Consider the following 72,089-nt stretch of genomic DNA (forward strand, 5'->3'; position numbering starts at 1 on the left):
TAAATAGGTGCATGTTCACTTAAACCCAGCCTTGGTGGAGAAGGCGTTGGGATTGGAGCCAAAGATAGAGAAGAAGCAGAAGAGGATGTGTATGCCATGCTGAAAATGAAAAAGGAGGATGTGCTAATTAATGACGGCATCAACATCCAGGACATTATTGATGCGGAAGCCAGACTACAAGCGAAGCTAGTGCACGCCCTCTTCTCCAACCAGTGCTACATATGCCTTAATGCATCGAATCAACTTGCTTGTGCTGGAGAATGTAGCAGCTCACACCTTGCATGAAGTCGACTGGAACAAATATGTACGCAAAACCATTGACTAGGCTAAAGCACTAGCTTTAGGAAGTACACCAGCAAGAGGGGAGTCCCCAGCTTCCAAGGCCACAGAAAGAAAGAAGGCCTCGTCCAAGGCCTCATTTATTGCCTATGGAAGCATTTTGACCACGCTCATCCAGGTTACAGTGAAGGAGACACAAGATGCAGAAGAAAGAGAAGGAGAAATGCCTGACAGGTCACCCCCTCACCAGGACCAAGAGAGGTCCAATGATAGGACCGAGAGTGATAAGGAAGGGCAAGAACAAGAAGAACAATCAGGCAAAAAGCAGGCCAAGAAACCCAAGAAGAAGATGGCACAAAAGAAAAAGAAGTAGGATGAAGGCCGCAAGAAGGAGAAAGAGGATTTGGAGAAGGCAAAAAGAGAATCCCTTAAGGATGCCGAGGAGAGGGAGAAGAAGAAGAAACATGAAGAAGAAAAAGCAAAGGAAGAAGTCAACAAGGCTAAAAAGGTGTCGAAACAGGAAGCCAAGAAGAGGAAAAGGAAAGAACATGAAGAAAAAGAGAAATTGGAGGAAGAGTATAGGAAAATTGAAGAAGAAAGGCAAAGAAGAGCTGCTGAGGAAGAAGAGGAACTGAGAAGGAAGGAGGAGGAGGACTTGGCCGAAGCCACACCCGGTCCATTGAGCAGCTAAGCAGGGCCAATGATCTGGGAGTATGGAGCTCGCTGAGGGAAGAAGGGCCTGGTTCCAGCACACAGGTACTAGAAATCACACCGCTCGCTGTCCTTGAAGGCAAAGGCAAGGCTCTTATCCACCCTATCCCTACCCTCATGGTGCCTCCCACCGAACCAACCACCCTCACCCCTAGCATCCCCACCAGTGTAGAGGTCTCCAACTTTATGGCATGGATGCAGTGTTTTATCAATAAAGAAATGGCCCAGGAAAAGAGCACGGAGACCACGGCCATAGGGCAAAAGAGACCAACCGCAAATGCTGAGTAGAGACATGACCAGAAACATCAGAAAGTGGAGACCTCGACCACTCCAATCCACACAACAGTGACTCCACCAGCCAATTACGACGAGTACGTCGCCAAGCTACTCTCCCAACTAGAGAAGGCTGAGAAAAAGAAGGTGGTTGTGGCTGAGTTGGTGGCGGAAAAGGAGTCGGTAGCTGCATTCCAACTCGAAAAGACCCACACCATAGCCATGCAGCAACGATAGATCTTTGATCTCAAATAGGAATTAAATGCCAAGGAGAACATGGAGGAGAGCTACAAACGGCGATTGGAGAATGAAAATCAGGAATTGGTGCAGATGCAGAGAGAGTATAAGCTCCTCCTGATGCAACATGGAGAATTGAAGGCGAAAACTGCTAACATCGAGCAAATGATAGAGGAATTGAATGCCAAAGAAGAGGAGAGAAAGCAAGAGAGGGAGCAGCAGCAAAAGGAGATCGATCGATCAGCTACACTTGGAAAAGAAAGAGCAAGAGAACATGAGCAGGGAACTAAAAGACCAAGAGCAGAAGCTCGTAACCCTGGTACAGAAGCAGGGAGAGAGCATGGAAGAAATGAACAAGAGAACAGAAGAATGGGCAGCGCAGAACGAAAAAGGGGTGAAGACCTTGGCACAACGCCTCGCTTTGGTGGAGAAAGAAAAGGTCCTCGCAAAGAGTAAAACAGAAGTCGCCCAGACCGCCTTCAGTGCCGCCCAGCAAAAGGCCTTCATTAACACACTAATGGACACCACCCTCCCAGAGCAAAAGGAGTCATTGGAGGTGGTACAGAAAAAACTCAGCATCGCATGCAGAGCTCTGCATGTAGGGCAGCAAATGCCACCCCAACTTGCGGAGGTTAGGTTGAGCCTAGAAGAGCAATGAAAGTACCTGCTATCTACTGGCCGGCCTAACCCCCCAGGAAATTGACGCAATGGGCTTTGAAGAAGGAGGGAGCACAACAAGAAGACTGGTAGGGGGAGGAGGCTGAGCTTGAATTCGATATGGGGAGATTCAAAGAAGAGGTGATCCCATAGCCCCCCTCGTCGCATGTCCAAAAGCAACAACAGGTTGATCCATCTGTGGAGAGACAAGCTGCACTCAAGGAAAGACAGAGAAAGTTAGTCGAAGAAACCAGGAAGTAACTAAGAGCCAAATTGGTCGTGCAGCCGTCCACACCCCTCCCATCGTGCCCTGATGACATCCCCACTAGATTCCACGCAGAGCTAGTAATTTGGGAGCGGTAGGAAGGAGAAAAAGACCCATTCACCTTCAGCTTTCTCATGCCCAACAGCCTGCAAAGGGTCCTACCGCTCAAGGTGATGGAGGAGGTGATTGCGACGACTGGCACCAGACTGGGACAGAAGTGGCTGGAGGAAAGGGAGAGGACCCCCACTCTTTGGGAAAATGAAGAAGCTGAGTTTTGGCAAAACAAGGTGTTTGAAGTGCCGCATACTGTACAGGGATATAACTGCCAACCTCTATGGAGGAGGCGGATGTACAACATCAACATGCTCGTCGGGATGGGTTTTTGCAACACCCTGCCCTACGAGAGGAATGACCCCATGTTCATGGCATACCCTCATAGGGTAGGTGTGGATTTTGTTGCCACCCTCCATGGGCATTATGATTTTTCTATCATCTACAACTCCAATGCTGCCTCCTTCGAACATGCCCTCATCTTCGACTCAGGAAACCTGGATGATTCCATGACGCGTTTTCTCATGGATTTCTCTTCATGTCCTGATCCAACCTTTGTAACTACATGTAATTATCTTAGGTTACTTAAGTTATTACTCAAGTAGGACCCGACCCCACAAGAATGTGGCATGTCTCCCCTCTTTTTTGACCCTAATGCCATCGACAGTTGTGCCATGTCGCATCTAATGATGAGAGCTAGCCTTCTCCCCTCTTTTTTCCTAGCTCTTCTAAAAGATATGAACGACAGCCAGTTCACTAGATGTAATCATCCTTTCCTCTCCACCACCTCCCTCCACGTCTGCATGAATCTGAAAGGATACATGCAAAGCTATCAATTTTTTAGCAAATCCATCCGACCCCCTTCTCCGCCTAAATCAGACGAGAAGAATTAGACACTGGATGTCGTTCTACTAGTGCAATATTATTATTTTTTTAAAGAACAAGCATGAAAGAAAAAGCAAGAGGAACATTATGCGCGGAATGTACAAAATAACTGACTTACAAAAGCACTTAGCACCACATAAAGCACAATCACTACACCTAGGGATCCTCAAGTTAGGCATGCTTGGTGGCTTCGATCGACTGGCTTCGCTCCTAACCCCTTAGCCCTTTTTGCTCCCCCACTTCATGCTTAGGGCCCATCAAGGGTTAGGACATACCTAGAGGGGTACCACTCGCCTATGGTTAGACTTGTCACCCTAAGCTACTTGCACCGCACCTCCCTTTGCACGAATGGGATCCTCAAGTGTGGGACATCACCTAGGCTAGCTTGTGGTTAGACCCAACTCCCCATTCCACCAGCACAAGCACAATACACTACACAATAAGATAGACACCCCCCTTAGGTAGAGCACCGCACCTTTTCCTTCCAAGCATCACAAAGGCGACAAACCATCGACTTCGGAGGCCCCCATCATCCACTTGCTATCCATTTGGCTTCTCCAACAAACCTCATTACCAAGCTTCCACGAGCACCCGAGTTTACACGTGGCCCTACCCTCACACGACTACTTCGCCAACTGCCTCTTAAACCCCAACAACAACCAAGAGTGCCATGGGATTGGCACCTGTCTCGGAGGGGGGTAATGTTAACTCCAAGTCAAGAAGGTGGAAGAATGAATGAAAAAGTGAAAAAATGATTTAAAAAAAGAGCAAAGATACACAAGCGACCTCTAAAGTTAAGCTGGGGCCAAAAGCGTAATTTTAAATGAAAGACACATCAAAAAACTCCAAAAACTCGTGTAAAAGAGTGCCAGGCTCTCTCTTGTGCCAAGCATAAGGTATTAGACGGATGTAAGCTAGAGGCATAAGGCTAGAAGAGGAAATAGGGAAACGACCTTGCCACAATGGCCGATTATGTAAAAAAGGGACGGGATTTTAGAGCTTGTATATAAAGTTCAAAAAGTGAATGGAAGCTCATTCTTTGGTGTGTGGCTAACAAGAGCTCTCTTCTTCTTCTTCTCTTCTTCTCTTCTCCTTGCTTGTGTGTGCTCTTGAGAGAGGGAGTGTGAGAGTGTGAGAGCATGAGAGAGTGAGTGTGTGGGAGTGAGGAATCAAGAGAGTAAATCTCTTTACCATCTCCTCTTCTCTTCTCTTCTCTTCTCTTCTCTTCTCTTGCACGCATGGCTATGGTGGATGGAGCTTGGAGATGGAGAAGGCTTGAGGATGCTTGAGCTAGCATCTCGGATCGTGGAGCTAGCGGAGTGCGTGAGACAAAAGGCAACTCATATCGGCATCAAGGTAAGCTCACTACACTTGTAGGATTGACGGTGCGTCGGCTAGGTGAGAGATAGCCATTAAAACTCGCTTAGAACGCTTGAAACAATAAGCAATCTGTGGGTCTTGGCGGTTGAGCAAAAGCTCTCACACCAAACATATTGAGGTTCACTACCATTTCATCAGAGAAATGGTCCTTACAGGGCAGATTGACTTGATTCATGTGAAGACTGAAGACCAAGTAGCAAATATATTTACCAAGTCTCTTGGTAAAGAAATTTCATATACTTCATATAGCTACTTGGAGTTTATCAGATGGTTTGAGCTTGAGGGGGAGTGTTAGAATATCAAGCTTCCGTTACTCTTCAGTCAGTCTATCTTTATGTGTGTGACCGACATTAGCTGGATACAGTTATACATGTGTGTGATATTCAATAAGTCCGTGTAGTCAATGACTTAACCATAGTTAGTCTTGGTTAGTCATACCTATGTGTGTCAGCCTCTTTCAATGTATATAATGAGTATAATGGAAGAAGAACAACAATGAGCTAGGCTTATCTTCTGCTCCACTCTGTCTCTCTCCCCCTCTTCCAACAGACTTACTGCTTCCTGAGAATCCATTCCCCAAACCCATATTATTATTATGTTCCCATAGTTGAATCCAATAAGGAATTATTAACCTGGTGTTGATGTATCTCTTGAAAGAAAAATCATCCTAGCCTATCTTTATCTATCCCTAAATAATTGTACTTGAGGCTTATGCTTCTTTATGGATAAATAAGAATTTTATGATTATCTGACTTGTTGTATAGTATTGATGAAAAATAATATTCTCATTGAGATAAATTATAAAGAGATGTGTAAATGCAATTCTAAGGCAAAATTTTAAATTGAATAACCAGATTCAATCCCAAACGCAAAACTAGAATCTTGTTTCCGCGGGGCAGAGGCACAAGAGAAGAAGTTTCTTCTCAAACAAATCAAACCACTGGAATTTGATGGGAAAGGGAAGACTATTGAAGCCAATGCCGAAGTATGGATTGAATCCATCGAGAATTACTTCAAAGCGTAGCGGAAACAATACCTGCAAACCAGAATATGATTGCCAAGCTCAAACTCACCGACGAAGCTAGGCTCTGGTGGAAGCAGTGGTGTAAAGATCAAGCAGTCACAAAAAGCACGGTAACTTGGGATAAGCTAAAAGAAGCAATGCAGGGAAGGTACATGCCACCTGCATATAGAACTCAGAAGATGAATGAGTTTTTTATAAGTTGAAATAGTTGGGTTTGTCTCTGGAGGCGTACTACTCAAAATTTATCTCCTAGTTAAAATATGCCCTAACAATGAGTATTTCCCAACAAGTCTCTAAGTTCAATCCACCAATGAACACTCGATTGGAATCAATGCGTCCTTCGAATTTACAAGATGTATTGATAAAAGCAGGGCCCATTGCCCAAGAAGTCTTTGCCAAAGTCTAGGAATAATAGACCTTGGTCTCACAAAGACCAGAATCTAGGGATGTTGAAGACTCAATTTAAAAGGGCACAAGGATAGAGTCAAGGCCAATGGAAGAAGCTCAAGGTGAATGCAATTAGTGACTTTGTCCCCACTCAAAGAAGCGACCAAAACTTGCGATGTCTTTATTGCAAGAAACATGGGCACTTCAAAAGAGAATGTCCCAAACTTGGTGAAGATCGTCGTCAAGAAAAATTCAATGCGCAAGCTAGGGCCATCCGTGGTCAAGGTCATGCAGCAATGAAAAGGGTGAAAACTTCCAATATCACCATTAAGAAAATCAATGAAGAAGAAGACCCGTCCATGGAAGTTGAGATTGAAAGGGCATCAGTTCATGCTACTTTTCATAAAAAGAGGCCAAATTGCCAATTTTCGGTGATCCAAACTCCATCAAATTACCAAGATAAGAAATTCAGAACCCTGATTGACTGTGATAGTACTCATTCCTTCATTTCACCAGCTTATGCAAGAAGGTTAGAAATAGCCATTGTTGATGCACCTATTTTGCTAGTCGAATTAGCAAATAGGTGAGAAATTACTTGCACTAGACAAATTGCTAAGGTGGAAGTTCTACTCGAAAAAGAGCCTACATCTGTTAAGTTCAGGGTAATGAATCTAGGAGTCCATGAGTGCCTACTTAGGATGGATTGGCTAGTCCCCAACGACGCTCACATCCATTGTGGGAAGGGCAAACTTTTCTTTCGGAATCCTGAAGGTGAGTTAGTTACAAGTCAAGGAGAAGTAGATGAACTAAAGATCTAGCTAGCCAAGGCAACGTGAATAGCTCAAGGAATAAGGAAAGTATTGCCTGTCTATTTGATCAAGCTAAACAAGTCGGAACAAGTAGAGGACTCCAATGAAAAATTGTCATGGTTAAAAGAGTACGAAGATGTATTCCAGAAAAATTGACAGAATTACCACCGCCTAGGGAAGTGGATCATAAGATTAAGCTAATGCCAGGTGCTACACCAGTTGCAAAAACGCCCTACAAGATGTCTATTTCTGAGGCTATTGAGTTAAAAGAACAACTCAAACAGCTATTGGACCAAGGGTATATACGCCCCAACAGTTCTCCTTGGGGGGCTCCAATCTTGTTCCAAAAGAAGAAGAATGATACACTTCGCCTTTGCATCGATTACAAAGGCCTAAACCAAGTAACCATCAAAAATAAATATTCTGTCCCAAGGATAGACAAGTTACTTGATCAATTGCAAGGAGCAAAAATCTTCTCTAAAATTGATTTGAGATTAGGATACTACCAAAATTCATGTCAAGAATGAGGATATTCCTAAGATAGCATTCAATACCAGATATGGTCATTTTGAATTCATAGTAACATCATTTGGATTGATTAATGCTCCTACCACATTTAATAGTCTAATACAGGACATTTTCAGACTATATCTCGATGATTTTGTACTTGTCTTCTTTTATGACACCTTGAATTATTCCAAGGAAGAGGGGGATCATGAACCCCAAGTTCGCATCATCTTTGAGACCATAAGGACACACAAGCTCTATGCTAAGAAGAAAAAGTGTGCCTTCCTCAAGAGACAGATTGAATATCTTAGATTTATTGTGTCAAAAGAAGAAATCTATGTAGACCCTACAAAGGTTAAGGATGTCCAAGAGTAGCCTCCATCAACCACTGTTAAAGAAGTGCGTAGTTTTATTAGATTAACCGGATGGTACATGATCTTCATTAAGGACTATGCCTTAATTGCAACACCTCTCACAAATCTATTAAAAAAGCAAGTTGCCATAATGTGGACGCCCAGTGAATAATCAAGTTTTGATCAACTTAAGCATAACTTAGTGATAGTGTCAATTCTGAAACTCCATGACTTGAGCAAGGAATTTGAAGTTGTCACGAATGCTAGCTCACTTGCACTAGGCTATGTACTAATGCAAGAAGGTCATCCTATAGCATATTCTTCGAGAAAGCTAAAAACCCATTAAAAGAATTATGCTACTCATGACTTGGAATTGTTAGTAGTTATTCATGCTCTCAAACTTTGGCGATACTATTTGCTTGGCAACAAGTTCTCTTTGGTCACAGACCACAAGAGCCTCAAATGGATCTTCACCTAGGTTGATCCCAATATGAGGCAACGTCGTTGGATTGAGGTTCTACAAGAATATGACTTTGAGATCAGGTATAGGCCCAGTAAAGAAAATGTGATCGTTGACGCCTTGAGTCGCAAGGCGTTCTTCAACTCTCGTATTATGGAGAAAAACCCTCAATGGCGGAATCATTACCAACTATGGTGTTAATGCCTAGTAACCCTATCCTTGAGTTAGCTAAGGAGGAAGCTAGCCATGTTCCAGCATATTGAAGATGATAAATGAGATTTTAGAAAATGACTAAAACCCTAGACTTAAGATCAAGTATCAAGAATTCACTGTCAATGGGGGACTTGTCTACTTTAGGACAAGATTATGTATTCCCTCAAGCAAGAAACTCAAACAGAGAATACTTTGGAAAGCACATGACTCCCCCTTTTTAAGCCATCCTGGATATGTCAAGACCCTCAACACGATCAAGAAGAGCTACCATTGGGAAAGACTTAAGGGAGATGTACTCAAATATGTCACTGAATGTTTGTCCTGCCGGTGCATTAAGGCAGAGCATGTCAAGATGCATGAAAAGACACAACCTCTTGACATTCCTTAAATGAAGTGAAATTTTATCAGCATGGACTTGTTGTTAGGTTACGTTCAGTTTAAGGAGGATGCAATTCAATTATGATAATAGTAGATATGCTCACCAAGGTTGCACATCTCATTCCAGTCAAGACAAACTATAAAGCTTTAGATATTTTGCCAGATTATTCATCAAGGAGATATTCAAACTCCATGGGCTGCCCAAAAGGATCGTTAGTGACCGTGACTCCCTCTTCACATCTCAATTCTCGCGAGGGATATTTGAGGCCATTCGAACTCAACTCTGTTTCAGTGCAGCCTATCACCCTCAAATTGATGACCAAACAGAGAGAGTCAACCAAGTCATTGAAGATATTCTTAGAGCATATTGCTGCCACGAACCCAAGAAATGGATCCAATATCTACCATTGGTAGAATTCACCTACAATGCTTCTTACTAGCAGAGCATTCAAATGACACATTTTCAAGCATTGTATGGGCATGACTATCATACTCCTTGAATTTCTCAGATCCTACCTTAAGGGTAGAAGCTTCCAAGAAAATGCTAAAGGAAATGGATGAGCAGGTCAAGGCCATCAGACAAGACATTAGAGCCGCCAAGGATAGGTAGAAAGCCTATGCAAATCTAAATAGACAAGGCCGACTCCTTAAAGAAGGAGATATGGTTTTTATTCGTGTATGACCCAAGAGGAGCTCCTTATCATCAGGAAAGTTTAAAAAGCTAAGTCCAAGGTATTGCGGTCCCTATAGAATCCTCAAGTGCCTAGGGCCCCAATGCCTACAAACTCCAACTCCCCAAGAATGTAAAGGTTCACAATGTATTTCATGTTAGCCTACTAAAGAAATATATATCCAATCCTAGCCATGTACTCAATAATCAACAAGTTGTAATGCCGAGTCAAGGAGTCCTTGAGCTCTGGTTAGATAGAATCCTAGACATTTAGGAAAAGTGATTGAGGAGTAGAACTCTCAGAGAGTACCTCATCCAGTGGAAGGACTATCCAGAAGAAGATGCCACGTGGATTGATGAGAGTACTCTCAACCAACAATACCCCCATTCCTTTCGAGATGAGGACATCTTGATCCCTTAAGGGGGCAAGGATGTAATAACGTTCCCCCCTTCACATCCCATAAGAACCCCCCTAAAAAAATAATTGAAATTACTTGATTTTTTTTTAACTTCCCCTCCCTATCGATGCCGCTAGTTGGCGGGAGGGAGAAAAAGTTGAAGTTGAAGAACACGACGACGATGATGACAATGGAGAGGAGGGGCACACGTGTGCCACCTCCCTCCCCCCCCCCCCCCCCCCATATCTCTTTCCCCCAACTCGCGATAGCAACTGCATGGCGGCGAGACGTTTCTGTCCACCTAGGTGAAGGTGGGGAGAAGGCCACCATACCCCTCCTCCTCCCCTATAAACCCCCCCCCCCCCACCCTTGGAACGAAGGGATACCACCTCTTCTCCCCCCCTCCCCCACACCAAAAACTATGCAAAGACGGAGAGAGAGAGAGAGAGAGAGAGAGAGAGAGAGAGAGAGAGAAGGAAACTTCTAAGAAGCTTCCAAGTTTTTCCCCCCTTGAGAGGGGTTCCCACTCCTGGTCTCTCTCAAGGAGCTAACTTCCCTAGTAGTCTGTGCACGGATCTATGAAAAAGGCCCAAGCTAAAAAATGACTCCAAAGCAAAGTAAGGTCCAAGAGAATGCTAATTCTGCATCAAATGATGGAGCTACGGGTCAAAGAACTGCAACGCTTAGTAACCAGATGCATTCGAGTAATTTTACCCTAGTAGAAATCATCTTAAAGGAACAATAAACGCAAATTGACTACAATAAGTAGGAAAAAAATATTCATGCTAAAATTCATGATAATAGGCACCAATTATGTTGCATTAAAAATCATGTTGGAGATTGTACTTATATTCACCTTAGCAAAAATTATGGATTTTATTGCACTAAGGCATGTTATAGAATGAACAATTTGCATAATAGACTTCGCACTAGTACACACAAAAATCAAGGATTTTGTATTGGAATTTTTTTTCATGGAGCATTAAATTTTATGCACTAGCATTGGCATGCTTGAGAGATAAAAGGAATTGAAAGATGGTTGCACTCGAGTACGTAAAAAAATTGATACAGTCTATCAAGGACTAACGTTTTACATTTTAAAAAACCATAAAGGAGACTTGCATTTAGGAAATTGTGTCTTATGGTTGCAAGGCAGAATCCTAAGCATCTTAGTTAATAAAGAAATATTTGCATCCTTTTCTACAAGGAATAAATGCATTAAATTATTGCTTCACCACAAGTGCAAAAAGTTAAGTTCTTCTTTGCTTGGGTAAGTAGTGTATTCAACTTCCACTCCCATGGCAGAGAGGAAAGAATTGAAGGAGATAAAAGTGTTCTTCTCTTTTCATAAAAATTGCATGATTGCAATGTGCATGAATTAGATTACTTGCGTTCTTTGAAAAAAAATGTGTCTACACGTGAAAGACTTACAAGCTCCAATCTGCCTGAGATAATGACATGGATAATTAGACTATTTTAAAATTATCCAAGTAAAGAAGGTCAACTCACTTAGGTTATCCCCAAGGATTCCCGATCAACAGATAAACCTTGGAGTGATATTTGTAACCCTACCATCAAAACGATGGAAACATTGTCTAAGGAGCGACCCATAGGACTTCTGAGTTCTCTTTCCACACTCGTTGGTGAGAGCATAATTGCCCAAAAACATGCGACTGCTCATAGCAAACTAGGGTTGCTAACATGGAAAAATAAAACCCATGATAGCAGTGGTCATCCAAACGATGGTAGAGTTATTTTTATCATACATGAGATAGTTGATAATGATTTCTGCAAGGAAAATCAAAGGAGCAAGATAATGAGAATAGGAGGGACCCTGAATAGAGCCTAGAGTGATCTAGGATGACCTAATTCAATTTACACGAAAACTCTAATCCTAGAAGATTGGGTAGGGTCTCATGGGGATAATGACAAGGAGAGTAGCACCTGTTAAAGGCAAATTGTGATTCCTATTGCAAGGATAATCAAGGAAGAAGCTTGGATTACTCATCCAGGACTAAGAGGACTTGTACTTAGAATATCTCTATCACGCAAGAGATATGGATGATAACATTGAGGATTTGATGCAAACAGATCATGGCTAATCTTACCAAGGTAAGAAAAATACGAGGGTTGAATGCTAAGCATTCAAAAATGAACTCCACCTTAGCAGGTGTTTTGGGCACCCACCCACATAGTTTGAGGTTGTAATTTTTAGTACTATTTGTGAAAGGATTGTTAGACCAAAAAGAATATTGTATAATGAATCAAGTTAAATCCTTGGAGGGCGTGCCAAACCACCCCCAGCTGGCTGCCAACCCTATCCAAGGGGGTTCTAAATAACCATGACAGGAATATGGACCGAACCCACCAACCACGAGAGGTCTCTCCGTGGATTAGTTTGATCATAGGAGGACGCGTGGATGCCAAGGGGGTTTGGCTGTAAATCCTCTGCCTCTAGGTCCTACTCAAACGGTCTACGTGACTCAAGATGGAATCTTGAGGCCCTGTTACTAGTGCAAGGGTGAAAACTTGGAGGAAAATAAGACGCATCCTCACAAATTGCAAGAATTTTCCTTTGGACGGAACTTGTATCTCAGTTGAAATGTTAATATAAAGTTTACTTCCAAGGAACTTGTTTGAACTGCTTTCATGTCAGTGTATAAAATTACGTAAAGGAACATGTGGCTAACGAGCTAATTAAGGAAGCTGCTTGTATGTGTTACCACTAATGTGCCCTTAGGTAAGTAGAAAGCTAAAGCTATCAAGGGAAGCAGGTGGGTGAAACCCCCGACGGTTTCATCCTACGGCAGGGTGGTCCCAGAGAACTAGGAGGCTTCTCAACATTCAACCACGATGACATATTGACCTTAGTTAATGTAGGGTAGAACCCTGGCTTGTATCGTTTTAGGGGATTGGAATGGGGCTTTACCTTGCGGGTAGAGAGATTGAGTGATGCATCCCTCTCATTTCCCATTCTTTAAACCAAGTGCGATATGAGTTTGCCTCGATTTAGATGCTCTGTGCTAAGTAGATCGTCTGAAGACCGCTGAAGACTGACACTAAAAGGCTGTAGTATGACTTGACTGTTAGAAACCCAAAAAGTTTCAGGTCAATACCAATAGGGTTGGCAGATATGCTTGTTACGAAGTAGATTGGTGACATTCCATGGGAGTGCCAGGCAGTGTCTTTTTTATCAGACTCCCGATGGACTACTAAAACATGTCAAGAACACTAGTATATGGGGACTTGTCTCATTATGTAGGAGTGCATTTTGGGGGCTTTTTTTTGTTGTGTATATTGATTTGTGAATATTGATTTTTATCTTACCAAGGACTCTATCACCTTGTTGACCATGTCCTCATTAGAGGTAGTTATCACACCATAAGTATGCTTGCACCTAGCTATTGTGGGTAGGGACATCTCTATTAAGTTGGCAAGCTCAACACCTATGGATATTTATATGAACACCTATTTAGATAGTTATGCACATTGTTAATTGCCCTACTCATAGGAGAAAAGGAGTGGATGGGCATGTTCAAGCCACAATTAAATGCCACTCTAGTGGGGAGGTTGGGATATGAAACATGAATTAAGTTGCATTGTTATCTAGTGCCTTCTACTAAACTCGTGTTTCACACATTAGGGATTAGGTTTTTGGTATACAATCTAATTATTCAATTTTTTTGCTAGTGAGGGGTATACTTTCATAATTTTTGTTTGTGCAGTGTTTGGGGATATTAAAGAGGAATCTTTCCCTTGATGGAACGAAGCAAGAGGAGCTTGAGGATAATTGTGACGACATGCTTTTTTATTTCCTACAAAAGATAAAAAACTCATCCAAATTTATGTACTTAAGGGAGATGCTCAATGTCTCTTTTGATTTGCAAGAGATGTGGAGTGATCTTGATGAGAAGCTTAGGGAGCACAAAGAGTTCTATTCTAAACATGCAGAGTCTCTCTTAATTGGCAATTATGTCCATTTTAATGATGTGATCCAAGCGACCAATGCTCCATGACAACTTTGATTACCAAGTACTATCTTATGATAAAGAGTTTAGAAGGCATGAAATAAATTGCTTTTTTCATGAGGATAAACAACAGTGCCTTTTGATTCACAAAGACATAGGTTTTCTTATGTTTCTTCAATATATGGAGGATTTTCCTTTAGAGAAAGGACAAGAGAGCAAGGGTAAAGATGTTGCATATATGGATAAGGAGGTTGAAGAGAAGGCAGAGATGTTTCAAAAGGATGTTGAGAACCAGCTAGTGCAAGGTTTTGATCGTGTTGTGTTCAAGAGTTAGAACATCACAAAGATAGAAAAAGAGGAGATGGAATTGAGTATAGAGATTGAAGCACGCCCCTTGGATTGTATCTCTACATTTTCTACCTACCTTATCAACAAAAAAAGGTATGTATTGCTCAATGGCATTCAACATCTTTTTTATCTCAGAGAATATTGTTGCTTAACCATCCTAGTAGCATAGGGCTAGACTGATAAGGATTTCATAAGTTATGAATCATGCCCACTAGCAACTCTAGATATTGAGGGGGAGAATTTTCAAGATAGATTCATAGCCCTACATACATGTATCAATGAGATTATGGAATATGAAAAGAAGGGGCTACCCACAAAAGAAAAGTTCTTAGAGGTGCAAAAAAAGAGGCTTAGAATTGAGGGCATGGGGTATTACAAAACACTAAAGCAACCATCAAAGGAGAAGCCAAAGAACTCAATAAATATATATGATAAGAACCTTCTTGAAAATGATAAAAACCCAAAGGTATTAAATATATTTCCAATTTTTTCCTAGGCTTGATAGTAGGTATTAAAGATAAGTGACTTTAAGATTTTAATCAACTAACAAGGAAAACTTTTTCCTTTCTTATGAAAATTGAAATTGAAGATCCTAATAACTTTCTTGGAAGAGCCAAGGGCTCTAGGCCATTGAAGCTTGGAAAAATTCAAGGACTTGGCCACTATATTGGAAACTTAAATAATCAAACTATTGTAATTTATCACAATAGATTCTCAAACTCGAGATTTGCCAATGATAGCTTTAAAAGCTATTTGCAAAGTCATTGGATCTTAAGTTTTCAATAAAGGACTTGAAAAGATAATTTGGATAGCGAAGAAAGAAGCCATAAGGGTTTTTGGCTACATGCCTAGTTACAATGGGTCTAGAGTTGGATACTTTGGAGTCCTTAGCTCCTATTTACTCTCCCACGTGGGAGATGCAAAAAATTTGAAGCTTCTCCCAGGCTACAAAAAGCAAGAGTTTTTGAAATGTAAAGGTCTTATTAAGTGGGATGAATCCAGACTAAAAGATCCTAAAGAATCAAGGGTTTCTTGAAATCCATCTTTTGCCTTCTCTTTTTTTAGTTTGTAACCTCTTCTTTTTGCATAAGAGTTTTGATGTTCTTCTTTCCTTTGTTATAAAACCATTTGTATGGTTTTTGCTAAAGATGATGTATTGCATAATGTGGTCACATCATTAAGCTTGAATTTATGTCAAATTTGTTTGTACAACCATTGAAAGACCTCTAGTAAATTGTTGCTTTGACTTTTTCTCCTCCATGTCTTGTGTGCCTAAAGTATTTTGCTCTTGCTTGATAATGCAACTTTTCCATGCCTTGGGTTGACGAGATAGATAGTCTTCCATACTAGATAAAATATGCAACATGGTTGTACAAAATATGTTGCATAATTAAAAAACAAAGTTAGCTAAAAATCTTATATGAGTTAGATAATGAAGAAACATATCAACTTCTTACCATACAAATATAGAACTTCTTACCATATAGTGAGTGAAGTGTTGATTACCCCAAGCTTCTATCATTGTCTTTTGAAAAGGTTCAATTGGTCTTTGAAGTCTTTGAGATCATCATCTTTCCAATCAATTTTATCGCAATAAAAGAATATTTTTATCTATGTTTGCCAAACTTTGGCTTTTCTATTCCAAGCCTATCCATTATCAGCATGATCCTTAATTGCATTATGTAGGAATTTTCATTTATTATATTTAATTGTTAAACCCCCATTTCTAGAGTTAATCTTGCCAAGCTTTCTATGAAAGCCTAAGAACCTTCTATCCTTCAACCCACCAATTGATGGCTTTTTGGGATACAATTTTCATCCTTGGACTTTTGAAGATCTAGTTCAAAAATAACATTATCTCCATGCAAACCAATCGCGCATAAAACTTACTTGATCTTTATTATAGCATCTTGTCTAGCTAATAAGGGTTTTAGCTTCCAAGCAAACCCTATGTAAAGATGAATGAGATTTTTAATTATTCTGTAGAGTGGATGAAGTGTACATATATGAGCATTGGCTAAAGAAATATCTAAAATTTACTTGAATTGTGGGTATTTCATTAGGGCCAAAAACACTTTCAAAAATGCACTTTTGTTAATCACAGGATTAAGAAACAGGCCAAAGAGAGTTTGCCACGTGTGCAAGAATATGGTATTCTTGTCTCCTCTTTTTTAGAGATAGTGGAGTCCATTTCGTGATTCTCTCTTCTTTTTTAGCCAAAATCCCCAAAGTCTGGCATGTTTTGGAGTCCCAAAGACCTTATTTACTCACAAATCTGACAAAATACGTGACAGAGATGTGATGAAATTAATAATGAGTTTTTTGAAAGTTGGGAGATCTTTCAATATTCTTTTTAGCGCCCAATACATATTCATTTGTGTTCTTGACGCTACTTTTTAGTTCATTCACCCCTCTTTGAGCTTCTTTCTCTGCACTTTCATTCTTTTCATGGCTTCCTCTAGGCGCCCTTCTCCTTTAATACACTCTTGCACAGTCTATAGCCAGGGAGCAGATGGAATTTGGGAGCCCAAAACTTTTAGTGTAAACGATTGGGTTACCATGCTGCCATCTTTCAAGGGCTCTCATAAGGTGAAAAGAAGAAAACGAGATGATATAAAACATCACTGAAAGGGGCGTATTATTGCCTTCAAAATTATGCCCGAAGGGTGGTTTGTCAAGGTGCAACATGTTTACATGGCCAAGGATATGCACTTGTCTCCAAATAAACGTGTTCCCCAACAAAAACATTGTAAGTTATTAGTTGAATAACGTATGTAATTCTTTTCCATTTAGGCAAGTACTAACAACTGATTTGTCATTGCAGATATCTTTCCGTCACAACAAGTATTGAATGGCAACCTATGGAAAGCCTAAGTGGGACTTTCCATGCCATTCATAAGGTATTGGCAGACATTATTTATGCCGATCAAACTATGTCTTTTTTTAGTGAATGCAAGGTTTTTATATATTATGCACAGTATGTGGTTCCCTCTAGAGTGGATAGGTATGGGCATATCGAAGATTTGCCATTGCCAAGTCTTTCATCTCTAAACTGGGAGATTCCTGACAAGGCAACGATGCAGAGTTTCAAATTCAAAATATCTCAAGATATTCAAAAGTCCATGACAGCTGGAAGGATCTCAAGAAGAATATATTTATCATGGTTTGTACCCCCCCATATCTTCGTGGCTTGCTTCAAAACAGCAAATTTACAAAAAACGAAGGTATCCTGGCTAAGTAGAAACTTTAAGAGGATTTGGACAACACTATAGGGACACTTTGGAAATCTAGAGAGTGCGACCATAAGGGTGATATCTTGAGGTGCAGTGCATGCCCTCAATCCTTGGTTTTGGCTTACAGTATCCCTCGCCAAACTCTTGCTTTGGGCTTTGATTACAGGAGATACAAACTAAGATTGGGTATTTGGGTTCCCTTGGATTTCGATACAGATTGCACACCGTATAAACTTGTGATGCACGTTTTGCTACATGAAAAAGCAAAGGAGGTAAATATTACTTCCAATGGAGTCTGAAAGATGTGAGGGATACCTTGGAATTGCTAGACAATACATCCCCTAGATGTAAGTTCAAAGTGAATGGCGTAACAATTGGTAAAAGAGCCGAGCGCTCTTTCTCTTGTACGAGTTGTTTATCTCCCACAATTGTGAGTTTTGAGCCTTGACAATGAAAACTTTGCATGAATTTATCTTAATTGAGTGACTGTCCTTAAGATATTTCTTAGTGGAAACTCATAAGCTATCATGAAGCAAGTTGCCTTTTGAATGTATAAAAATAAATGTACATTACATTCGATTTATAAGTGAAAAAGAAGTTCATTACATCATGAGGTACAAAAATGTCATATAAATGTACAAAGCCAAAATAATAAGTTTTGTGTATGCTTATGTTTGCTCTTTTGATTCTTTTTATCTGCTGCATTCTCCTTTGTTGGCTTTGTGGCTTCTTTATCGATTTCTTCAAAGATGTTTTTTCTCATAGGGCCTTTCTTCTTTGATTGTTGAAAGAATTTCACCTTCACATGTACTCTCTTTTCTTGGGGCTTAAGAGGGGTTGGATCAAATTTCAGAGGAGAAAGCGTTGGCATTCCTTTTCTTTTAGACTCGGCAACAGTGGTCTTTGTGGCTGACTTGCCATTACCATTGCCCTTGCCCTTGCCCTTGCCGTTACCATTGCCTTTGCCCTTTCCCTTGCTTGTGCCCTTGGCCATTAAAGTTTTGGGAGGAAGAGGGAAGTCAAGATCATATGGTGTGATTGCCTTGTCCAAAATCAACTCAATGCATCTCTCCCTTATCCACCAAACATATGAATCAGGATAGTCTCTACACTGTAAGAATAAATGTCATAAGTTAGTGAAAAGACATCACGATAAGGGTCACACAAAAATCAAATGAAATTAATAACTTATATTCACTCCTTCTATTTGTAGATACTTTGTATCCATTGTTCTATAACTCTCCATCCACAAGAATGCACATCACTTTGCAGTGGTACTTCTTGTAGAAGAAACATATAAGGCTTTTGAGGATCAGCAAGATCCTCATATGTAGTATCCAAAAACGTAGAAACAAGTCTACCAGCACTACAAAAGGAAGCTTTGTTAGTTCAAAATATAATTTATAAATATAATCAAAGCAAGTAATTTTCTTTCAACATACATTCATGCTTGGCCATGAACACCGCTGAGAGAGTTCATAAAGATAATCTCTCTAGTAAGACAGTTGATATAGATAAGACTCCAATGTCCCCTGCAAATTCAAAATAGAGGTGAGCAGAAGGGTGAAAACAAATGAATATAAATTTTCCTCTATAGAAAAGAAAAATACATTTCTACATAAGAAAAAAAGATGTGGTAATTTGTCACACTATCAAAAGTACAAAAGAATGGTGCAATATTAGACCCAGATCTTGCAAATAGTTCCACTGAGAGAAGTGGATCAACAAAATATATGGCTCTACGGATATCAGGAGTGAGAGAGGAGACGAATGCCCTGCAGTTAATAGCAAAAGCTATTTGAATCGATCAAAATCAATACAAATTACATATAAAATATACTTGAACCTATAAGCCTTACCTTATGCAATAAAAAACAACGGAGTCAGATAGTTGGACATCCCTTTTCTCCAACATGGGCTTGTCCTCGGGAGATATACTAAGGTAATCCTTCTTCTTAGGTTCAACAGAAACATTCACAAGTATTTGCCCATACACTTTACCCGTCCTCTCGTAGTTGATGGGACCAAGTGATGCGGCTTTCCTCTTGTAAACTTCGTCTTCAGTTTCCAAGACCTCCTGCCTTTTTTCTTTCAAGATAGACTCCTGCTGAGTGGCACCCCTTGTAAAGTAAAGGTGAGTGACATCCTCGACCTTTGTCTTTTTCCCTTTGCTAGACGATTTCAGGGGAATGTTAAGGATGTCATAGGCTTTTTGATCGGTGGAAAGCAAGGGCCTCAACACTTTATCGAACATATACATGATTCTGTTGATCATGCTAAAATCTTTATTCATTAGGGTAATTCTATGAGCATGCGCAGCGGCAATGTAAGCATCGTTCATGAAATCAATGAGAAAATCTTCTGTCGCCTCTTGTAGAGTAAGAATTGCTGAGAGTTGCCACTCTAGACAATCTGTCAGAGATTTCTTTTACAACTCTTATGAAAGCAGCCTTTGGAATCACGTGCTCTGCGGCTTTCTGGGCTTTTTTAATCTCACTGAAACACCTCTGCATGTAGAAGAACCGAGACTTCCTCTTTTTCTTTTGTGGCTTGGAAGGCTCACTAGCTCTGCAGCAGCAGAAGTAGGCTCATGTGCAATTGGAGGGGATGAATCCTTCACAGGGAAAGCCTCACCCTTAGCTTCTTCAATTTCAGGAGAAGAAATATTCTCTACACTGGAATGCTTTAACTCCATGGAAGATGCCTGGCCAACACCTGGTGTACGGGGGATCTCTGTGGCAATATCCTCTGGGGCCTCTGATGAACCAGCCTCAGCAATATTTGAAGGGAGTTCCTCCTTAGATTCATCAAATTGTAACTTCCTTCTACCCCCAGTATCCTTCCTATCTATATAAACTTTTCTTGCAGTTTACCTTGTCCTTGCCATGTAGAGGAGGAAATAAAAGATCCAGAAAGACAAAAGAGAGATAGAAATTTTCTAGAAAATTTGACAAGATAGCATTTGCTTGGTGGGCAGCAAGCACGATACGGCTCGAGAAGGAACAAATGCGGAAGACGGATCTGAGCGTTCGCGTCGTATCGGAGATGAGCACAACTCCAACGCCCGTGAAAAGCCAACCCGATATGACACGAGAGGGCAATAACATGGACCACCGAAAGACGCCCTCGCTCCGTATCGAACAAGGGGCCACGAAACGGCGCGAAATGAGGAAACAGGAAAGACGTAGAAGCACCCTCGCTCCGTATTGAGCGAGGGTAACCGATACAACGCGACAAGAGAGGAACACAATAGGCGCAGAAGTGGAATATTGAGCAAGCACAGCGTGAGAGCTCGAGAGAATGTAAAGTGTACATGTAAGCAAAAGGGTCCCTTATATACCCTCGTCAACCATACCACGTGTCGTGACACGTATCTCGCATTAATTATGCCACGTGTTAGTCTATATGCCATGTGTTGACTAATGATCGGGCCACGTGTTGTATTGCCATGTGTCTTGCTGACGTGTCTCATCCCATGTGTTGTTTGCCATGTGTTGCACCCCGATTTTGTCACATGTTTGCCCGCCACGTGTTGCATCACGGCAGTGCCACATGTCTTGGCCTAATGGCTAGTGCCACATGTCGGTGCCCAACAGCTAATGCCACGTGTGGATGCCACGTGTCAGTGCCCAATAGCTAGTGCCACGTGGCATAATTGCATACCCTATATAAGGAGGTGTCGGTCATCTATACGACTTTTTTGGCTGCCTTTTCGGACTTCTTCATTCATCTCCCGATACGGCGCGAGGGCGAGCGTTCGTTTTTTTCAGGTTTATCTTCTCGCATCGTTTCGGGCGTAGCCTTCTTCTTGTCTCGATTTGGCGTGACCTATTGCGTTCCCAAATTCTCATTCATTTCCAGATTCTTTTCCCAATACAGCGCGAGGACGAGTATTCGTTTTTTTCGGGTTTGCCTTCTTGCGTCATTTCGGGCGTAGCCTTCTTGTCACGATTCGGTGCGGGCTTTTGCGTTCCCAAATTCTTGTCCCGATACGGTGCGAGTAGCAACACACGTCTTTAGCATTTGCGTCTCATCGCGTCATATCGTGAAGGCCTTGCAAATATGTCTGAACCTAGAGATTTTGAGGGCTCCAAGGTTCTGCTAGGGAGTAGGAAAAGGAGAAGGCTTTCTACATGCTCAAGGGCTTCAACATGTGATGAGCCTGTGCATTTTGTTTCTTCCTCATGCTCCACCACCAATGTTAGAATGCCAAGGACATCTCCAGGGCAGGGAAAGTCTGCAATGAGAGTTTTTGGAGTATCAGAGCTTACTGATGTCACTCCATCAGAGAGGCTTCTTGACTTTATCCTTCAGAATGGCATGGATTTCTCTTTCTATGGAGTTGTTAAGAATGTCTTTAATCCTAATTAGGATCTTGACAGTGTTTTGCAATATTGTAAAAAATATTTTTTGGAGGACTTTTTGGAGTTTGAAAATCTAGCAGGTCCTGCTATTGAAGTTGATACAAAGGAATATGTCCATGTTCCTATTAGGTCAACAGGCAATGAAAAGTCAGTGTTTACTAGGAGGTGTGGTGTCCACTCTCTGGACAGGTTTTATGCAAGAGACATATTGTGCTCCACTCATTTCAAGAACTACAAGATTATGTAAGTCTGCTGCTTTTATTGTTTTCACCCTTGTCAAATATCCTATGAAAACTGATGAGCAACAGTTAGAAGGAGCAAAGTCTGCTAACTTTTGTATGGTAGATGACCTGGCAGATGAAAAGGAAACAGAGGAGGTTGTAGATGTAGATTTTGAGGCTTCTATTGCTGAGAAGCTAGATGTCGCTCAATTCAAAGCTGAGACCATCATTGAGGAGAGCCAAGGAAATGCAAACCCTGCAACTGATAAGAGTTCTCACTATAATGTTCCTTCTCTACCATCTATACCTTTCAAGGAGAAGTAGTACATATTACTGTCAAATATTCAAAAGCTTTTCAATCTTAGGGAAGATTATTGTCTAGCCATTATTGCAAAGGCTTCTGATGCTGCAAATGGGATAGTTGACATAGAGAATAAATCAAAGGAAGAGATACTTAAACTTGATACCGAAACTAGAGATGATAAGTTTATTGATGCTTGTGAAGCCCTCTCTCTTTGTTTTGGCAAGGCAAAAGATGCTGAGAAAGAGTTAAGTATTACTGATGAGGAGTTCAATCGCATGCAAAGCCAACTTGGGATTTCCAATTTTGGAAGAGAGGAGTCTGAGTACGTTAAAGAATTGATAAACACCAACGAGACATCATCATCAATAAATTTATGGAATCTAGTTAAATTGGAGTACGATGAAAACCAAGTGGTAAGATTATTTCAAATTTGCTTTTACACATTGGTAGGTTTGAGTTCCACGCTCATTTGGTATGGGTGTTATTTGCAATTGGAGATTGCTAATTCAGATAACTTCTTGGGACATGGCAAAGGATTGAGAGTTGGTGGTAGTACATTGAAAGACATTGCACTTGGCCACTACTTAGCTAGGATTGACTCCTTTTTAGAACTTCATAGTAGTTTCTCAAAGGATACAGCATGGCCCATGCTTTGCTCATACTTTGTATTAAAGCTCTTACAAGGCTCTAGGTTTCTCAAGATTACAATATAATGCCCACAAAGTAATGTTTTTGGAAAAGACTACAGCAATTAGGATTTTTGGCTATGGTCCAGGTTACTCTGCTTCTAGAGCAGGATACTTTTTGGCCTTCATATCCTACGCCTTGGCTGCAAACCGAACTGATGTAAAATCCATAGCTAGCTACAAAATAAGAAAATTTCTACGTTATAGAGGAAAGATTCCTGAGGAGAAAGAGAATGTGAGAGCTTTGGAAAGCTAGCTTTGTATATATTCTATCTTATATATAAAAGTGTGACTGCTTATGTGTCATTGCCATCTTTTATCTGCATTCTTTGAAGTTGTCGTTGAAAAAACCAATTGAATAGCTCCTCCAAAGCATTGCTTTTTATAACTCCTCCCCCATGCCTTGTGCTTCGAAAATAACTTGTGCATGCTTGATAGTGGGATTTTTCCATGCCTTGGCTACTATAAGTTGCTAAGGGGCTGTGCTCCTCCACAAAGTAAGGCCCATGAATATGAAGAATATGCTGCAATACAAAGTAATACTCATTTTATATCAATTGAAAAACCTGTCAAAATAAACCCATATTAAATAATTGTTACTTTAGCAGATAAAAAGTGATATTTTTTTCTTCACATGCCTCTTTTATTGCCTGAACAAGATTTGTGATTGATCTTTTGAACTCTTTCACATATGTATATGTTGTCTTATGTTGCCTGAGGAGTTTCAAAAAAACATCAAGGTATATCCAAACCTTCATTCTAAGAAACGCAAGCCTCGGCATGCTTGCAACATTTGTTGTGATCTCACATAGCTCTCTCCAACACTCCCAAGCCACATTCACTTGCTTTCCTGAATGGTTTTCTAAGAACCGTCTAGCTTTTGAGCCTCCCATAGAGACATCGGCCAAGATATCTCTTGTTTTTCCTGAAAGTATTGGATCCTTTGTCAAGTGAACTTGGCCTCCATGAAATCCCATTTTCGATAGTAATGCCTCGCATTTATCAATACACTCATCTGATAAAGATAATGGCTTAATGGAATATGCGTAGTCAAGATGCAACCTGAGAAGCTTATCGATTATTCTAATCTCTGCATGCAAAGTACAAATATGAACATTCTTAAGAGAAATTGAAAGAATTGGATCCCAAATGTCTTCTATGTTTTTAAATTTACCCAAATCTATAGAGTCTCTATTTGGGGCTCTTCTTACTGGTCGCAAACTACCCCAATCTTTAGATCCAACACTTTCCATGCAATAAATACAAGGATATTTTACATTTGCACCATTACATATTCCAAGCATACATTTGATAGTTTTTAAATCAACACTCATATGCCATTCTACATTAAAATTACCAACCCCATCAACTACCAACATTTCGCCTTCACTTTGAGACTTAATGATATTTGGAATACCTGTATGGTTGAACAACCATTTCAACATTTGATGATTTTCAATTGGTACCTAGGCTGCACCAATCCAACAAATCTCCATCTCGGATTGGATCTTATGCAATGGAGCTTGGCCCTCACCATTACTGTGGTCCAATGCCATGTTTATGAGGCAAATGCTAACTCTTTCCATCTTCTATCTCTTTTGAATCTGTGCTTTATCCAACTTCAAGGCAAACTTTAGAATGCCATAACTTTCTTCTACTGTGATTTTATACATGTGAACCATTGCAATTTGCACCTTTTTTAGATCAACCCATATATTGTTAAACGCATTGTAATCAAAAATTACCTTTTTTTTGTTTTTCATAGGACATAGACCCTTCGATGTAAATGTACTCTCCAAAAACATGTGGAATCTTGCGATTCATGCCAATTCTTGCAGTCGAAACTACAAGGGCTCGGGGCAATCCAAATGCAGTTATCCTATTGCATCTAAGATTTTTAAACCATAATCCAGAGATAGCACGATAACTTTTCCGACTTATACCCACAGTATCACATGTCTCTACAATTTCATTTGCTTTCACCGTGCCTTTTAAGTTCTTCACTAACTCTTTGAGAGTTGGACCTCTCAAATCCGCATTTTCAGGTGGCTTAAGAATCCTCAAAATATCTTTCTTATTCATGGTTTCCTTCAAAAGTTTGATTCTTTTCTCATTCTCTTGGATATTGATGCCTAATATGTTAGAGACATATTTCTTTGTAAGATTTAGTCTCCTTTTCTTTGCTCTCTCACACAAGTTGGTTATATTTTTTAATGGTCTCTTTCTCTCTCTAAATCCTACTGGAGTTTCTCTCAAGCGTGTTAGCTTGTCCTCTAATGACTTGTTAACATTTTTCAAAACATCAATCTGACTTGTCAACTCTAAAATATTTGTTTGTGCAGTTTCTAGTGCTTTTTTCATTTCGTGCATTTGAGCTATATATGTGTAAGATGCTGAGTATAACCTCATACAATAGCCAAGCATCCCATTGTAACCTTCTCCAACATATATTATATAGTCATGGACATTGAAAAAAGGAGGTGGTTTACCTGTAGAAGGATCCCTGGGATAAATATTTCCGTCCACCCACAAATCTATATGTATATGCTTCATTCCTTGTGTTCGCAACCTGTTGGCTTCGATCTCATCTATCAATACTCGATGATGTATACTTCTCCAAGATATGTAAATCGAATCTAGCTGAATAGTTAGCTTGTATTTACGTGCGCTTGCGCCTGTGTTATTTGAAGAGGTATTGCTAAACATTTTAGCAAATGAACCAAGCAAGAATCTCACAGTGATAGGAAGCAAGTGCAACAAAAGAATGGCGAAAGAGAATAGTGTGTAGAAAGAAAACGCGGGAGCAAACAAATGCGATTTTCGTGCAAAAATCTCGAAAATACAAAATCTCTCAAGTTCCAAGACAAAACGGCCGAAAAGGTGACCCTGACTTGGATTAAGAGATGAGGGCAATTAATGGCCGACCTCTTCAATGAACCAAATATTCTCATTAATCACATCTGGACAACCAAATTTAGAGGTTTCATTCTTCCTAAACCTCAAATAATTAGCAACTTAATCACTTTCTTATAAGTGCCTTTTTTGAAGCATTTTTGGCCCTAATGTGATATGCTTGGAGAGGGCTCACCAACTATGTGCCATTCAACCTTGTAGTTCCCAAATCCCTCGACAAATAGCTCTTCTATTGCTTGTTGGCTCTTAATCACATCAGGTATTGAAGTTTGATGGAAAACCCAATACAATATATCAAAATCCTATGTGACTAATTCAAAAGCTCCTAACCATCAGATATTGTATTCAAATTGAATACTAAATGAAATTGAATCATTGCAATGACTTGATGAAAGTGCTCTATTCATCAAAGTAATGGAGACTCTCTAATTTTGTATACTTTAAAATCTTACTTTTATCAAGTTTAATCACAAACCTGGCTATTTGTTGTGTGTCTTCTAAAGATAAATAATAGAATTTGATCATCAAACATTGTAGAGTACGAAGATCAAAGAAAATGTTATTAAATTCATTGTAAACAACCTCTTTCTTCTTGCTATTGAAGTTGGCCTTAATATGGAAAGGCTCACCCAAAACTTCCATCACCTTGCCATTAACTCTTTGTCTAATAGTCTTCATGGCCTTGGAAGTAAATAATTTTGTATATAACCCTGTTCTATATTTGATTGCATTGGCTAAAAAAATTGTGTATATGCATCCTAACTAATACCAATACTATCCAAAGTCTTCTACACCAACTCAAAATCCAAAGAATGATGCTTGATAAAAGAATCCAAACATTCTCTTTACTTTCTTGAACTACTTCTTCTCAAGAATATCCTTTGGCATTGCATAGAGCAAGAGATGATAATAAAACTCAAATGCCTTTGAAGCATCTCTCTCACTTAAATTTGGTTAAAGAAAAGACCTAAAAAAGATCAACTATTAGAAGTGAAGTTATATTCAACATTTCTTAAGTAAATATATATCTCTTACTACTTGGATTCTTTTACTACAACCACCTTCCCCTCATTTGACATGTTTAATATTCTTGAGATATCTTTATTGATTTCAAGCAAAGGCCTAAACTAGTTTGTTTTCTTTGGTATACTTTGATGCATTTCTCCAATGAATGATTCTTCATTTGACAATCCCTATAGTTTTTGCAACAACTCATCTCTATTTTTTGTTAACAAGTGATTCTCCAATTTAAAAACATCCTTCTCTCTGCCATAAGATTGAATGTATAGCCCAAAAATCCATTATAACTATCACCAATAAGTTAACTGTATTAGTGAAGAGCTATTATAAAAAAGAGTACTATTTTTTATAGGATCTTTGAGGTAATCTTCCATCCAACCAAAGATCGAGATTTTTTTCCCCTTCAAATTGAAACATGTTTCATGGACTTTGAAACTGTGGTTTTTTTTTTTAAATCAGTTCATACTCACGTTCTACCTCAACATGAAGGTGATAGAGAGCTCTTTTACCATTGTTACAAGAATCATTGGATGATTGATCCATAGCTAAAGATGTGATTTGCAACTTTGAATAAGAATACTATGTGAATTCAAAAAAGTTGAAGAATGAGTAAGTAACCAACAAGGAGAAGAAGAAGTAAAAGAGAGAATGAGATTGGAGAGACATAACGAGATGTCAAAAAAATTCAAATTGAATATTGGCTTTCACTTCTATCAAGACAAGGTAGGATCCTTATTAAATCAATCTCACCATCATCTTTTACGGCAACCTACATTTCTAGTTTGATGCAAGCCACAAGAATATTATGATAATGTTATACCTAAAAATCTTAGAGGCCAACCATTCAATTTTATAGGTCAAATTGTGGTGCTTAAACATGTGTTAATGCCCTCCAACTATACTTTCTATAATGTTGGAAACCTTCTAGAGTTAGGATTAAAAATCTATCCAATTTTGCAAGAAACTTTCTGTGATATGGGGGTAGGGAGAATTCAAAATCTTGAAAGTGGCCTCGAAGGACTATACACATCCAAAGGAAGGTGGGCTAGGGCTACCTAATCTGGAAAAAATGGCCAGTAAGCTAGTAGCCAAATGGATAGCTAGAAGCTTCCTTCATGAAAAGGAAAACTAAGCAATCCTACTATGCCACAACTATAAGAACTTCTAAGCTAAGGAGCTACCATGTTGGAAATATTATGATGTGTTGATAGTAGCCTTTAGCCAAACTAAACTCATCATTAACGACCATTTCCCTCTCTTTAAAAGCATATGGCAAGCATGGGAACCATATAAAGACTTCATCAAATCCTCACCCCTCAAGAATGTTAGACTTCCATGGAGTGCAATCAACTTGATTTGGCAAGCCATATTTCACATGCCAATCCCTTGACTAACTTAGATAGAGATATTGGTTCACTCACCCTAAAATTCAACTTATAGAGCAGAGGCAAAACCTATGGGGACCTACATTACGCAAAACTATTTTGCAAAACATGCCCTTTAACCCTAGAGGTATATATTGGGTATTTATCCCTCTATCTACTATCATGGCCAAGAATTACAAGCTAATCAACAAGAGATGAGACTAAATTAATGCCAACACTCGAAATACATGTTCTCCGTGATTTGGGCAACTATATCCAACCTAGAGTCTCTTGTCTATTGTGGCTTATATTACTTAAAGTCCTATGAACCAACCAAAGGGCCCTCAAGTTGGGGATAGGAAACAAAACTTTCCCTAAACATAGAATACAGTTGGAAACATTACCCTACCTATTTCTAAATTTAATAGCTAACAAAAATGCTCTTACTTTTTTGTAGGTATCAATCAATCCCTTTCACCCAACTAGCATTACATGGAGCGAATTTGGATTGCAAGCATATACTTATGGAGTATATGAAACAATAAAAACAAGTCTATATTTGAGATTCTATTTGAAGATCCTTCTTTTGGCTTTTAATCATATTTTCTATTGCAAGCAAAATATATGAAGCTAAAATTGAGCAAGACCACAACAAGTGGCTCTAAAAGAAGAAGGAAGAAGCAAAAGAAAACCACATCATGTCCATGAAATTTTGCAAGCATGAAGATGGAAGAGAGAGAGAGAGAGAGAGAGACAATGTTTGATGCACATTTCTTAGCTTAGCTTGATACCATCCTCTAGAAAATGCATAAATGTGTGCTAATCAAACCCTAATCTAATCAAGCCATAGTCGTAAAACTTGATTAAAAAGTGAATGTTAGAGTTCTTGATAAAAAGCCCAAAATTTTCCATATTTGTCTTTAATCTAATTTTATGTATCTTTGGAAAAAAAAGATGTGTGAATAATATTTCATATGTTTAAGTATAAAGGGAAAGCATTCCATGAAAGTATTTGAGAATTGCAAAAGCAACAGAGAAATTGCAAGTGTCTGCAGAGCTAACAAAAAACATCGTTTTCAATCATTTGAAATAATCCACAAGCATCTTGTTTGATTGCCCTTCATTGAAATTTTTTTCTCTAAAAGTGTCTAAAGAGGCTTTATGTTAGGGAGTTTTAAAATTGGGACAAAACAACCAAAAAATGAAAACCCCCATTTTTACTATTACAATAGCTCTCTCTCTCTCTCTCTCTCTCTCTCTCTCTCTCTCTCTCTCTCTCTCTCTCTCTCTCTCTCTCTCTCTCTCTCTCTCTCTCTCTCTCTCTCTCTCTCTCTCTCTCTGTGCCCAAATGAGTCCCAACTTTTTTCTAATCAATATAGCAACTCCTAGTCAGTATAGGAACTTCTCCTAGCCATTAGAAGGAGTCAACACTAACCAACCTACAAAGGTTGTCAATGGCATGAATCATGCAAACCCTAGCACATCTAAGGTTGCTTTTGGTTCTTCCCAATTCCTTCCTCATCTTCAATAATCAAAGTTATCTATCCCTATCACCACAATCATATTAGAATTGGAGCATACATCCATAATTATCACCACAATCATATTAGAATTGGAGCATACATCCATAATTGTCACCACCTTGTGGACAAGGCTTAATGTAGGCATTTAGGGAAAAAAAAATTCTTTGGTATAGAAAACCAAGTCCACACAATGAGACCTAGACTCCGAGACCCTCGTGTCTATGCACAATTAGGTATCCTCTAAAGCTACGATGGGTTAAAAGGCTAATACATCAAAAGGCTTCAGATTCTTGCCGGTTGAAAAGGAGTAAGATGGAGAGGCAAAGTGAAAACAGATGTCTCGTAGGCACACGACCCAACAGCACATTGGCACAGCACATTGGCTCCATGTAGCGCGTATCAAGGAGGCTTCTAGCTGAGCGTAATATGCTACATACTTACAAGTACGCGTGCCGTTCACTACTATCATGCTATGTGTCCACAAGTATTCGTGCAATTCATTTCTACATCACATTCATTGACAGCTCCTCTTCATCACGCATCACGTATTTCACCCACCGCATGATCTGGAACTCTAAAAAGACCACGGTTTCTTGCAAGGACTCCAGCCACAGCATGTTGGTTCTTTGATTTCGAGGGTGAAAGATGAGAGACAGAATCATGATTTGTCTTTGGAAGTACAGCTTCAATATGTGAAAACGGTGCTCTGGCTTCAGCTCCAGATACAAAATCTCAAATGCTTAAGCTTCCAATTCAAACCTGATCTTCCTAGATTTTGAGTTACATACAGGATTTGGGCTAGATGTAGTAAGGGTAATGCTTCGGTTTGTTGTGAACGCTAGATAAAACCCTCTTTGCTCTTATTGCTTCTACAGCTATGTGCTCGGCTGATAAGAGACTCCTTTCTAAAAGCTTCAAGAAAAAGTCAGACCCAAGAGCACCAGAGATCTTGCGTAAAGCAACGGATGGTCCAAAAACCTTAGGGAACATGGGAGAAATTTGGAATGATGCAGCGAGGAATCTCCCGAGAGAACAAGAAGACTTCATGCTTCAGTATGTTTGGCACACTTCATGTCCTTTAAGAAGGTGACTTTACAAAGTGATAACTACATTTGCCTGACAGAGCTTGCTGGTCCAGTTAGTGAGGTGTACTCACGTACAACCTCCCCTTTTGGTCCTACAAATATCATCTCCTCCACCTCTCCTTTATTCCTTTTTTTAGGTAAGGCATGCAGGAAGATACCATTTATCATTCTCACTGTGCAGGAAGATGCCATTTATCATTATCATCCTCAATAGATTGAGGATGATAAGTGTCATCCTCCTGCATCAGAAACTTGCCACAGAAACAGCAAATGTGGGCTTTTGCCCAATAGGCCACTGTACACAGATTGTAAAACAAAAAACCTACAACTATTTAAGTTCCGCACTACCAACATATCCATTAGGCCCGAAAATATTTTGGACTCTGTGCACCTCACTGGACAAACCATATTTGGTGGAATTGATAGGATAAAACAACTTTACAGTACAATCTACCACGAGAAATTTTCCCTTGCAAAATACCATAAAGTAAATCAGAAACTCGTTTTTATATGACACTTGCTGGTTATGATGGTATATGGATAATTTGGGCTTCAGTCTGTCCAGAACAAGAGCATGGACAATTTAGATTGGGACTACCCAGAACAAGGAAGTCATGGGAACCTGGGATTTGATTTTTGAAACAAAGCTTCTTTGCAATTTGCATTGAGTAAAATCAGGCTCCAATTTCAAGAGTATAAGGCCCACTGTGTCCAATGTACTAGCATCACACTTCTCACCTTAACATAGAGGCCATGTCTGCCATGTCTCGACTTCCATTTCAAACATGCCTCAACAAAACTATACCTAGTCTTTGAAGATCTATAACATATTTGAATTGGCCACTGTACCTGCCATAGAATACTATTTATTGCACACCTAAATAAGTATGGAGCAGGGACATAATCAAAGATAGGAGCTTTACACATCAAAGGCCTAATATAATGGTTCAGACCAAAAGAATTGACGACAATAATGAATGCAGAAGTACGCATGCCTGAAGGCAAGTAACTCGTGTAAATACAAATTGCCTGCAGGGGTAGCCCTACTCCATGTTGGTGGGTGCATTAAGAGCCAAAAATTTTGCATCCAAGATGTTGTAGCTTGAGTAGATCAGCTCCAAGCAGCCTGAACCATAAGCTCCATTGGAATGCACCACTCCTACAGCTCCAAGCAATTGCACCCTTGTAGCTGAGAGCCAACCTGATTATTGGAAGCAAAAATCAATCTTCTCTGCTGAGCTGGAATAGCCTGAACCTTGCCAGTAGCAATGGTTACCTTGCAACTATCTCATTGGCCTCAGCTTACTTGCTCGCCAATAAGATCCAGCCCCACTACAAGAAATGAGATTCCTTGAAAGAGCAGGAAGTAAAAATGTACACCCTGAACTGATAACAAGCTCCTTGCAGATGCAGTTAGTAGTAGGAAAGCCAATGCCAATTCTTTTCTGTACACATGGTTGACCTTCCTCTTTTTAGGCTTAAGCGACTGCTCACTAAGAGTGGAAAGAGCATCAAGGCCAGATTCAGAGGCACCTCTGTGTAATTTGGTCTGCTCTTGAGATTTCTCAGCAAGTGCCACAAGGTCAGTTTCTGAAGATCTTCCAACCTTCTTTGTGACAACCCATTCATATGCACTACCAAGCTGGAATAAACCAGAGACCATAGCATTGAACTTGGTAACTGACATTGTGTTCTCGAACAGCAGGTATGGTACAATGAAAGGGAATGACTTTGGAGCAGGAACAATGTTAAGAAACGACATGAGAGCAGGAACATAGCAGACAACCCAAGCAGGTAAATGAGCCTCAGGAACAAACATGGTCAATGGGAGAATTATGCAGAAAAGAGTGAAAGAGTAGAAGGGAAGAATGAGCTTCCTGAGCAGGAAGAAGAGGAATATTAGATTGGCTTTTTTCCCCCACGAGATCTGCAAACACATCAACGTATCCAACTCCAAATTAGATGGAGATCTGAGCTAAAAGAACCCACTTCATGATTCAATGTATCAATAGAAGTAAGAGAAGACAACTTCAAACAGCATACACCATGAACCTTAACACTCTGAGACAGTAACACTTACTTTTGATGTGATGATATCAGGTAAACAAAGCCTGAACAGCTGCATCGGGCCTGAATGCCAGCGATGTTGTTGTTTACGATATGCTTCATAACTCTCCGGCACCTCACACAAGCACTATAGACATGAAAGATTACAAGTAAACTTCAGGCTTTTCAGCATAGGTAAGCTTTCTCACATCAAAACCTCTTATTGTAGACAAAATCCGCACACAATCCCGAACTAGTTAAGAGAAAATTATATATCACAAAGGCGCACCTTAATGTCATTGACAAAAATAAACTTCCAGCCACACAAATGAGCTCGTACTGCAATGTCCATGTCCTCCACAGTTGTACGCTCCATCCAGCCTCCTGACTCTTCCAAAGCTTTGATTCTCCATACTCCAGCAGTGCCATTGAACCCAAAAAAGTTCAGAAAATGGCCATTTACTTGCTGTTCAACCTCAAAATGATAAGAAAGATTAATATATTGCAGCCTTGTCAACAGGTTCTCATCTTTGTTGACAAAAGACCACCGTGCTTGCACAAGACCCAAATCGTCATTGTCCTGCATGCACAGCATAACTGTAAGTTCCCAACAACGTGGCGTGTGATCTAGCATTATGAAATGCACAACCCAAAGGCACACCCAAGATACCTTGAAATATATAATAGTGCGCTTCAAGAAGTCTGGCTGAGGCTGGAAATCAGCATCAAATATGGCCACAAACTCATAGTCCTGAATGTAGTCACAGCTCATTGCAGACTTGAGATTTCCTGCCTTGTATCCAGTTCGCAGCAGGCGGTGCCTGTACACAATATTCAAGCCTTTTTGATGCCACTTCTGCACTTCTGCTTTTATAAGCATCTGTGATTCCGTATCATCTGAGTCATCTAGGACCTGGACTAGCATCCGATCCTTTGGCCAGTCCATTTGCGCAATCGCACCTATTGATTGCTGGTAAACCTACAGCAAATGAATTCGCATTCAACGACTGCCAGGCTAAGAAAAACACCAAAATACAATTATGTAATTATGTGAGTCCAGATCTCAAACAGCTCTACAAGTAAGATCTATATTATTGAAATCAAATACCTCTTTCTCATTGCACATGGGCATCTGAATGAGCACCATAGGATAGTTGGCATAAGGCTGCTCCACATCACCAGAATCAAAAGACTGAATCTTTGGTACAGGCTTGATATTTTTTAGCTTGATCCAGACACACCCAAGGCACTGAGTAAGCCTATCGAGTGATTGAATCAGGAACAGGATAATGCAAGCATTTGCCAGAGTTTGCAACGGAGGAGCCAGGTAATTAGCTCTCACATACACCCAGGCAAGATATGTAGAATGTACAAATCCCTGAACATCGCTAGATCCTGGGATATGCACATGTGGGGCATTGAAATGCCATCCTTTCATATGTGCCACAACCTCAAACCCCAACATCATTATGGCAAATGCAAGAATAGCTTTTATTATATTGAAGAGCTTCCCTTTCTGGGGCTTGTCCACCACACCCTGCCTCAGAATTAGGCGCCGTTTCACAGTGGAGAGCACTGAATATAGACCTTGAGCAAGCCAAGCCACACAGCCGGCTGCTTGATGAGCTCTTAGCAACATCACCCATGTGAGCTGCCTCGCGTTTTTGCCCCTATCTTTGTCCACACCAAAATCTTCTTCGGGGCTACGGAGCTCGAGCATAGACCAATTATTGGGGTTGTCCATTTTCACCACGACGGGTGTCCCACCTTTGCGATTCTCCTTCTTCCACCATTCCACAAAGTCGAGATTGGGAGGCATAGCGGATAGATCAATTGTACAACAATGAGCCAAGCTATGACAGATCCAACTGTTACTTGCTGCCTGTCCTGCTAATGCCACCAAGATGCCTCGAATCTGCAAGATAGCTTTTTGTTGATGCTTCGACTAAAGCGATACTGGCAACGTAGGTTAGGGTTCGGATCAGTGTGTCGCAGGATAGGTGTAGGCAAAGCTGCAATCAGGGAGCTGCCATTGGAACTATGTGTGTAGCCTAGGGATGTCAATGTGTGTGATGGTGTGTTTCTGGTGATTAAAACGGAGTAACTAATACGAAAGGCTATGGGGAGGAATAGAGAGAGCGAAGATCTTTCTATTCGGAAAAAAGAACTGATCAAGAGGAAGGCAAAGAGAGACGATACCGAACGGATGGCAGGCTCGCTTGCGACCTTGACATGCCCTGTGAAGCTGGAGGGGGAGGAGGGGCACTTCAAATGCTCCGGCGAGGCAGGGCTGCTACGCGGCCAGCAGTGGTAGAGAAGGAAAGAGGCGACGCCTTCAAAGCGCCCGACGAGAAGAGAGGCCCGATGGGACGAAGGGCGAAGGAAGAAGAGGGAGGAGGAGGAAAGAGAATGGGGGCCGTGAGGAAGGCTATGGAGGGATGGGTTTCGATTTGCTTGATGATTTTATTTGAAAAGTGGTCCGTGCGGGTTTGAAGGATATGAGACAACCGCGTCTGGTTAAGCGCTCTTCGTATTAATATAAGACGAAAGGTTGTAGGCATGGAAACATGGCTGGCAGCTGTGCGCCGTCCGATGCACACGCTCTCGAGAGTCTCTCTCTTGTAACTTGTTCTCCTCTCGCTCTCTCTCTCTCTCATTGGTAGAAACTAGCTCAAAGGAAACTGTTGGTGGCGCCTGACCCTGGCCCCCGCCCGCCGCCCCTCTCTCTCTCTCTCTCTATGTATGCCCGGCTCCCACCTTGCCTCCCCTTGGGCCTCTCTCTCTCTCTCTCTCTCTCTCTCTCTCTCTCTCTCTCTCTCATGGATTTCGTTTGGCCCTCCCTAATTGCAACGACCAAGTGTGCAACACCCCCACTCTATCGAACCTTCGGGTGCTTACACACTAGGCAGGCACCATGCATAAAGCAAGCACAGAGCTTTACACCATGGACATCATAACTTTTCACAAAGTTGTAATCAATTTAGAGAGTCTTCTCATGATTCATCTTAAAATGTCACCTAAAGTTGACAAGATTGCATGAAGACAAATAGCCATTGTTTTGTTTTACCTTCCCACAGGGTATCATTTGAGCAACGAAGACCTACAAATATCCACTAATAATGCATTAACTAGCCCTCCCACCAATTGAATGTTTAGGTGCTTACACATTGGCCCTCCCAAAGACAAGGACCAAGTGTGTGACACCCCCACTGTATCACCACCTATCAAACCTTTGGGTGCTTACACATTGGGTAGCCACGATGCATAAAGTAAGCATGGAGCTTTTACATCGTGGACACTACTAGAACATTTCACAAAGTTGCAATTGGGTTAGAGGGTCTTCCCACGATGCATTCCAAAGCGTCACTTAGAAGTGACAAGATTGCATGAAAACAAAAACCCATTGTTTTGTTTTACCTTTGCACAGTGTATCATTTCAACAACGAAGACTTGCAACTGTCCACTGATAATGCCTTGATTAGCTCTTTAATTGATCACATGATCCTTTTTAGAATGCTTGCCCAACACTTTAATCAATTGAAGCTAAATGAACCATAGTTGTTTCAATTTTTGAAAAGGAATTGACCCTCTTAAATTTCAGCAACTTTCTTATAACTCTTTGTATGAAGGATAATATTTCATAGTTTCAAAAAAAAACAAACACATGCAAGTCCCAAATGCATTAGAGGAAGACCCTCTTAATGGTGAAGTTGGATCCTCTTTTGTCTCTCCCAAGCGTGACTAAGATTTTCTTAAGGAAAAATATTTAAAGCTAATGATTGTCAATAAAAATTCAAAGCTAATGATTATTGACCTAAGTTTTTTATTCTTTTTATTTGTGCACATAGGTTTTTCCCTTTTTGCCATTTTTCTAATCATAAAAAACAATCAAGCAATGCTCTGATGCCCTTGTTAGAGAGGAACGCAGGTTTAAGGCTTGTTTGTTAAAATATTAGACAAGCTTGCTTTGAAAATGGGTGCCAATTTGGAATTGGGCAACCACAACCCCCTAGCACACGTTTCAAGGTGGCATAGTTTCCTCATGGTGGCAAGCATGCAACTTTTCGCCCACATGTAGGTCGATTAACTTGTGTGATGGACAAATGACAATAATGCTCTCCAACCATGCACATGTATCAACTTGGGTGGACCCATCATGCAAGTGATTGTGTGGAGAGTGAGACGCATGGAAAAATAAGAGAGAGATATCATATGTCAATAAAGGTGATGATCAAAATATATGCCACGTAGGATGAACTTCACTCGGTTCATCAAGTGGCACCATTTTCAGAGCTACTTAGTTGAATGGCTAGAGTTCCTTGTTTCATGGAATGTCGATTACAATTAGCCTGTCACACACTCTAAGGCCGGTTACACACTAGGCCAATGAACGGACAAGAGGTGGAAAAAGAGGTGCCCGCTGCAATACATGTTGATTACAATTAGCTAGTCACACACTCTAAGGCTAGTTACACACTGGGCTATGGAAGGACAAGAGGTGGAAAAAGAGGTGTCTGCTACAATACGTGTCAAAAGGTCATTAGATCCGATTTTCGCAGCTGGCGGACACTTCTGGGCAAAGGATCTCCCCGTCATAAAATTCGAGCGTACCCAATGCACAAGAAGACAACACATTTATTCAAAAAGGCAACCGCACGACTGACAGGAATTGAAGCTCCACCAATCCTTGCACACATCAATGTCATTACCAATGGGCCAAGCCTCTTTTGGTGTAACTTTTGGGCGCAATTTAGTGTGTAACCAAAGCAATGGACAACTTGCACATAACCCCAGCCGTCCGAGGTTGTGTGTAGCCACCCTAAGTTTCAACTCCCATGATTGATGCAAGTCAATTCAACTTGCATGTGGCACGGCTCTAATAACCGCTACAATCTACCGTGTGAACTCGAGCAATTATACTCTTACACCTGTTTTAGTGCCATATTGGAGGCCACCCTTGTTTTCGTGTTTTTTTTTTGGGCCGGGCGGGGGGGGGGAAGAAAGAAAGCGTTTACACAACCGCAACACACAAGAAGGTACTGGCCTTTCTTTTGGGTGACCACCGCACATACAAGCAAATACTGGGTACTAGCGTTTTACTTTTTGGCCTTAAAGGAAAAAAGGCTGGCCCTGCCGACGCCATCGCTCTCCAGCAGGGGCGCAACCGGGCCCCACGTTCGCGGCTCACGTTGCTGGGATCCCATCCCCCTCTCTTGGACTCGTTTTTCCAGCTCCGGTTTTTTTAAACAAAAAAAGAAAAAGGTCTACTGTTTGGAGAATAGATTTTTTCTTTTAGAGGCAAAGTATATATAACGAAATTAACTACTCCATCGCGAGCTGCTGGCCAGTGGCCATGCCCATCCTGCAACCTTCTTTACTCAAATTTCGACGGTAACTATCTATCTAGTCACCGCGGGTGAAAATATAATGATCATCATAGAAGGTTTTTAAGCCGAGCACATATGGTCATTCTCGAGCCGCCCATATCGACCCAAATCTTGGATCAACGTCCTGGAGCTTGTTCCCATCGCTCATCATCATGAAGGTTTCGTGAAGGCTAGGGACTCGAGCCTTCTTAAAATGGTGATGAGAATATGAACAAATGCCTTCATAACATAGTTTTAAAGTATGTTTCACATTAGCCAAAATGCAAGCATGGCGTAGTGGCTTGGGTGTGGGTTGAGGTGCATGAGTTCAGACCCTACACGTCCCATCCCTCATAGCATAACGTATTTATAAGCATCTAAAGTATACCTGACATAAATATGAAGAGAAAACCAATTCGAATTTCCTTAATCTCCCCATTCCAAGATAAGTGAAATCATCATTTTCTTGTTCACACAATAAAAAGCACAATTCTCTAACCACATTTTTTATTACAAATATATGTAAAAAGAATGGGAAACTATTATTATTTTCTTTATAACAAAGTAATTCAACATTCTTCTAGGTTGAGCTTTTTCTTCCAGCTAAGAATGGTGCTCTATCATAAAGTGATTTGGAATCTCACAACTACGGGAACTTTCACGGTCTAGTTAAAAACCTCCAAGTTGGTGGGAAGGGATCTCCAAGAAGAAGTTGAAATTCCTTGGCTAGTTGATAGCTATTTGAAGGTTTGCTCATTTACATACTAGGTTAGAACTTAGAAGCATGTGTCAAAGATGGTATGGCTCACTTTGTTAAAGGAGGATGGGGAGCATGGACTTACTTGGTAGCAATAGACAAGGATCCAAGTCCTTTACATCTCACTTAACCTTTTAAGAGCTAGAATAGAAATGTGAATCTCCTTGAATGAGGGGACATGCTCACCCACTTCCTTCCCTGTGTCCCTGCCCACTTCCTTCCTTGCATAGCGAAAAGTAGAACTTATTCACCAATGAGTGGCAACCCAATTGGTTGAGAGTGTGTGTGAGCTACAGGAGGTCAAAGGTCTCTATGACACTACATGTTTGTGTGAAAGTTGGGTGTTACCCTCAATAACTATTGCCAAAAGGCATTAAAAATTGCATTATAAGAAAAGTAGAAAGAATTTATCAATATGCATTAGCTCTTGAATGTTTATGGAATTGAAGAAGAGAGAAATGCAAAAATGATTCAACTGCACATGTCTATTGAAAGCCCACCTCGCTTGGGGGACTTTGAGGGCTCTATTGTGGTATTGCCAATACTAAGTCAGGTCTTACCACGAGCACTTAATGGGTTTAATGGAAATAGATGTATGAAAATTCCCTCAAATACTTGCCTTGAGCTCAATATTCCAAGGTATTAATAAGGTTACAAAGAGATAATCAAGTTTTAGCAAGGATTTAGTTAAGTACATCTTCCTACCCAATCTTATTTCTTCATTTCTAAGTATAACTCACAACATGACCATGAGGTATAATTTGAAACCTAGAAATTTCCACAAAGTTCTACTTGAGAGCATGCTAATCTAGTCTAAATTCTCTTGTTTCTCACTTCCCCTATGTGGGACATGGCTCTAAAGGAACTATATGCATCATGGGTGGAGCTAAAAAAGTCTATCCTAATCAAACTCATTAGCACTTTAACAACATTGTTTCCAGTGCTTCCAAGTAATGCTCATATATTGACCAAAGTTGCCTTTCTTATATCGATGAAGCCAAAATGCACATACACCCATCACAATGAGCCAAACTCATAAATATGACCAAATGTGGTGCTCAATACATTAGCTTCTATGACTACATATCAATCTCATTTGCACACATAACATCACCTTATACACCATTTCAAATCCAAAGGCAAGGCTACTCTCATACTATGCATGATAAAGCACAAAGTTCCATACATAATCAAATACTTGCCAAGGTGTTAGCATAACTTTGTTATTAGGATGTGTCCATAATAAAGTACAACTTTTCTTTTTGACTTTGACTAGTCATTTAGTCTTCAAATCATCATGTGTCTCTCAATACTTTAGAAAGAATAGAATGTGTCATGTGCCTTCTACAACTCTCAAACCAAAATGACTACATCATAGTGTTCGGTGATATATATATATATATATATATATATATATATATATATATATATATATATATATATATAAGTACTTGTAGTATAAACTATTCTACTCAAATCCATTAGCGTTTTGTATGTGTGTTAAGGCATATGCACCCCAAGTAAGTAGCTACATGCATGTGGACCACCTATAAAAAGGATGGATGAAAGCTACATATCTATTGTGTGTCAACATAAAATATATATATTGTCAAGAGCTTTTCCTACTCTTTTTGCATCTCAAATTGATCAATAATCAACTAAGGGCATCACTCTTAGCAATGCCCCATACACCTTTAATTGTTTAGAAAGAAGACTAACCAATATGACTTGCTTAGAAGCCAGATTGACCTTTATGAAAACAATGCATCTATATTCTATATTTCATTCATGATATCAAGTAATCAAGACTAAAAAGTCAAAAGCTTTTTCTTTTTGGAGATAGACATAATCGTGCTTCAAAATATAAGCCAATTTTCAAGCCCTTCAACCTCACCGTATCACCTTCCCACCGCTTTTCCCTAGAGAAGCAACGTATGAAAGCAACATTGACAATTATTAAAATAGAATTAAAGCTACATGCATGAAACGTTTTTTAAATTGCCTCATTTTGTTGTATCTGACCTTGAAACTTCCTGGCTTCTTCTCTCTCCCAAGAATTCTCATCCCTCCCAACATTTTGTAGTCCAATTATTGGGAAGTCATGTCTCGTTCCACATGCATGGACCTAACCTTTTCATAGATATGTGTCAACACTGCATATGACACAAATTCCTAAGCACAACTTGGATTTGAGATATGGCTAAGCTCCATAAACACTCAAACCCCACCCACAAGGTAAAAGTTTTTTAATACAAAGTAATAGTCTTTATATTTGAAGGTAATGCATACAACATTGTAATACAGCTATATCGTGTAGTTGTTAGTCCCACAATGTAAAAGTTCAAAGGGGTTTTCTTCCGTGTATAGGGATCTACATGCCCCCATGTAATGTCCCAATCCCAAGCATATGAACACCATCTCATGAAGAAACATATAGGTAAAACCTTATGAAATCCCATAAGAAGTACTTGGAACATGAACACAATTGAATAAAACCTCATTCAAAGCCATCTAAAACCCTTTAACAAATACTTTTGGACATGAAAATTCGGTGGCCTTAACTACATTGCATCTATTTACCATGCAAAAATCAAGTCATGGGCATGATCAGATATATTGAATTATTTACTTTTCTAGTTAACAAAGGAAGTGGTAAACCCAAGGCAAGGTATCATCCCACGATTCTTACAACACTTCCAAGAAGCTTTGAGCGAATACAAATGAATGTTTATGGAGCCTATGTGCTTAACAAACTTCAAACTCTTACTTGAAAGGACCATGCTACCAACCATTTCTAACTTGCACATCCAAAGCATACTAAAAAGGTAGAAATGACTTGCAAAGATATACGAGCTCATGCCGTAAATTGTGGAAATCTATGCTCTTCTCCACAAACTTGCATATGCCTCAAAGCATCATGTAGGCACCTACCAAAGATTGAGACAATATCTCTTTACATAAAAGATTAGCATGGAGCATCAAATGTACCTACAAAGTATATGATGCCTTCCACCTCACATGCTTCAAATGCAATCTAATGCTAGCTAGTATAAGGGAACCCAAAAGTTCAAACTTTCTTCTTTCTACACATATGATGCACTTTAAAAGGCATTACATCTTTTACCATCGCAATACTAAGCATGTTAAACGTGGCAGTCACGCCATTTGAGAGTAGTAAAATTAGAGCCAAAATTTGAAGAGGCATCAATTTAGTAATTGTAATTGACACTAGCATGTCTTTTTTCTCTTTGTTTTTAACTTTTTACTTCTCTCTCTGTCTCTCTGTCTCTCTCTCTTTGCCTTTTATTTTAGTTTATTTTCTCTCATCTCCCAGTTCTCTCTCTCTTTCTCTGCCTTTTATTTTGGTTTATTTTTTCTTATTTCTTGGTTCTCTCTCTCTCTTGCAACATCAAACGTAAAATTTTATCTCTCTCTCCCCCTTTTCTTCTCCCCCCTCCCCCCTCTCTCCTCTCTTTTCCTTCTCTCTCCCTCTCCTCTTTCTCTTCTTCCTCTTCTTCTCTCCCTCTCTCTCCTCTCTTTTTCTTCTCTCTCTCTCTCTCTCTCTCTCTCTCTCTCAAAGTATGTAAATGTTATCTTTCCTCCCTCTATAATTCTCTCTCTATGTGTTCATATTCTCTCTTCTTCTTCTTCTTCTTCTTCTTCTTCTTCTTCTTCTTCTTCTCTCTCTCTCTCGCCTTTTCTTCTCTTCCCCTCTCTCCTCTCTTTTCCTTCTCTCTCTCTCCTCTTTTTTTATTCTCTCTTTCTCTCTTTTAAATTTTATCTTCTCTCTCTTTCTCTCTCTGTTTCCCCCCTCTCTCTCCCTCTTTTCCTCTTTCTTCTTGTTCTTCTCTCTCTCTCTCTCTCTCTCCATTCTCTCTTTAAATTTTTTCTTTTCTCTCCCTTTTTAAAATTTTATCTTTCATTCTCTATAATTCTCTCTCCTTGTTCATATTCTCTCTTCTTCTTCTTCTTCTCTGCTCTCTTTTCCTTCTCTTTCTCTCTCTCTCTCTCTCTCTCTCTCTCTCTCTCTCTCTCTTTACTCTTTTTTCCTTTTTTGTTCTTCTCTCTATCTCTTAAATTTTATATTTCTCTCTCTCTCTCTCTCTCTCTCCTCTTTTTTATTTTCTTCTCTCTCTATATCTTTCTCTTAGTTTTTTATTCTCCCTTTCTTTCCTCATTTTTCTTTTCCTCTCTCTTTCTCTCTCTCAAGTTTTTTTCCATTGCTCTCTTTTCTCTCTCTATATATTTTATTCTCTCTATATTTTCCTATTTCCTCTCTTTCCCCCTCTCTCCCTAATTCCTCTCTCTCTCTCTCTCTTTCTCTCTCTCTCTCTCTCTCTCTCTCTCTCTCTCTCTCTCTCTCTCTCTCTCGTAAAAAATTGTCAAAAAATATTTAATGTAAAAAAGAATATTATCTTTCCTCTTTTCCCTCTCTCCTACTTTTTCTCTTTCTTCTCCCCCTTCCCCCTCTCTCCTCTCTTTTCCTTCTCTCTTTGTCTCCTCTTTTTTCCTTTTTCTTCTTCTTCTTCTCTCTCTCTCTCTTCATTCTCTTTAATTTTTTTCTTTTCTCTCTCTCTTTTAAATTTTATCTTTCATCTCTCTATAATCCTCTTTATGTATATTCTCTCTCTTCTTCTTTCTCTCTCTCTCCTTTTCTTTTCTCTCTGCTTTTCTTCTCTTTCTCTCTCTCTCTCTCTCTCTCTCTCTGTGAATGGTATTTTGAGAAGGTTGCTATAGCACAAGTGCAAATACTATTTTTTTGGTGGATATTTATTTTTTGGAGCTCCGTTATATTATTTTGGGCATGTGTATTATGGACATCATCATATTATCATGGATGTATTATTTTGTGAGAGCCAAGCGCACTCCTGTGTACATTGTATTTATCACACTTGCAAGTGTTGTGTGGGCTATGCACATGTGTTTGTCATAGTATTAGTGTGGGCTTGGTCTATTTAGGCTTAGGTTCGAGCATGCAATAAGGATTGAATAGCCTAGAGCCCAATAAGTGGGTAGGACACCCAAAAGAGGGTGCAAACCCTAATTTATAGTTTTTTTGGAAACCTAAACGCAAAAGGGAGACAAACCCTAACCTTAAAGTGGGGAGAGACTCGAGACTGTGGACCTAACCCTAACCCTAACCCTAATTTTTGTTCTATACAAAGGGTGGGAGGTCTCAGTTGTATTGACCCTTTTGGTGCATTCATACTGCGATTAGTACAACTATTGAAGCTTTCTATTCTCTTCTTCTATTTCTATCATCTTGTCTCCATTGTTGGGAGTGAATGAGAGGTGTGTTGAGTGAGGGACTAAGGAAAGGTGAAGCTCTTTGTTGTCTTCTTGCTTTCTTCTTCTTCTCTACTAGCTTCTCAACTCGTTTGTGTACTTGGTGGTCGATGTGAAGGAGCAACGACATTGGATCGTGTTGATCATGATCGTGGAACCATCTTTGAGCCTTCAAGATTTTGGACTACAATGCAAGAAGATAAGTTGGTTAGTTAGAGCGGAGTGTTGAGAGACAAGGTAAGAGATTGTCGCTGAAGTGAGTTGCAACTTCTAAAACAATAGAAGTCCATCCAAAGCCCCAAATATTGATGCATGTGGCTCAACATCTCGGTTCCATTTGCTAGGACATAGGACGAAGCAACCACCAAGGTTCTTACACTCCTATTGTGTGCCAGAATAGGAGACTTGTGCATGGACATGGATGGGATCAATGGGGTATTGATAATCTATATTTGTGGCTAGCATTCCAAAACCCATGTGGCTAGTTTAGGAAGGCTGAATTAAAAGGAATTGATTCATTGGTTTGAAAGAAAATAAAGTGTTAGAGTAGGAATAGAGTAGGAAAAAATACAAAATACAAACACAAAACTACAAAAGCACAAAAAAAAAAAACACACACACAAAACTCAAAACAAAAAACACAAAACTTATACTCTTCTAGTTGGTCATCTTATGTGGCAAGGTTACGTATGTGTTACAAATCTTTATGAGGGTAAGTGATGAAGGAAAAGGAAGAGGAGACAAAGGGAGGAGCAAGGTGAAGGTAAGGAGAACAGAAGGTTGAGAAGGAAAGGGCAGAGAAGAATAGAAGGAGTGAGAAGAAGAAAAGAAGAAGAAGAAGAGGAAGAGGATGAGAGAAAGAACTAATTTAATTATTAAAAAAATAAACTACAATTTAAAAAATCAATTGGATAGTAGGGTGTGTCTATGTATTTGCTGCGATTGTCTAAAAGGTGACCATTACTGGTGACAATTGCATTTTTGGGGTGACAGTTGGTGGGGCACCAGTTAGACATGGACAGACTATGGCAACTACTGGCGATTCTTCGTGCAAGAGGCAGCACATCATTTTTCAAGGGCGACTCCTCTACATCACGTGTTTCGTTGCAGTATTGCTATGTTGGTGCTAAACTACGGCGAAGGTGACATTGCAGTTAGCAATGGAGGTGATGGGGCATAGTTGGCAATTTGTGGGGCAACCTCCTATCATGTGAGCCTTTTATTCTTTTTTCCTTCTTTTTTCATTATTTAGTTATTGTTATTTTTTCAAAAGAAGAGAGTGAGCATTCACGCAAACCCCATTCACACTAACACTCTTAATACACAATTACACACCTTCACATGTGTACGTACATGCGCACACATACACACACACCCCACACAAATTCACGCCACACACATACCTTTACACACTCACATACTCACACTCATACACACTTATTCATGCACCCACCACACTCTTCATCCCTTCCCTAACACCACACCTATACATAGACTTACAAATAAATAAATAAATAAATACAATTTAAAAAATCTACCCTTCGCTGTCATGCTTTGGGTACCCACACTCTCCACACCCTTCTCACCCATGCCAACTCCCATTCACACAAAAACACATCCACATCTCGACCATGTACCCATTACACACACACAATCACTCTTAACCCATTCACTCACTCTCACACTCACACTTGTACTCACCATTCACTCATACTCACAATCACCTATCACTCATACTACCTTTTACTCACACTCACACTCACACTCATCAACCCATAGACCATTCACTCACACTTACACTCCTAGATTACTCACAGTCACACTACCCTTCACTCACACACACTCATAAACCCATAAACCCTAACACTCACACTCACCAATCACTCACACTCACACTCACACTATGCTTCAAAGTTCACTCATACTTGCTTTACTCACATTCTAAATTTGAACCTCTTGCTTTAAGTATTTGCATCTAAATGCTTCTTTCCTTACATTACAAGGACCTACCTCTTGGACGCATATATAATTATGTTCTCAAAGTCAAGTCCTTACTTTCCATATTATTAGCTTGATATGATTGTGATACTTTGAGGAATTGCTTGCACCCATGCACATTGCATTTGAAAAGAAAAAATCATGTATAGTGAATTTCAAAACTTGAAAAAACTATCAATCATACAAAACAAATCATGAATGAGACATAGACATGAAATCTTTGAATAATTGCTCCTAAAAATTAAAAGCACTTAACTAACTTAATCTATATGCACAAATTACGAGTCTTGTTCCATGGAGTATAGAGTTTTACAAAGTTGCCAATCTTTTCAAGACATATTTGGATTCATAAGTCATGGAAACTCTAAAAACTGATAGATTGTTTTACAAAATTCAAGTAGAGATTGTAAGAGTCGGGTTACTCAAAAGGAGTGAGCTAAGATAGGACCAAGCTCTACAAGGGGTCTCTGTGCATCTGCAGGATCAATCCCACACTCTACCCTCAAAAAGTTGTCGAGGTTTGCAAAGGATATACGTGCAGCCCTGTCATCTACCAACATGCGATCATTTGCCTTTAACTCTATCAGATGCATGATCAATCTGGGGCATCCCTTGGCTTCTTGCACAACCACAAGTTTTGGCCTAGGTGCCAAAACTCAACAAGACAGATGATAAGCGAGCCAATTGCATACACATTTGACTCCTTGCTATAGGCAGACTGGCACAGTGGGTCATAGATCTCAAGTGCAATCCAAGGTCTTCTTCTTCTTTCCGCCAACTCTTATCTATGAGGTGCATGGCATCATTTGGACACCACAATTGATTGCGCTGATCTTGTCATGCCAAAAATGAGCATTAGACCCCAGTCTATGATGTCAACCCTAGGGATGTTCTCTTCGGTAAGGTCTAGTACTATGTTCTCTTTGGTAAGGTCTAGTACCATGTTCTTAGCATGCAAGTCTGAATGGATGATATCGGCACTATGCATGGTCTTCATCCCATCCACTAGTGCATGAATAATGTTTGGCATATTATTGATAACACCCACAATCCTAACTTTCTCCTCTGCATTGGACACCTTGTCAGGATTAGGGTTGAAACCCACTGATGGCTTGCACAAGCGCTCGATTGTTCTTCTATATCTACATTCCTTGAAAGGACCCCACATCAATATATCACTCAATGTACCACCATTGAATAAGGGGAAGACCGTAACCCAAGGGGGCTAAAAAGTGAAGGCAATGCATCACACGATCAATGCATTGACCTTTTGTATCCCACGCTCCACTTGAAACTATTGTACCTTGGCATTATTAGAGCCCTTGTACATTTTGGCACAAATTTTCGAATTTGAAGGAAAATAACTGATATTATCTATTGTGGCTTCCACACACTGCCCGAAGGCACCTTCACTGATGTCTCTGCCTAGCTTGATTGCATCAAAAGGAATGCCAATTGTTGGCGCACATTGGTGATTCCTCAATGTCCACCACATAGTTCTTGCCTCCAACGGATCATTTTGATGTCTTGTGGAACCGGGACTAGGACTTGCACCTATTGTAGTCTTCAAACGCTTTGGCAAAGAGGGGGCACTAGACAAGTCCTTCACCCGCTTTGAATGTGCCACCTCCTCTCTCCACTTTGTGTTCCACAAGCCCAACTTCTCATTTGATACAAATGATGGTGCTAACTCCCTAAGATCTTCAAGCATCTTAGGTGCGTTTTCGAGCAATGTGCAACAAAGATGCAAGTTCTTCTCTCAAGATCCATGACTGCATCAGTAACCAAGTGCGAAAGCCCTTGTTGCTGCAACAAGGCATGCATAGCTATACATGCTCGATTGCAAAAGTTGACAAAGGCAACATCATTGCTATTAATGAATGATATTTGCTCTTCTATACTGGATGATATGGCCTCTATTAAGCAAATGCAGAGTGCTTTTGGCAACGTTAAGAGCCATCTCAACAAGGCCAATTCCCCCCAGTCTATGACAAAGGAAAAAAAGCATATAAGCATGGCACCCAAGACCTTGCCTCCCAATCGTAAGTTAGATTGCATCACTTGAATATAAACATTTGATATACAATTCTTGATTATTAAAAATTTTACATGATATCAATCTTGGGTTATACTAGTGTTGTATATAGACTTCAATTGAGTTAAAATTGCATGATATCATTTAGACATTGAATAATGAAGATGCAACATAGATTGCATCAAGTTGTTTTCTCATGAAAGCATAAATACATAAAAAGATTGCTAGAGTTTTAAAGATCTACACACGTAAGGACACTTTATGGTCGAGTGTACGACCTAAATGCGGCAATGCCCATCCCATCAAGCAACACTAAACAACTAGTGTGTCAGGACATTATGTAGCCGAAAACATGACCAAATGCCCATCACTTATTATTCATTTATAGCCCATCAAGACACTATCTAGTCGAATTCACGGCCAACACACACACACACACACACACACACACACACACACACACACACACACACACACACACACACACACACACACACACACACACACACACACACACACACACACACACACACACACACACACACACACACACACACAAACACACACACACACACACACACACACACACACACACACACACACACACACACACACACACACACACACACACACACACACACACACACACACACACACACACACACACACACACACACACACACACACACACACACACACACACACACACACACACACACACACACACACACACACACACACACACACACACACACACACACACACACCCCCATCATGAGACAAGTATCATGACATGTATACATCGAATACACGACACATGCCAATCCACGCATCTCACAAGTGACTACAAAATATATATACACAAAGACTCAAAGATACAAATAATGCATGTCAAGAGACCCATCTCATGACACACATACATGCCAATCAATGACCCCTTGCCATACACGTGCATGTGAAGAGTATACACCTTCACACAATGAGTGATAAGAAAGGATTTCCTTATCAGTTCTTGTGACATGCATATCTTGAATTCATGGTGCATGCTAGTCAAACGACCTCTCCTATCACACATGTGGATGTAACATACCACCTACTTTCTAATCTTTTTTTAATGATATTCTTGAAAACAATTCGCATGTGGTAAGGTATCCTACTATCAATGGTAAACACCACCTCACATTAGCATTAAGTCCTGATCCAATCCCTATGTGGTTTTGCTTCAAAATGCTTGTGTGTACTTAAAGTTATTTCAAGAACCCCTTTACCTTTGAACAACCTAGAACAAATTTGTGCTAACAATAATTGTTTAGATTCATTGCTACCTTAAATGAAATTGGTTTCCAACATAAAGCAAAAAGTGTGAGCTACAATCCACTTAAGTAAGATGCATGACTTCATGCAAATAAATAACAACTTATACGTGCCTGCAGTTGAATATAGCTTATATGTGCTTGTGGTTTAATACAACTTATACGTTGATGGCACTGGTTGTCCAAGGCCTCACTCACCACGTGGGTGGCGGCCATGCGACCAATGCATCTCATTCCCTATGTATGGTATATGCATGGCATCTCCAGGGCCTACGAAAACATCAATATACTCACTCGCAGTGTTGCCAGACCTGCGATGCCTACTCGTTTGACCTCACAATTGGTTGCATCGCAATGTTGCCAGTGTTACCAATAGCCAGACCTGCGATGCCTACTTGTCTGACTTCATGACTGAGTGCCTATGATAGGTTATAATAGTGTTGCTAGACTTGCAATGCGACCAATGATCAATATGCTCAGTGCCCATTTTGCCACCTACCTGTGAGACCAGTGACTAGTACGTAATGGAAAATAGAGTGCCATAAACCTAGACCAATGACCAGTATGTAGGGAGAGAGGGAGACGACCTAACACCTAGAGAGAGAGAGAGAGAGAGAGAGAGAGAGAGAGAGAGAGAGAGAGAGAGAGAGAGAGAGACACTTACTATTGCCTGGAGCTGAGCTGCCTGGGAGCAATGAAGATTTCTATTGCTATTTGGAGTTACCTGACTAAGCTACTTTTGAGTGGGAGAAGTGAAGATTGCTATTGCTATTTGGAGTTACCTGACCGAGCTACTTTTGAGTGGGAGAAGTGACGAGAGAGAGAGAGAGAGAGAGAGAGAGAGAGAGAGAGAGAGAGAGAGAGAGAGAGAGAGAGAGAGAGAGAGAGAGAGAGAGAGAGAGAGAGAGAGAGAGAGAGAGAGAGAGAGAGAGAGAGAGAGAGAGAGAGAGAGAGAGAGAGAGAGAGAGAGAGAGAGAGAGAGGAGCAGGAAAGAGACCCGGTACAGAAGCACAACTTTCCAATCAACCCCAATCATGTGTAATCAAAGTGAGAGAGAGAGTCTCGGTACAAAATCATAGCCATGGAGTTAGTATCATTAGGAGAACATTATGTGCACACATCTATTAATCAATAGTCATGCAAGGTTTTTTCACATAAAGATTAAACTTGTAAATGCTTTTACTCGGCTCTATGCACCCAGGTTAGTGCTTTGCACCTAAACTACAACTTCTAGCCCTCGACCTGCATTGCTAGCTCTAAAAGTCTTCAACATCTCTTGCTAAATGTATCACCTATAAGCCTTTTTCTTTTGTGTCAAATTTATCCTTCCCTCATCCACAAGTGACTTATAATAAAAAAGTAATACCACCACGTATACAAATGTCAGTGAAAAAGGTAATGCCAAAGTACCTCTATCTTGTAGAGATGCTTGGAAAACTAGCTACATCTATTTTAGTCCCTAGATCATGCAGTGACTCATGAGTTTCACTTGTGCCACACAACTATCACCATAGCATAGAGCATGAATCTCGATCCTACTAAGGTGTTACTCAACTTATCTTGAAGTGTGTGCATAAGAGGGTAGTTCCCTAGTACTCTACAAAAGTTTGTCTCAATCCAAATGGCCAATGTGGAAAAAATGATGGACATCCTTCCTAAAAATCAAGGCCTCACTCTCCATCATTCTCTCATGTAACATGGTCCACACCCAGAATTAGAGCATCACCCCATCTTGTATAAAACCCTACTCGAGAAGGAGTTGCACATAGCTAACCACCTTAAGGGTCCCAACCTCTTGATCGACATTGTTACTTATCATTGTGTGTTAGTAGCTCGAACATTCGATTTGGATCCTCTTGTTAAGTTGGGTGGGACCTCCTGAGAGATGCTCCATACCAATTTTACTTTAATTCTCTCAAAGCTAAGCATCAAAGAGAGACTAGTACATTTATTTAGGAAAATACATGCACCTTTACTGATGACTAGGATATGCTAATGTTTTCCACAAGCATCTCTCAGTGTTAGCTAAAGTTGAGCCCGAGAGTGTTGTTGATTGGTCCTAGTGTGTTGCTAAAATCTTGGATGTGGAAATGGAGTCCTTGGCACCTTACTGAAATTAGCTTCCTCTTGGATAAACCATTCATTGAAGGGGAGGTATTATTTGTGCTCAAGTCTATGAAGAGGAGAAGTAATTCATGGGTTTTAGGTAGAGCTCTGTCTTGCTTTACAACTTTCAAGATGCATGCTTCGAAGATTTGAGTGGGATAGCCATATACCATCATCACATTCTGATCACCTCAATATCAAGAAAGCACCTCAACTCACCCAAATCCTTCATCTTAAACTTCTTCATCAAAAAATTCTTAACTTTAGCAATCCTAGTTGAAAGGTGAGAAGGATTGCAGCTTGCATGGGAGAGCTATGGCGGGAGAGCAAGAGCATGAGAGAGAGAGACTCACAATGTGGGAACTCCAACAGTCACAATGTGTGACCGGGCCTTCCTTTATTCAAACTATTATTAAAAGAATAAAGAATAAAGTGACGGTGATGGGCGCCCACCACTTGCAATGTGTAGTGGCCAGTACTGTCAGTATAGTAATACACGGGCGGCTAGGCAGAGGCGCCTTTACCCCCAACAACCTCCCACTTAAAGGCGAATCAATCCCAATGAGGAGTGAAAAAGAAAAAGAAAAGACAGTACAATGTACACACGCACAACAGGATGAGGAAAAACTTCATCTCATCCAACACCCATCAATCTCCTGAGGAAGACAAAGCGCTCAGTAGTGAGGCTTTTCATGAGCAGATCGGCAGGATTTTCATCAATGGAGATCTTGACAAGGTCAATAGACTTATCCTCCATGACCCCACGTATGAAGTGATACCTCACCTCAATGTGTTTCGTCTTTGAAAGGAAGACTAGATTCCTGGTGGCTGGCTGAATAACACTCATAGAATCCGAATGCAACGTAGGTATAGAATCAATCCCAAGGTCATGAACCAAACAACCCAACCATATGGCCTCCTTGCAAGCCTCAGTGGTTGCAACATACTCGGCCTTAGTGGTAGAAAGAGCCATATACTTTTGAACCCTGGACATCCAAGAGATAGCACCTCCAGCATAGGTGAATACATAGCTAGAAGTGGACTTCCTACTATCTGCATATCGTGCATAATCGAAGTCTATGTACCCCACAACTCCTGTATCCTCACTGTCGTAGCAAATACACATATATGATGTGCCCTTCAAGTATCTCATGATACCCTTCATGGCATCCCAATGTTTCTTGCCAGGTGTAGCCATATAGCGTGCCACAACACCAACTGCAAAGGCAATAATTGGATGAGTGGCTATCATGGCATACATAAAACTTCCCACGGTTGATGCATAAGGGATCTTGGCTATCTCGGTCCTTTGCTTATTTGTTTGTGGACAATCGGCCTGTGAGACCTTCACATGAGAAGGTAATGGACAACCAATAGGCTTTACATCCTGCATGCGAAAACGCTTAAGGATTTAATGAATGTACTCCCTCTTATGAGAGGTAGAGTAGTCCCTAATGCCTATCGCTCTTAATGCACATACCAAGAATGTGAGAGGTCTATTCCAAATCCTTCATCTCAAAGCTCTTCTTTAGTTGAGATTTAAAAGCATCCAACTCATCATGAGCTTTCCTTGCTATCAACATATCATCCACATAAAGTACCAAAATAAGCAATGAGCCATCATAGGCTTTCTTCATGTAAAGGCACAGATCCATAGCACTCATGCTGTAGCCTTGTGACTGCATAAAGGCATCAAACTTATGATACCACTCCCTAGGTGCTTACTTCAAGCTATAAAGACTTTTCTTCAACTTTACACTAGGTGCTTCCTGCCAAGTTCTGCAAAGCCCTTAGGCTGCTCCATGTATATCTCATCATGCAAATCTCCATGTAAGAATGCAATCTTGACATCCATCTAATACATGTCCAAGTGAAGCTACATGACTAAGGCCAAAACCAAGCGTAGGGTGGTCATCTTGACTACAGGAGAAAATACTTCATCCAAAGTCAACTCCATGCTCCTGTTTAAAACCCTTAACAACAAGTCTTGCCTTGTAAGCCGACTTGGGATGCCCAGGGGTACTTTTCAGCTTGTACACCCATTTGCATGGCAAAGCCTTCTTGCCGTGAGGTAGTGCAACCATATCCCAAGTCATATTCTTATGCAGGGAGTCTATCTCTCAAATTGCATAGCCCTCTCCTAGGAGTGGCTGTCACCCCTCTGCGCATAGTCTCATTCATCATAGGTGAGAGGATCTCCTGCATCTATAACCAAGACATAATGCATCGAGGGCTCAAATCTATCAGGTGGACGTCTAGCTTTGGTAGACCGTCTCACTGCAGGTTCTGTTGCATGTCTAGCATCCTATCCAACACCCTAGCCATGTGTAGAAACTGCTACTACAGGCTGTCCAACTAGTTGGGTAGGAGCACATGGCTCCTCGTGGAATATAACCTTGTGTATCTCTACCACCTTCTTAGGCTGTCTATGCATCTTGTCTTCATGGAAGACTACATCATGGCTGCGGATGACTTTCTGCACTTGCGAATCCCAGAGGCGGTAACCCATATTGCTTGCATCTCCATAGCCAATGAAAATGCATTTGATACTCTTAGGATCCAACTTAGTATGCTTGTCCTTGGGCACATGGTAGAATGCCTCACATCCAAAGACACATAGATGTGCATAAGACCGGAGGTTTCCTAGTCCATACCTCCTCTGCAACCTAGTGTTCCAAGAAATCATCATTGCACTAACTCGAGCTACCAAGCTATCACATGTTCCTAGTGAGCATAATGATCCAAATTGGAGCACCAAAAATTTCTCCAAGAATAAATAAGAAGTTCACTCAAGTGCAATGGATGGTACATCACCACAATGCTTCTTCCAGGAAGATTAATGTGTGTCATCCTCTCAAAGAGAATTGACATCCCATAGAGCCAACTTTGACCCCACATGGAGATCTTTGCAATCTCATACCTACACTGACAAGCCCATTGTAAGCCAAGAACGACTGGAACTCTTGAAGCGCATATCATAGCTTCTAGTGGAGATCAACTGCTACCCCTAGTAGAGGCACCTTAGACACTAGCTTGAACCTTTCGATTAACCCTAGCCACAAGTCACACATTGTCCCAAGTTTCAATGTCATGATGACCCAACAAGAAGCCTACCGAGCATAGGAAAAAAGAAATTCTTCAAGTGCACGAATATCATGGCCACCTTGGTGTGAGAAGCCAAGAGCACCATCATTAAAATCAACCTAAAGGATAGCTCATAGGTTCAAGTGTAGGTAAAGACATCGATTCATTACCCAAGTGTAAGAAAAAAACATTGTCTTGAGAGTTGACACAATCATTAACACTTTAAGAGTATCGAGGGCACAATCATTAACATTGAGTGGAGTGTCATATAGCACATTGACAAGTTGATTTGAGTGAATCAATTGGAGATCCAAACTCGCATCAACTTGTGATCCGTGTGTAATACCACTATTGATATGAGTCTACAAGATCAATTCATTGGTTTGAACATCGATATCTCACATAGTCAAATTATATTGCTTCAAGCGTGCGGTGAACACATCAACTCAATGATCCAAGCTTGGAGATCAACTCATTGGTCTGAGAATGAGCCTAGACATTAACCCATTGGTTCGAGCAGCATTACTCAAAAGCAGTTCTTGGCAAGGAACTTTCTAAAAGGTTGTGATTAAAAGCAAGTTCACGTGCTTTTAGAGCCATGTTAACCCCAACACGAAGAAAGCAAAAGGAAGTGGAAAAGACGCAGGGCAAAGGCGGAAAAAAGGTAGCCCGACTGAAGAAAGAAAAGGAGAAAAGGCCAAAAGCGCAAGGGCAACCTTAAAAGTCCAAGGCAAAGGCAAAAGGGGAAATGCGCATTTTAAAATAAAAAGGCGCACCCTGAAATCTTGTAAAAGAGCGTCGGGCTCTCACCCGTGCAATTTGTAAAGGTAGACGGGCGGTGGAAAGGAAGCTAGGAAGATAGAAGGACAATGGGAAAAAGGGCCTAGGCTATGGCCGGCCATGTAAAAAAGGGAAAAAGGGGATGACCGCCCAAAAGGGATTTAGGGTTTTGTATATAAAGTTGAAAAGTGAATGAGAAGCTCATTCTTGTGTGTGGCCAAAAGTAGCTCTCCTCTTCTTCTTCTTCTTCTTGTTCTTGCTTGCTTGAGCTTGTGCTTGAGAGAGGGAGTGTGAGAGTGTGAGGGAGTGAGTGTGTGAGGGTGAGGGACCGAGGAGGAGAAGCTCTCCATCTTCTCCTCTCTTCTTCTCTTCTCTTCTCTTCTCTTGTCTTGCTCGCGGCAATGGAGCTTGGAGCGTGGAGCTTGAGGATGTAGCTTGCTTGAAGCTTGCACTTGGATCGTGGAGCTACCGGAGTGCGCGGGAGAGGAGGTAACTCGAACGGCATCAAGGTAAGCTCGCTACACCCGTAGATATGGATGGCGTGTCGGCTATGTGAGAGGTAGCCATTAGTGCTTGGCTTGGAACGCTTGAAACAATAAGCGGTCCGTGGGTCTTGGCGGTTGAGTGAAAGCTCCCACATTTTGGTTCCGTTGCCGGGACCAACGGATTCAAGCCTTGAGCGCTTGCGTGCTTCGAATCGAGCATCAAAGTAAGGGTTTCCCTGAACTGGTGCTTGAGATAGGTAGGAAGCGAGAGGGTTGAAGATGGTATTCGATCTCCTTGGCAAGTAGGTTTGTTGCTTTCTGAGATTTATATTGTGGAATGGAGTAGTGTAGGTATTTATTTTGTGATTTAGATGCATTTAGGGTAGGAAAAAACAAAGAAAAAGAAGAAAAAAACAGGCAAACAGTGGGGTTTTCTGTTGCTGTATAACAGGCTGAAACAGGGAAACAGGGGACCAGATTCAAGTTTCTGGGTAAGATAGGGACAAGGAACTAGCTGTGAGGTTCTGCAGTGCTGGGAAAGGACCTTAAGAGGCCTGGGAGGCCAGGACAAACCTCATTTCCTTGGTTTGCCTTGTGAGAGAGAGAGAGAGAGAGAGAGAGAGAGAACTTCTGGTTCACAGGACGAGGAAGCGCTGCCCCGATTCCTAGGCATCGGTGATTCGTGCTGTTCCAGGTGAGTCTGATGTCTTCCAACAAGTGCCCTGATCAGATTTAGAAAGTCTGTGGTGATTTTGTGCACCAGACAGTGAGGAGGGGACAAACGCGCGGGAATCGCGTCCGTCCGTCGACGCACTCGGACCAACTCGCTGTGGTCCGATTCCCAGAATCGGACCACCCGAGTGCGGGAGTCAGACCGTCCGATTCCTAAAATCGGACCAGCCCGATCGGACGTGCTGCCACGTGGCACTCGGACCAACCCGTCCGATTTTGAGAATCGGACGCTCGGACCAACCCGTCCGACTCGGACACTCGGATGAGTCCATAATCGGACCACTCACAATCGGACCAGGCCGTCCGAGTCCCAGACTTGGACCATTCAGAATCGGACCAGTCAGACTCGGACCACCCTGTCCGATCCGATTCCCAGAATCGGACCACTTGAAAATCGGACCATTTTTTGATCAGAGTCCTAGAATCGGACGTGACCAAAATCGGACCACTGGTCCGATCGGACCCACCCAAAATCGGACGTCCGATTCTGATAATCGGACTCCTGAAAATCGGACATCTGAGAATCGGACCAAAAACTGTCAAATCGGACAGGTATCCAGAACACAAATTCTGACGCATGTAAACCCCGAAATTGACCCCAAAGGCTACGTAGAGCTAAAGGCACATCATAGATCCATAACCGGGCTAAAATTTAGAGCACATAGTTCAAAATTTGGCTATAAAAGGTCCTCCAAATTGCATATGGCGTCTACCGTAACGGCCCTGCGGGCCGGGGGGGACTGCACCCCCCGGACCCCCGCAGAGAGGGCTCTGCCCCCTCCGCACCTCCCCTGAATAGGTTGGAGAGAAAACACGTGCCGTGACAGGTCTTCCAAATTGGACCCTAGTGAAGTAATGGCTCTACACGAGCATGGATTCTCACGTGCAAAAGAGCAGCCAAAAGCCCATACCTGGACAGAGACAAACAGAGACCCTAGAACCTCAATGGGCCAATCTAGCCATCAAGGGCAAAAAGGCCACACCACGAGAACACAAAGACATTGTGTTCACACCGTGTCTAGTCGGAGCGAAATGCAACATCAGCAAACTACAAATGCCGAGATGACTAGACATGACACTCTTGACGAGAGATGTACCTTGAATAGCACTGCACTGACAACCCAAGACAGCAGTGGAGAATCCACATCTGGTCATGCAGTCGAGAACTCAAGGGCATCTGTCCGAAGGCTTAAATTTACAAGCCAGGACCCGGAAGATGAAGACATAGTACCACCTGCTTATCTTAGGGTCAAACTCACCGCAGAAAGAGAGCATAGTGTTGATGCTCTCATTGATGAAGGAGCAGATTTCAATATCTTGACTTACGAAGCATGGACTCTACTAGGTCAACCAGAGCTCAAACCGACTGATGCAACTCTTAACCCTTACGGGGAACACCCACAAGCACTTCTAGGGAAGTGCAGAATCCTTGTAACAATTGAAACAAAAAGCTTGCCAATCCTGTTCTATGTTCCTCCAAATAGCAAGAATTGTGGAAAGGAAATCCTCCTAGGAAGGCCCTTCAAAAAGGCAACGAAGTGTGAAGCCGACTATATAGCACAGAGGATACACCTAACACTACCAGGTGTGAGGATAATCACAACGTTTAGCAAGGGTGACCTCACCAAACCTCGAAGGAAGGGAAGGAGCATTTTGACATACCAAGCAAGCCTAGTAATGAGAGCAAGGAGTTGTTGAAAGAGTTGATACAAGCGCAGGTTGAACGGAGAGAACCAGTGAGTGAGGCCGTACTTGAGACAAAAAGGTTAGGAGACAAGGCCAAGGATAGGGTTTGGACTCAAAAATATCGTAGAAGACCACGAAAGAAGCCCAAGCCTTATAGGCGAATGCATCGATGGAGAGCTAGCACAATGCCACGATGGATATCCAAGGCATTGCTTCGTGCTCAAGGGTATTATGCAGGCAATCATTGGATTTGGGTACCCAAACTCCCTGCTAAGCCACCTCTATCAGAAGCCCAAATTATGTCCAAAGCAAAGAGGCGTAGGAGGAAAACTAAACGAAAGGCCAAGTCTCGAACCAAAAATATTGGAGTGATCGAGCCCCCTCACTATTGAAATCAAGAAACCAAACATGGCCTATCAAAAAGTAGATCCCCAGCCTGGCGTACTTAGCAAGCAGATATCAGAGGTAACTGTCAAGCGTGCACAAGGCCCACTAGTGCCCAAGGAGCCTTTGACTTCCGAAGAGGATAATGGGCACCACTGGCACAACATTGCTCATGATAAGGTTGATCACTCAACAAAGCTAATGACAGAATCGTCTAACAATCAAGAGCAAATTCTCCAGTCAGTGCCAAGCCCACGTAGGAGTCCCAGATCTCCTACATCCTCTTCACCTAAATTGACACGTGAAGCGCGGCAACATCAGCCTCGTGCCGCTGCTCAACCTACACAAGTGAAGGTGCAAAGGGCAACAAAGGGCACGGCCACTTCTGATCTGCCTAGGGACTTGATACCGCAGTCTACCAATGGTAGCCAATCCATTGAACTAGCCACTACTACTTCCAATCAGGGATCACAGCAGTCACAGCCCTTGGCTGTGACAATGCCCCTTGCGGAACGTGTCCTTAGTGGTTTACCTGTGAAGGAGGTGTCGCAACCAACTTCATTAACAACTCCAGCACTTCCAAAGTGCCTAAAGCCTAGGCTGGAGGAGTTACATGCAAGGGAGTTGGCTGAAGAGCTAGACTCCCTGAAAAGGGAGGCAGTTGTGCCCTCACAGCTTGGTAAAGCAATTCAGCAGGCCACGACTGTGTCCCATGAGGACACACTAGAGAAGGGAAATGCTGAGGCCCAACCAAGCACATCGGCAGTCGACCTAGCCCAAGGTCTTGAGCCATTAGATGCACCTGCGCTGACCAAGAAAAAGAGGAGAAAGCAACGAAGACAACAACAATCACAAGTGGTGGATCCCAAGAACAATGAGATGAAGAGCGCCGGAGAGCCGATGAATAACGCATTGAGTCCATCCACCAATGAACCCATTAATGCCTCTCCTAATAGCGGTGAATCCTCAGACACATCCGTGTTCTTTGAAAAACTCGAGCAACAGTTACCATCAACGGTTGCTTGCAACACTCTATCCACTGACAATAGAACTCACATTGATCAATCAAGAGTGGATACAACGCTGTCACAACAGGGTGACAAGGTCCTACCAGTCACACCCGAGAAGAACCATGACAAAATAGCAGCAAAACCTCAGGAGCAACATGAGAACCCCACGAGCATGAGAAATCCTAGCGTTGACCAATCTTGCTCATCCATGCCTGAGCCCCCAGCCATGCTAAAGCCTAAGGAAACTCTTAGAACTTTGCATGAGATAGCAACCGAGCAAGCCCTCGTTGAACATAGAAGTGTCACAGAATGCTTAACTGAGTTGGAGGCTAAGCTCAAAGTGGTCGCACGAGTCTACGTCCTTGCGGACATGGGCACAATCCCCAAAGAGCAGCTCGGAGATTACTTGACCTTTCCTCTAACATGGGAAGAACAAGAACATCTTAACGGGCACTACGACAGGTTCTTGCATGAATGCATGCGACTCATCCCTGACGAGGAGGCTGACGAACTGCGCTTAACCGTCACGTTCAATGAAATGCTATGCCGACCGAATCTCGTAGACATAGAGCAACTAAAGCGACTGTCAGCAGGCCAAAGTCAATTTGAGCAGCGTTGGTGCGAAAACCGCGTTGTAATGGCCGAACTAGGGGCTCAGATCATGACAGTCTTTGAGGAGCGATTGGCCAAATGGCGATCCCAAAGGGACCCAACCTATGTGGCACCAACTTCCCTTCGAGTGCTGACTGCCATTCGGGGTATGGACTTAGCTAGAACTAGCCAAGAGAACGCTCTGTTTGATAAGGTTCTCACTGAGGAGGAGTTACATATTGCCAGTAGACTCGGACAAGGTTTCATGCTACTCGATGTGGCAAAATATCTATCGGTATTGAGTAAGCTGCCACGAATACTAGATGCGTGTGCCACGCTCCAGTACAATCCTGAGTTCTACAATTAGTTTCTATCCTCGTGAGGTGACATGGATTCATATATGTATAGATGTATATATAAACAATGATTTTTGTGTTACCCTGTATAGATACTATCAACACACACAAGCAATGATAGTCAAGCGCAGGGAGAAGAGTTGGGTTTGACAGGCTAAGTCCCTCAGGTCCCCTTCTCATCATGCTTTAAAAAGCTGTGTGACCATCCTCACCTCCAAGTGAAGGGCATGCAACCCACATTACCGCCATAGGAAGCCTTGACCAACAACTCTGATGGTGTAGACAGGGTATAGTCCCTTTCTATACACCTTCTTCCCTTTCCGGTCTATCCTTCCGAGGAGGAGCCCTGCCTAAATCCATGACCGCCAGTCGAGGTAACTCGGCGTGAACCAAGATCTGCTAATGGCAGGAGGCTAAATATACATCACGGGGGCCATCCCCCTACAACAAGCATTGCATGCCCTACCACTCTCCTCCTCGTCCTATGCCCTTGATAACCCTCTCTATAATCCCTTACATATGAATGGTCTTATCATCTAATAAATCCTAATCCTTGATTCGCATCTTACAGGTCCCCTTGCGAGGAAAGCATGGAGAACCAAGGGCAGATAGCTTGCAAAGACACTCTCCGCAGCCGACGGGAACATGCAGCACACGCCCCTCCGCCAGTGCATTATGTGCCCACTCTTAAAAGGTATGCCAAGAAATGCGGCCCCAAGCGACACCACCCCAGAGAAGGCCGAAGAATCTGTAGGCCAGGGGAGCGGACGCTCAGGGAGGCACACAAAAGGTGGCAATGCCAGTTGCACAAACCCCCAACGCACGCTCGGGTACCAGGTGCTCACGAAGTGACAAGGTGGCCAGAGATAGGGCAGAATTTAATGAATTGTTTAAAGACATTCTGGAAACGGTAGCGGCCCGGGACTACACCATTTATGTCCCAGCCAACATGTTCCCTGCCCAGCCTCACAGGAGCCCCGCACTAGCACCGCCTCGGTCGCCTAGCCAACCGGACTCACCCCGCCTAGTACCTATCGACTAAGCCCCTATGATGTACAAGTAGCTTGGCAAGTCATCATGCCAGAACTTTTTGTTTTTGATGAGTAAAGGGGCAAGATCCCCACTTGTACACACTTCCTTCACCTACCGTTAATGTATGCGACCTTAACAAGTAATGGGATAGGCATCATAGCATTCTGAAAAATTATGTCTTAACATGATTGCATTGGTCCGATGTACTTAACGCGAGCGAGCATATACTCTCACAAAGTGACAAGTGGATGCAGAATGACACAGGTCAAGGGCTAGAAGCGTTTAATATCCAAGTCACCACAAGACCACCAACCCCACAAAGAACCATTATGGAGGAAGTGACAGGATACCAAAAAACAAAAGCCATGACGGAAACGCCACCGAATGGGAACCCAAGGACACCTTTGCAGAAAAAGCACATATTGCAATTGAGCATGGCCAAGGCATAATCATCGATTACCTCCTCATTCTTGGCCAACTCTATGTTCGGGCAGGAGCCACACTCTCAACAAGGGCGAACGTCTCTTCATCATCCAAGATTCAATTCGCAAGATGCTCTGCCCTTGTCCATGCACAGCTCACTCCAAGTGCTACCTCAATTGTTCGATGTCTCATATGTTCCAAAGAGGTTTGCAAAATCTCAAGTGTATCTCTTCATCTCAACAACAGTTCCTCTAGCATCAAGGCTGGTGACACAATCATCTTTGTAATACCCATTCTTCATAGCCTTTGGATCCCAACATTTCTCAAATCCAAATGAAAGGCTAACAGCCTCAAAGTATGGCATTGATTGTATTCATTTTTTCCACCACAAAAAAAAAGAGAAAAAAGAAAAAGAAAAAGAAAACAAAGAAAAAAAAGAAAAAAAAGAGAGAAAAAAAAGAGAGAGAGAAAAAAAAAAACACACACACACACACATAATCACAGCACCGCACCTAGGGGTTCTCAAATTAGGTACGTCCAGTGACCTTGGTCGGCTGGCTCCGTCCCTAATCCCCTAGCCCTTTGTACATCCCCCACAATTGTTCAGGGCACATCAAGGGCAGGACATACCTTGGGAGCTCACCTCGCCTATGGTTAAACCTGTCACCCTGAACCACTTGCACAATTCTTTTACACTCCAAATCAATGCCATTACAATCAAAAGTGGTAAGCAAGGTTTGAAAGACAATGGAAAAGTACACCATACGTTCCAAGCACTACAAGTAGCCACTAGCTACCAATAGCTAAGACATCAAGAAGCTTAATTATGCTACATTGCCTTGACAAGACCATAATGATGTCTCAAGCAATCTTCAAGTGTACTCCCCGTCTTCATTGACAAAATTTTCCATCAACTTAGCCCCTTGCTTCACCGACCCATTGCTATACAAGGAACCAGGCCGACAGTCTTCTAACTAAGTAATATCTAAGTATGCACAAGCACCCACATAATACCTACACTGAAGTATATACACAGTTTGGGTCCTCAAGTGCATGACAATACTCTCAGCTTGCTTAGAGTTCGACCTGTCTCCCAAACTAATCAAATATGTCTTGTGCACGATAAGAAGACTAGCACTACCCCTTAGGGAGAGATCACACGAGAGGTTTTCAAATTGCAGGTATTGAAGCCTCCAACGAAATTCCAATCGCTCCTTATCAACACTCAACTTTGAATGCTTGTCCCTTACCATCCGACAAGCCCGCAAGGAATCGTCATGCGCAAAATCCCCAACAAACCAACACTTGTGCTGGCCATCAATGCAATTCCCAACACAGCATAGCCCTACCACCAACTCCAACAGCCTTCCACCTGCCACCTTGGCCACCAACAGGCCCCCAGGATGACCTTCTGCCACACCACCACTAACACTCCTCCATGGAAACCACAGGCGTCCTTGTCACCCACGTCTTCGGTGCATGTTACGGCCTGCTACCTACGACGGTGAGTGCCATGGGACTGACACTCGTCTAGGAGGGGGGTAATGTTAACCCCAACACGAAGAAAGCAAAAGGAAGTGAAAAAGACGCAGGGCAAAGGCGGAAAAAAGGTAGCCCGACTGAAGAAAGAAAAGGAGAAAAGTCCAAAAGCGCAAGGGCAACCTTAAAAGTCCAAGGCAAAGGCAAAAGGGGAAAGACACATTTTAAAATAAAAAGGCGCACCCTGAAATCTTGTAAAAGAGCGCCGGGCTCTCACCCGTGCAATTTGTAAAGGTAGACGGGCGGTGGAAAGGAAGCTAGGAAGATAGAAGGACAATGGGAAAAAGGGCCTAGGCTATGGCCGGCCATGTAAAAAAGGGAAAAAGGGGATGACCGCCCAAAAGGGATTTAGGGTTTTGTATATAAAGTTGAAAAGTGAATGAGAAGCTCATTCTTGTGTGTGGCCAAAAGTAGCTCTCCTCTTCTTCTTCTTCTTCTTGTTCTTGCTTGCTTGAGCTTGTGCTTGAGAGAGGGAGTGTGAGAGTGTGAGGGAGTGAGTGTGTGAGGGTGAGGGACCGAGGAGGAGAAGCTCTCCATCTTCTCCTCTCTTCTTCTCTTCTCTTCTCTTCTCTTGTCTTGCTCGCGGCAATGGAGCTTGGAGCGTGGAGCTTGAGGATGTAGCTTGCTTGAAGCTTGTACTTGGATCGTGGAGCTACCGGAGTGCGCGGGAGAGGAGGTAACTCGAACGGCATCAAGGTAAGCTCACTACACCCGTAGATATGGATGGCGCGTCGGCTATGTGAGAGGTAGCCATTAGTGCTCGGCTTGGAACGCTTGAAACAATAAGCGGTCCGTGGGTCTTGGCGGTTGAGTGAAAGCTCCCACAAGCCAAAAGTGAAGGCTTGTGCTTTATAAAAGCACACCAAGGGAGCCTTAGCATGTACCCCAAAGGCATTGAAATGCAAAAGCAAAATTTGGGAATAGCACCTTATAAGACCAAGGGCTTGACTCAAACCACAGTGCTAGGAAGAAAATTGTGAGCACCCGAGAGAAGCAACCACAACTGCAAGACCGGTGGGGTGAATCAAGAGTCACAATTGAGGCTAAGGTAATCACACTTACATTTCCAAGATATCTTCCTCTCCTCTTAGTTAGTGAGAGACTTCCTTTTTTACCAAACAATTTAACCGTATTGGGGAGTAAACATTGAAACATCTCATTGTGAGTCTCTTAGGCATGGAAAGTGACCCGAGTTGTAATTTAGACCTTGGCTGCTTACCTTGAAAACCCCCTTGTATCACCTCACAAGTGTGACTTCTAGGAAGTCCTAGGAAGGGAAAGGACATTGACACTAAATCAATCACTGCCAAACTTAGTAGGAATCTGCAACATCAATGTGTATAGAAACAAGTCAAACCATTCGATCAACATTGCCAACACCTCAAGAGTTGCAAACCACACTACTAGAACATTAAAACCACTTAAGTGCCAAGCTAGGGATTAGGTCAAATGTGATTGAAGTTTGATAGGACTTCACACACCACCAAGGACTTAGTCTATAACAAGTGGGGTCTAGGATTGAATCGGGGCCATATGGTAGGTGACTTTCTAAACAAAGGGCAGCTATGTTTAAAGGGGATTGGAAATTGAAAATAATTATCACAACATCCTAGAGACTAGTTCATACCCTCAAGGGCATTAGTGAAGCATCTTGGCTAGATAAAGAACCATAAGAGTAGAGCCTCACTCATTGTGATCGAGAAGGGAGATATTGAGCACATTGTACTGGAGCCCAATACCGATGTTACGAGAAGGATGCCAATATCATTGTCATAACCATCTACAGGTAACTTTGGTTGAAAGATCCCCATTGGTTGCAACCACGGGAATCTTGCCAAGGACACCATAGGGGGAGGGTTGAGTGTGAGACCAACCTGAGTGAGTAGTAAGGAAACTGTGAGCTAAACAAAACCCTAAACAACATTGAATCTGTGATACCACACACATTGGAGTAAGCAATGAGGATAGTCTACAATCTTATGACCTTGAGGAAAGAAAGGAAGTACAATCATGTGCAAGAAGAAGAGAATATTGATTAGGGCAAGAAAGTAAATATTCTGCAACTTGAGAAGCAAGAAGGAGATAGGAAAGTGTACCTTCATAGGAAAAAACACCACAAGAGGCACCCAAGGACTTCCTAGGGATTAAAAGACTATAAAGACATTGAGAGGAGGTATGTCTTTGACCTAGACCCTACAATTGACATGGGTAACAAAGTAAGACCAAAACAAGGAACTTGAGTGATGGGAGTGTTGAAAGAGAGAAGGTTAGTATACACATCCAAACCTTGAACAAAACTACCATACAAAAAAAAAGGTGCCATCCTAGCTATCAAGAACTGCAACACAAAAAGGTGAAAGCACTTGTAGGTGCTAATGCTCTAGCTCATTGTTTAAAAAAGCACAAAGTATTCCTAGCTTGCAAAGAATCCTCATAGGGACCCCGTAGCACCTTTTCTGGGCTCATTAGCTTCATTGAAATGCTTATCACACAAGAACACCCAGAAACCATGGTAGAACAAGCTCAAACAATGACTCCTTAGAGTTTGATGCAATGGATTTTTCAATTGATATTCAGTCATTAGTGTCACTCTATGACCAACATACTTGTGTCGAAAATAGAGGAAGAGAGGTAGAAGAAATCATAATAGACATAAAGGCGGAAAGGAAAATCAAAAGGGACCTCATTAGGCAAGTTGCAAGATTCACGTGCAACCAACAAGTAGACAAGCAAAGGAAGGAGACTAAACTAGACAAATCAAATGCATCTTGGACTTGGTAGGAGGAACCACTACAAGAGAAGAGGCAAGAGAAGCAAGAACACCTGATGTAGACCTTAGCCCATCCGAGCTCTTGCTCAAGTGATTGCTAGGCTGCATGTCAATAGAAAAGGGTAGTGCTACACTAGCTACGACACTTCTGATTGGCTTGGGGGGCAACACCTGTCACAAAACAAGTGGACAAGTACATGGCATGAGATGACCCTTATAGCTTTGTTGAGCAGTTTGAACAAGTTTGTGATGTAAACAACCTCATGGATGTAGATAAGAGAGAGCAAGCTTTTGGGTTGTGTCTTGGGGAAAATGGCAGGACTTGGTTCACAAGCCTCAATGATAGTAAGAAAAAAAACTTTGATACACTCAAGTACTTGTTCATCAAGCACTTCTTAGAGGTAGGGTACTCTGATAATCTGATTGTTAAGCTCATAAATGTGAGCTAGAAAGACAAGGAGGAGATTTGAGACTACGTCACCCATGTGAGAAGTCTCTATAAAAGACTCCCTGAACCTGAAAGACCTACGGCCAGGGAAGTGTCAATAGTGTTTATCAATGGGATAAAGAACAAATGATTGTATAAGGCATTAGCAAGCAATTCAAGTCTACAGGAGTGAGATGTCTTGGCTAATGTGTTCGATGAGGCCATAAGGATGGATGATCTGCTAAAGAAAAGAAATAGCAAAACCTCACAACCGATAGGAACATTATTAGCCATAGCAAAAGATCCACCATTCCTAGTGAGCAGATGACCTTTGAAGCTCAAGAGAAAGGCAAGAGTATGGAAGTCTCCCAAGAGATGTCTATCTCAAGATCAAAGTGATGAAGCTTCAAGATACTTTGCAAAGACCTACAACGACAAACAAACATTCAATGTGTACATTATGACGGTAATCATTTGCCCAGTAGAATGTCCAGAGCCACAAGACCTAGGACTTGTGCCAATTGCAATAGGTACAAGCATGAAGCTATGCAATATAGATTGCCTCAATCCTTGCCATACTAGCAACCCTATTAGCCATGATATCAAATGAATTGCCCATTCTAGTTTGGTCAAGGAGCTCCATTAGCTCTACTAGCTCCCATGAGCAAAATAGGCCAATTGCACCAAGGGCAGACATCAATCCAATAGGAATACCTAGACCCCTAGCACCAATGATGCCTCAAAGCAATGCTCTCGTACATTACGTAGAGGAACCCCTTGATGAGGAGCCATATGTCAACCCCTACATATCATATGATGAAGATGAAAATGAGGTCCTTATGGACTAGAGACCCATCTTGCTGATGACATTGGGTAGAGGAAGAGGATATGGATCTTGAGGAATGCAATCATAGGAACCAATGACATGTTGGAATTGCAGTCACCCTGGACACATCTCCTCCCGATGCTCAAAAAATGAAAAAATGAACAAAGATAAGGCTGAGTTGCGATAACCTGAGTGCAGCATAACCTATTTATACACTGATTGCCCAAGAAGAAAGCCATCAACAAGTGGCTCTAACATTCCATCAATTCCCTTGTGACTGTTTGGGATAGAGACTCTTGATGATGACATGATGCCCATACTACTTAATGTGATGACCCAAGCACAAGCAAAGCAAGCCAAAGTGATAGTGCCTAGACTTAGTAACTAGATGAGTAGAATGAATCCTTGTTGAAGAAGGCAAATCAAACTTGTATGTAAGCTCACCAACTCATTTGAGGGTTTGATAAGGCCCATAGTAACGAGGAGCCAACTTATTATGACCACCTTTGAGAGAAACATACCTAGATTTAGGCACTTTGAGAAATACCAAATCTCCTTCTTCAAACTCCAAAGGCCTCCTCTTTTCATCAACATAAGCCTTCATAACATCTTGTGTCTTTCTAATGTTTTCTTTGCATTGATATAAAAGAGCTTCCATTTTCTCAACTTCAACCTTGGCTTGTGGATTCACATCTTCATGAAAGAGAGCTGCTTCGTATTTGCACTTTAAATCCATAAAGTGCTTCAAATGGCGATATGCCAATACTCATATGATGAGGGTTATTATAACAAAATTTAGCAAGATGTAGCCAATGATCCCACAAAGCTTGAGTGTCATGGAAAAAATATCGAAGGTAGACTTCCAACCATTCATTGACACACTCCATTTGGCCATCCGTTTGAGGATGATATGCCATGCTAGGAGTCAAAATTGTTTCCATAGAAGTGAACAATCTCCTCTAAAAACTTCCCATGAACTTAGTATCACGATCGGATATGATCTTCAATGGCATACCATGGAGTTTAAAGACACTTTCCATAAACTAATCAACCACTTGCTTTGTAAATTGAGCCTTTGCTGGGATAAAATGTGTTGATTTAGTCAATCGATCCACAATGACATAGATACCATTCCACCCGTGCTTGTTGTTGGTAATCCCGTGATGAAATCCATGCTTATGTCCATCCATTTCCCTTGAGCAATAGGTAATGGCTGAAGCAAACCTTTGGGTAGAAGTGTGGAATCCTTGTTTTGTTGACATGGAACACTTCATGACATATTCTTTAACATCTCGCCAAATGCCCTTATAATAGAAACTTTTATGGATATTGTCAAATGTTTTAAACAATCCATGATGACCCACTATGCATCTCTTGAAAAATACGATGCTTGAAAGATGAATGGGGAACCAAATACACCCTTGCATGATACCAAAGAATACCATTATGCCATTTGTAGTTGGGCTTCTCCTTTGCCTTGTTGAAAATCTTTCATCATAGAAGCCACTTTCTCATGAAGCAAATACTCTTCTTGGATATCACGAATCCAATCCTTATGTACGGTAGAGATAGTCGAAATGGATCAAGCCCACATACTTGACAAAGCATCCGCTACTACATTGTCCTTCCCTGCCATGTATGAAATATCAAAGTCATACCTTTAGAGTTGCTAACCATCATCTTTATTTTGGGGACAAGAGAAAGTATTTTAGCACACGATGATCACTTTTTACCTTGAAATGACTGCCATATATATAGTGATACCTCCTTTTTAATAGCATGCGAAATTTCTAACATCTCTTGTTCATAGACATGTAATTGACACTCCTTATCATCAAGGTTGTGACTTTCATAGGCTATAACTCCATGGTCTTGATATATAACAGCCTCAACTCCTCTTCCACTAGCATTTGCATATATAATGAATTCCTTAGAGAAATTTGGGCATACAAGAATAGGTGCTGAAGAGATTTCAGCTCATTAAAACTTTTGTTGGCCATGGAGTCCCAAAAGAAAAACTCTTTATTCTACCTATCGGTCAAAGGAGCTACCATATGAACATACTTTTTGATAAACCTCTTATAGAAGTAAGACACTCAAAGGAAACCCCTCAAAGAAGTAGAATTCATAGGAGTAGGCCACTCTTTAACACATTTCACTTTATTGGGATCCACTCAAATGCCTTGCTCACCCACAAAGTGACCCAAGTATTCCACTTCAGCTTTCATGAAAGAACGCTTTGATATTTTTGCAAAGAGTGTGTGCCTTCTTAATATATCAAAGACCTCTCATACATGCATCAAATGCTCCTCCTTGGATTTTCTATGAATGAGGATATCGTCAAAGAATACAAGAACTATTTTGAATAAGAAAAGTTGCAATATTTTATTCATGAGAGCTTGAAAAGTAGCAAGTGCATTTGAAAGCCTGAATGGCATAACCAAGAAGTGGTATAACCCTCTTTCAAACCTAAAGGCTATTTTATACTCATCTCCTTCCTTCATTCTAATTTGGTGATAGCCGAATGAAGATCAATCTTGGTAAAGACCTTTGTATCTTTAAGCTCATCCAAAAGGTCATTAGTACTACGTGGAATCGGGTATCTATTCTTCATCGTGGACTTATTTAGCTCCTTGTAATCAATGCACATATGAAAAGATCCATCATTCTTCTTTACCAAGAGTACGGGAGAGGCAAACAAAGATTGACTTGGATAAATTAAATCCATTTTCCGCAACTCTTTGACTTGTTGCTCCACCTCTTCCCTTTCAAACTTAGACAAGTGATAGGGAGGTTTAGTGATGGGCCTTGTATTAGGTAGCAAGTCGATAGGGTGATTGACCTCTCTCTTTGGAGGCAAAGATGACGGTGATTGAAATAAATCTTTGTATTCTTCTAATAGCTCTTCCAACCTTGGATCCCTTTTCTTTGAAGAAGAAGATGGTTGATTTGGCGGTTGCTCTTTATCTATCTTCGCAAGCAAAAGAGTGAAGATACATGATCTTGCATTAATTTCTTTTCGTAACTTCTTCATGGATATGAGTTCCAATTGTTTTTTACCAATACCATTTAATTCTATATGCTGTCCATTCCATTTAAACTCCATTTGCATGTTTTCCAAGTCTAATGAAAATTTCTCAATAGACTTTAACCAATCACAGCCAATGACAACACCTATAGATCCCATTTCTAAAGTAATCAAGTCCACTTGTATAGTACATGAAGGAGATAAGGTGATAGGAGTGTGTGGGCACACTTCATTGCTTGATTCATGTTAGGGGCGTAAATCCCTAGGCCTTGAATTCCATTAATGACCTTAGTCTCTTACTTTCATATATGGATATAATGGTTTGAGATCAGCCGATGTGATTGTGTCTTTAAATGTCATGGGTCAGAATACATGTATGTTAGGTGCTGATTTTGATATGCAGGTAGTCGTATTTCTTGAAGGGAGTTGCATCATTTTTGAATACAAAGAGAGTCAGTGCCAGGTCTTCATGGTCACTTGCAAGCTGTTCTCAATGTTTGTGTCATGTTCTTTAAGTATTTGAATCTCTGTTTATGTATTATGGAATCATAAAAGGTTTTTGGTTATGGATGCTAAAGTTTATGCAAAGAATATGCCTATGCTTATGTTCTTTATTCTAGTACCATGGCGTGTTCATATATTCTTTGCTTCCTCCTTATGAGGGCCCTAAACACTTTGGCAATCAATTTCACGGAAATAATATCTTGCTTTAGGTGTAGATCTGGAATCAATCTCTGGGGAATTCGATTGCAAGATCAAGCAATAGGAATGCTAATGGCATTGATGATGTATCAAGTGCCTTCTATGGGCATCATTTATGTCAGACAATTATCCTTATTTATCCAATCCCATTCTTACTAGGTGAAGATCACGATAATTAAGGGAGGCATTGATACGACAACAACTTCATGAAGTTTTTCACAATGATGTAGAGGTAGTTGCAGCATTAGGTAGGCTGTTGGATGAAAAGCTAATAGTTAGGGAGATCAGGATGTGGGTCCCTCTAGGGGTACAACAACTATTTATAATTCTCTTGCTGGTTTTGAAGAGTCTTTTCCAACTC

The 72,089-nt window shown here is 41.3% G+C and overlaps 1 protein-coding gene across 3 annotated transcripts; it reads right to left on the reverse strand.

The window, feature by feature from the left end:
* Nucleotides 1-31,906: 31,906 nt before the first annotated feature.
* LOC148038150 (putative xyloglucan glycosyltransferase 5) lies at nt 31,907-35,570 on the reverse strand. 3 transcript variants are annotated; one of them, XM_087669627.1, is made up of 6 exons: nt 35,212-35,570; nt 34,121-34,927; nt 33,683-33,991; nt 33,302-33,592; nt 33,047-33,160; nt 31,907-32,893 (listed from the first exon to the last, which is right to left on the reverse strand). In XM_087669627.1, the coding sequence occupies exons 2-6, from the start codon at nt 34,829-34,831 to the stop codon at nt 32,264-32,266; spliced, it is 2,055 nt and encodes a 684-aa protein (XP_087525753.1). In that variant the 5' UTR covers nt 34,832-34,927; nt 35,212-35,570; the 3' UTR covers nt 31,907-32,263. The 3 variants fall into 3 exon arrangements, with proteins under 3 accessions (XP_087525753.1, XP_087525744.1, XP_087525736.1); XM_087669618.1 differs by having other exon boundaries at nt 34,121-35,024; XM_087669610.1 differs by having other exon boundaries at nt 34,121-35,570.
* Nucleotides 35,571-72,089: the final 36,519 nt, after the last annotated feature.

Source organism: Lygodium microphyllum, chromosome 3, assembly GCF_053477565.2.
Source record: "Lygodium microphyllum isolate KBCC chromosome 3, Lygodium_microphyllum_v1.1.10, whole genome shotgun sequence".
In the NCBI taxonomy this organism is placed as follows: Eukaryota; Viridiplantae; Streptophyta; class Polypodiopsida; order Schizaeales; family Lygodiaceae; genus Lygodium; species Lygodium microphyllum.

Excerpts from the sequence above, each read along its gene's own strand:
- LOC148038150 (XM_087669627.1), bottom strand. The coding sequence starts at position 34,831 with ATGCCTCCCAATCTCGACTTTGTGGAATGGTGGAAGAAGGAGAATCGC. Across the intron at positions 33,992-34,120 it reads CCATGTGCAATGAGAAAGAG|GTTTACCAGCAATCAATAGG; the intron begins GTATTTGATTTC and ends CATTTGCTGTAG. Across the intron at positions 32,894-33,046 it reads CTGATATCATCACATCAAAA|ATCTCGTGGGGGAAAAAAGC; the intron begins GTAAGTGTTACT and ends ATGTGTTTGCAG.